Source organism: Miniopterus natalensis, chromosome X (assembly GCF_054644295.1).
Source record: "Miniopterus natalensis isolate mMinNat1 chromosome X, mMinNat1.hap1, whole genome shotgun sequence".
Taxonomy (NCBI): Eukaryota; Metazoa; Chordata; class Mammalia; order Chiroptera; family Miniopteridae; genus Miniopterus; species Miniopterus natalensis.
In genome coordinates this window covers 12980303-13052391 of record NC_142103.1, presented here as the reverse complement: position 1 = coordinate 13052391, position 72089 = coordinate 12980303, and the positions used below count along the sequence as shown (strand labels likewise).

General features: G+C 41.4%; 2 pseudogenes; both read left to right on the top strand.

Moving 5' to 3' along the window:
- Nucleotides 1–47326: 47326 nt before the first annotated feature.
- LOC107524998 (ferritin heavy chain pseudogene) lies at nt 47327–47888 on the top strand (annotated as a pseudogene).
- A 2830-nt stretch (nt 47889–50718) lies between these two features.
- Nucleotides 50719–62414, top strand: LOC107524989 (upstream-binding protein 1-like; annotated as a pseudogene).
- Nucleotides 62415–72089: the final 9675 nt, after the last annotated feature.

Sequence of the window (72089 nt, the reverse complement as noted above, 5' to 3'; positions counted from 1 at the left end):
TGGTCACCGATCCTGGCCTCTCCCACCGGGAGCTCAGGGCGGGAGGACACCCTCAGGGCTGGTCGCAGATCCCAGCCTCTCCCACCGGGAGCTCAGGGTGGGAGGACACCCTCAGGGCTGGTCACAGATCCCGGCCTCTCCCACCGGGAGCTCAGGGCGGGGGGACACCCTCAGGGCTGGTCACAGATCCCGGCCTCTCCCACCGGGAGCTCAGGGCGGGAGGACACCCTCAGGGCTGGTCGCAGATCCCAGCCTCTCCCACCGGGAGCTCAGGGCGGGAGGACACCCTCAGGGCTGGTCACCGATCCTGGCCTCTCCCACCGGGAGCTCAGGGCGGGAGGACACCCTCAGGGCTGGTCGCAGGTCCCAGCCTCTTCCACCGGGAGCTCAGGGCGGGAGGGCTCCTCCCCTCCCCCACACCACGCAGACTCAGCACTTTCTGGGGCTCAACCCAATGCCTTACAGGGAGGCAGAGGGTCCCCTTGTGCGGCTGCTCAGTCCCGACCTCTGGTCCCTTACTACTCGGGTGCCACACACTTTGGGACAGCCTTCCCTATGGTCGGCACCCTGAGCATTAGACGCCGTCCTGTCCGCCATTAGAGGCCCTGTTTCCTAGGATGGCGCCGGCCCCTCCTCACGGGCACCCGCTCTCCTAGGTCCCTCTGTCCTGTGCGCGGGGCGCTCCTTCCCCTCTCATTGCCCCGAGTGTGGGGTCCCCGCTTTTGGATGCCATCCACACTCCCAAGGAGGGGGGAGCTTTGCAGCCTCCAAGCCTCAGGCTCGGCCCAGCACAGGCTTCAGGGGGCCTCCCCCTTCCTGCGCCCCCCTCTCTTACCGGACGCCGTGATGTGTCTTCAGTGCTCCCCACGCGCACTCCGTCCACTCAGGTATGTTTCTCTGGTTTTTCCAAGCTGGTTACGTAGGATTTCAGGAGGAAATCGAGTCCGTGGCTGGGAGCGGGGGCGCTCTGCTTCCCACCACAGCGCCGCCACCTTCCCTCGGATCCAAACCAACTCGTTTTGTTACAGGCGGTTAGACGGACAAGAGCAGAACAAAGGCAATAGGCCAGGTGCAGAAGGTCACCAGGGTGGAAAGCCCTGGGTGCCTAGCAAAGGACAACTGTAGGGTGGGACCTCGCCCCCAGGGTGACCTTTCCTCCCCCAGCATGTAGCTGGTCATGTGGTTTGGACCCCCTGACCTTTCCTCCCTCCAGGTAACATCTAGGCCTCAGTTGTATTTCAGCTCCAGGCCCAGAAAAGCAGCAAAACCAGGTGACCCCATGGCTGACCTCAGGATCAGCTGCAGTGGATAATGACCCCTTGTTTTGGCTCTGACCAGTCAACCATTGGAGACCTAGACTCTGAAGGGACACACCTGGAAAGGTGCTGAATATTCTATTGAGATCTTCCCCTAGGACCTTCCCTAAAATCTCTACCCTTGAAACCTTTAGGATGGAGAACCCAGTTCTCTCTCCCTCCTGGGAGTACATCCATGGCCCCCCCCGCACCCCAAGAGCATTACCATTAATTTCCTCACTCCCAAGCTCCTAGGGCCCTTCTATTTCTTGTTTCCTAAGCCCACTTTCCTAAGGCCATTTCTTCTAGGAATTACTTTTTCTACCTCTGTGATTAACCAAATAAATGTCCTCTTATAGTCTGATAGTTTGTGTCTTGTCTCTGAATTCTTTCCTAGCCAGAACTCAAATACCAAGGTTGTTGAACCCAGGCCCGGTCTGACTCCACTGGTCTAACATGTGGTGCAGTTCCCGCCACCTACAACAATTTGAAAACAAACAAACAACTATATAGGTGCCGGGTAAAGTGAGGATATAGCCCAATCCCCCTCCCAGCCAGTCAGTGGAAAGGTGTCTGCCTGGCCAGCGGCCACAAGGAGCAGAGCAGTGCAGACCCAAGTTTTCCCCACGTCCTTGACAGCTAACAAGACTCACCAGGCTCTCTGTTTGGCCTTGGCCTGTTCACAGGCCTTTCCCACCATGGCTCCCTCTCCTCCTGTTTGCTAGATAAGTCCCCAGCCTACCCTGGCCTAGGGTGGAAACTCACCCCCAACGGCCGCCATCAGATTTTCCCCAGATGTAAGTCATAAAGGCTATGTCTCCCCCCCACCTCATTTTCTGCGTGGATATTTCAGAAAAGCAAAGAACAGCATGGGGCTCCCTGGGTTGGAGCTCCTACAGTACAATAGGATAACTTTCTGAATCAAGAAAGAGGGAGGGAGGGAGGGAGGGAAGGAAGGAAGGAAGGAAGGAAGGAAGGAAGGAAGGAAGGAAGGGAGGGAGGGAGGGAGGGAGGGAGGGAGGGAGGGAGGGAGGGAGGGAGGGAGGGAGGGAGGGAGGGAGGGAGGGAGGAAGGAAGGAAGGAAGGAAGGAAGGAAGAAGGGAGGGAGGAAGGAAGGAAGGGAGGGAGGGAGGAAGGAAGGAAGGAAGGAAGGAAGGAAGGAAGGAAGGAAGGAAGGAAGGAAGGAAGGAAGGAAGGAAGGAAGAAGGGAGGGAGGAAGGAAGGAAGGAAGGAAGGAAGGAAGGAAGGAAGGAAGGAAGGAAGGAAGAAGGGAGGGAGGAAGGAAGGAAGGAAGGAAGGAAGGAAGGAAGGAAGGAAGGAAGGAAGGAAGGAAGGAAGGGAGGGAGGGAGGGAGGGAGGGAGGAAGGAAGTCCACAAGGACAGGGCAGCTCTAGGAATCTCATGTATGTAAATTAGGATCTCAGTGTCATGGGTTTCCATTTTTCCCTCTTTTTTTTTCCTCCTGCCCCCCTCTCCCATTGGCTTCTTTGAATATTAGATTCCTCCACTCAGGCTTTTCTGTTTGGTGGAGAAAGTAGCCTCTGGCACCCTTAGAGTGATATCTGTATAGTTCTCTGATATCCTTCACAGTTACTTGACTAGAGATAAGAGACACTTCACCACCTCCATCTGAAAAATCCTGAGGAAGGGCTCTGATTGCATGCAAAGGTGACAAGCTCATCCGTGGGCCACCCACTGGGGTCATATTGTTGGGTTGTTATGATGGTCTCGGGGGGGGGGGGTGTCACATGCTCACTCATTTTTATAAGAAATGAGGCTGGGCCATGGCCAGTGTGGCTCAGTGGGTTGGGCATTGTCCTGTGCACCTTAAAGTTGCTGGTTTGATTCTATTCAGGGCACACGTCTGGGTTTCAGGCTCGATCCCAGGTAGGGGGCATGCAGGAGGCAGCCAATCAATGTTCTACTCTCACATCTATATTTCTCCCTCTCCCGTTCTCTTTCTCTAAAAATCTATAAAAATATTTTTAAAAAGGAAGAAAGAAATGAGGCTGAGAAAATATCCTGAGCAGACAAAAAGGCAATAATTACTGCAATATCATAGCTTCATTTGCTTAATGCTGTATGTATTAAAAATACTAATTTATTTGTAGAAAGGCTAAGAGTCTCTGCTTCTCTTACTCTGGTAATCCTTGCAACAAGAGTGGACTACATAATTCGCAGGGCCTAGTGCAAAATAAAAATGAGGGGTTCCTTGTTCAAAAAGCAGGAAAAAAAGCATAAAGGTATTAAAACGTAAATTTTTTCTTTAAAATATTTAATTACTTATAAAACATAATGAGGTAATAGCAACACATGATAAATGACAACCTTGCAAATTGCAAAAAATATTTTTGGTGTAATAATTTTATATAATACAGTAAATGACGATCCTTGACTTATGATGGGGCTAAGGTTATGTCCCTACTCCTCATAAGTTGAAAATATCATAAGTTGAAAATGTGTTTAATATACTTAACCTACCGAACATCGCAGCTTAGCCTAGCCTACCTTAAATATTCGCAGAATACAATTATCCAAAAATACAGGCAACACAGTACACTGGAGCTATCAGTTGTTTACTCTTGTAATTCTGAGACTAACTGGGAGCTGCAGCTCACTGTTGCTGCCCAGCATCATAAAAGAATATTGTACTGCATACTGCTTGCCTGAGAAAAGATCAAAATTTGAAGCATGGTTTTTCCTGAATGCCTATCACTTTCACACCATCATAAAGTTGAAAAATCCTAAATCGAACCATCGTAAGTCGAGGACTGGTTGTACATTATTAATGTGATATCTTGATTCATTGAAAGATTTTTCTCCCTCACTTTTCTGTAAATTCATTTATTAGGTCATCAAAATGTATATGTTCAGCCACTTTTTCAATTGCTGTAATTGAAAGTGACATTAGTTGCTCTTGGCAAATGTAAGATTGCAAATAATTTTTGATAATTTTTTAGTTTGACAAGCATCTTTCTGCTGTTGCACCTGTTAAGAGTATTAGAGAGGCCATGACAACATTGGGATAATTTCTGATAAATTAGTTCTAAATACAGATTTTAGTACATCTAACTGACATTTTTTGCAGAATAATTTTTCTAAAAAGATTTAACTCTTCGTACAAATCAGTTTCATGTAAGTCTGAATTTATTTTTAAATGTAAATTTATATAATGACATTTTAATGTTTCCTGTGACATTTTCTGTAACTTGTTATGGTTGTAGAAACAACTGAAAGTGCTTTCATGATTTGTATCTAAGTCAAAATGCCTGCTTATGCATTCTATTGCTTTATCTTGAATTACAAGAAAAATTAATTTAAAATTTTTCTTCCTCATTAATAATTAATTCATGTGATGCTTCAAATAAAAATAGTGTTCTTTAAATTTAATTTCTTTTACCAAGCCTGGAGATATTTTCTTTGCACTGTTGCTGCAATTTTCAAATGCAGAAATTCTAAACACTTTAAAGAATATTAATAATTCCTTGATGTGTTTTATTGCAGTGTCCATGTGTATGCTTTCAGCTTGTAATAATTCACTGACAAAGTTTACTGCCTGAGCTCTTGCAGTCCCTGCTGAGAGATTTCACATTTGTACAGGTGCTGCAGGGATGAGATGCCAGGATGGACAGGTAAGCTGACTTCCCATTGCAGGTCCCAGTGTTGCCCCCATGAAGAACTCCTCGTTTTTCCCATGTCATAGCCACAGTCACCACCACTTCTATTTCTACTGCAACGGCTACCACTATAGCTACCTACTTGCCCCTAATAACTCCCTTAGGGCCCTGCGGAACCCCAGACTTGCCTAAGTTAGGGAGTGGGTCTCAGGCAGCCAAGTTCAGTGCTCAGTGAGCTCATGAGCCTGAGCTTGTCGTATGCATGCTGCCACCAAGGACATCTCCTGTGCTCATACCCACACTCCACAGTGCCTTTGGATTTGATTTACAAAACACGAGTCAAAAGGCAAAAGTATTACGAATTTCATTATGGTGACAACAGAACATTAAAGCAAGTGTGGGGGTCCCTTCTGAGATCAGGGCCTTTTTTTCTAAACAGGTCTTACGCACGTAAAGCCTGTCTTGCTTGCAAGATGTGCTCACTTTGGAAAACAAAGTCCCTGTTTATTCTCTGCACAAGCAGCTGTCAAAATTGCTTAAGAAATGTTGAAGAAAGACATGAAAAAATGCTCTATTTGGGTTTTACTTATACACACACACCACATTCCTAACACCAAAATATCATGAAACAATACTGAACCTCAGTATGTGTGATCCACGCTTTTCTTTTTCAAAACACTGGTCCTGACCCACTAAAGAAATACAATTTTCTTGAAATATGACCAACTAATCCCGATTTGCCTGAGACTTTTTTGGTTTTAGCACAGTAAGTGCTGTATCCCAGGAACCTCCTCAGTTCTGGGAAAAGCAGGGTGAGTGGTCTCTATTGTATGCCTACACCTCCCCTTCCTTGCCTTGACTTCTTTTCGAGCTATAGCTTGAAGGCTTGGCCTAAGCAGTCCATCGTCTCTGTGAAACTTTTTCTGACACTTCCAGGTAGAGGTAAGTGCTCCTTCCTCTCTGCTCCAAAAGAACCCTGGGTATCACTTTTACAGAATTTATCACATTGCTCCCTTGGTTGTTTTTCACATTAGACAAGAGCTCCTTATGGCAGAAAGTGAGGTTTTTATTCATCTCTGTTTTCTTTGTGCCTAACATAGTGCTTGGCACATAATGAGTAATCAGTAAAAATTTATTGAAAAGAGGAGTGAAGCCCATCTGGCATGGCTCAGAAGTTAAGCATCGACCTATGATCCAGGAGGTCATGGTTCGATTCCTGGTCAGGGCACATGCCTAGGTTTTGGGCTTGATCCCCGGTGGGGGGCGTGCAGGAGGCAGCCAATCAATGACTCTCTCGTCATTGATGTTTCTCTCTCTCTCTCCCTTCCTCTCTCTGAAATCAATAAAGACATATTAAAAAAAAAGAAAGAAAGAAAGAAAAGAAGAGTGAAGCACTGCATCTAAAACTGCTCTTTATCATGAGGATTGGAAAACTGAACTAAGCACCAATGGTCAATAATCCTTCCCTTTGTTAGAAAATCAGATTGGATAGTCTCAGCTTCCTTTAGAAACACTAAACCAATCGACTCACCCTCTAAATGTTGGAGGTGAGTTCAATTAATTCTTTATTTACTAGATTCTTTATTTCACCCCAGTCCTCTTTTACTTAATGGGATATGTTTTATTTAAACTGCATATAGGAAATCCATTACAGCCAGCAAACAAAACGGCTTTTTTTTTTTTAAATAACAGGTTTCAGTATCACTGGACATAGTTGTAGAACTGAAATGTTGTTGGAAACACAACACTATTATCTGCATATGACACATTAAGACTTTTTTCCTAACCATATTGATGTCACTGTAAGTTGAGTTTAAAGAATAGAGATAGAAGATTAAAGTTTAGATTTAGACTCAGTGAAAGAAAAGTAAGTTTTGTTTGAAAATTACCTGTCTAATGCTGACATAAGGCTGATGGATATAATCAGTTTATTTAGTGTGATGAAAATATCTTGGTTGAAAGGCTTTGATTCTGTTGAAGAAAATGAAATAGTGAATGCCTTGGTTTACACAAAGAAACTCAGCTTTGGGTACTGAAATCTATGATTTCATAGATGATGATTTTGTTTAATGATTGACGATAAAAGTGTTATTTTAGAGTTCAACATTGTTATGATTTATGGTGTTGAAAAAAATTTAAAATATATGATATTAAGAGCTGTTTGTGTAACCTGATGCATTATGGAAATTTGCAGTGGTCAGCTTCTTTAAAATATTTCTGATGTTATACTCTGAGACAGCTGTTACTGGACTATTGCAATGACTCCTGATGCTAACTACCTGGAGCTAGGCCAAACTTCACAGGTTAAGGGCACAATCTTCCCTAGACTGTCCTCAATTCAGACATCAGCCACCTGCTTGGGGATTCCCAGGCCATGCACACTTCTAACCAACTGGCTGTTAATTTAGGATTTTCCACTACCCTATCAGTTTCAATAATTCACTGGAATAACTCAGAAAACTCAGGAAAGTGCTATACTTGTGAGTACAGTTTTATAAGAGCTAAAAGGGTACACATCGAGACCAGCCAAAAGAGATGCGTATAGCAAGACCTGAGAGGGTCCCATATGAGAAGCTTCCATTGTCCTGTCCCAGTAGAGTCAAGATGTGTCATCTTCCTGGCACATTAATGTGGAACAGTATGCACAGAGTGTGGTTAGCCAGGGCAGCTCACCTAAGCTTCAGTGTCCAGACTTTTTACTGAAATTCCATTATATAAGCATGACTGACTGAATCACCATCTTTCTCTTCTTGGTTTGGAGAGGAAGACACACTTACAAATGGAGATTTCCTTTATAAATGTACATGTCTCTGATAAAAGGGCAACTTCTACTAGGCTTGAGAGCTTCTCCTGTGTCTGCTCTTTCTTAAAAATAACCAGCCTAGCCCAGCCAGTGTGGCTCAGTGGTTGATCGTCAAACCAGCTAATCACCAGTTCAATTCCCAGTCAGGGCACATGCCCGGGTTTGGGGCTTGATCCCCAGTAGAGGGCATGCAGGAGGCAGCCCACTGATGATTCTCTCTCATCATTGATGTTTTCCTATCTCTCTGTCCCTCTCCCTTCCTCTCTCTGAAATCAATAAAATTATATATTAAAAAAAATAACCCGTTTAACATAATTCTTATGCCTGTGGATTAAAAAAGTAACCTCACAGGGTGATCTGATCATAAGTTCCTAACTGAGTAGTGTCAGGCTTGCCGAGGAGGAACACATGAGGCCAGATGAGAAAGTAAAGGCAATTTTATTAGGGCATCTGAATTCAGATGGTTAAAGCATCTGAATACAGATGGGCTGAGCTCCAAATGGCGTCAGCACAGAGTGGCTGGGGAAGAAGTCTCTTCAACGGGTATAGGGAGGAACTTTTTGGCTCGAGAGGTTTTTCTGAACGGGAGTAGAAAGTTATTTAATGTAAGGAACAGGTTGTTGCTTGAGATCATCTAAAAGTTATTTTCCCATGTAGGGAGTGAAAGTTACCAAGTGTAACGAACAGGTTATTGTTTGAGTTCACCTGAGTTACTTTCTCATGCAGGGGAGGGGCGAGCCATCAGGAACGACAAGTTTTCGTCCAAACCTAACAAGTAGGTCCTAGGTCATCGTGGGTGGTCAAGCCCCAGGTATACAACTTCTTTATTAAAAGGATTATCTTTGCCTTAAGCATATCTTTGCCTCTGTGCATCTAGTTTAACATACCTTTGAAATGCCTCTTTTCATATCCTTCCAAGATCCTTCCTTCTCTTGACCACCTTCAAGAGAGCAAATAACTTTAACACCCTGTAATGCAAGCCCTGCCTTGATTTCTCCCGCCTTCATGTAATCTTCCTTATACCCTTTCTTAGTTTCAAATGCATAAAGGAAACTGCAAAACTGTCCTTCTTCAGAGCATTTGAGATCTTGCCCCCTGGAAGATGCCATCAGTTTGGCTCTAATAGGCTTTTATCAAAATTCTCTACAGGTTTGGATGCTTCTTAAGGTGATATGCCAAAGAGGCATATTTTGGATTGGCAAATTCTGCTCCCCTTCAATACTTTGGTTAATCTCAGAGCCTCCGAAGTTGGACTACCTAGGTTCAAATCCCTGCTCTTTCACTCATTAGCTGCATGGCATTGGGCAAGTTACTTGGCCTCTCTCAGTCTCAGTTTTTCTATTTATAGAACAGCGATAATAGTAAGATTTACCTCATAGGCTTTTAGTGAGAATCCAAATAAATAATATATGTAAGACATACAAAAATGTTGTTGCATTGCAAGAGTCATTTAATGTTACTAATTATTATTTCAATTTGAGCATAATGCATGTTTTGTATAGTAGCTCAGGACAATTGCTTCTATATAACTAAAGGGTTCCTTTGAGAACAGCTAGTCTAAAATTTATTCTCTTTAAGTTATGAATGTAGGCAACAGCTCACATATAGAAGTCCAAGGGGGGCAAAAAGACTTGCCTAAAGCCACACAGTAAGTAGCATAATTGTGATTGAAATCCTCATTGCATTTTTCCAAGCCAAGTGCTCTCTATTCGCCACACTGCAATGTATCAAATCGAATGCACTTATAATCGTTACAAAGTAGTACCCCCTCAGAAATGTTGTGAAAGGTTGAAAAGGACTGACAGGCTGAACATAACTCAACCTAGAAGTGCCTTCTCTAGAAATATGCAAAGTTCCGGCCTCAGTTTCTTCAAATGTGAGTTTATGTGGATATATAAGTCCTGTTTGTGGCAGGCAGTTGGACAGACGGTTGGAGCAGAACAAGGATGGGCCAGGTACAGAAGGTCACCAGGGCAGAAAGCCCCAGGTGCCTAGGGTGGGACCTCGCCCCCAGGATGACCTTTCCTCCCCCAGCATGTCGCTGGCTGGTCATGCGGTTTGCACCCCCTGACCTTTCCTCCCTAGAGATTATATCTAGGCTTCAGTTGTATTTCAGCTCCTGCTCCAGATAAGTAGCAAAACCAGACAAGTGATCCCACTGATGACCTCAGGACCAGCTGCGTTGGATAATGACCCCCTGCGCTGGCACTGACCAATCAATCAGTGACCACAACCCTGAGAAGACACGCCTGGAAAGCTGCTGAATATTTTATTGAGGTCTCCACCTGGGACCTCCCCTAAAATCTCCACCCTTTATAACCCTTAGGATGGAGAATCCAGTTCTCTCCCCCTCCTGGGAGCACACCCCTGCTTTCTCCTTCCCCCACCACCTCCCCCCAGGAACATTACCATTATCTTCCTCACTCCCAAACTCCAAGGGCCCTCCCTTCCTTTACTCCTATAACTTGTTTCTTTCTTTCTTTTTTTTTTAAAATATGTTTTCATTGATTTCAGAGAGAGGAAGAGAGAGGGAGAGAGAGATAGAACCATCAATGATGAAAGTCGTTGATCGGCTGCCTCCTGCACGCCCCCTGCTGGGGATCGAGCTGGAAACCTGGGCTTGTGCCCTGACCAGGAATCAAACCATCAACCACTGAGCCACACCGGCCAGGCTCTAACCTGTCTCTTTAAGCCCATTTCTTCTACAAATTACTTCTTCTACGTCTGTAATTTTATAAATAAATGTCCTCTTATAGTCTGGGTCTTAGCTCTGAATTCTTTCCTAACCAGAACTCAAATACCCAGGTCTGGCCTGGCCGCACCACTCTAGCACCAGGTGCCCTTCCCGGCGTCTCCAACATGTTCAGATCCGGTGGTGAGTATCTGTTTCTTTATTTTGGCTATGTTCCTTTACATTGATTCTTCTTTTCCTTGTAAGATTTTTATTTATTTTTTTGCTTTAGTTGTTGACAGGTTTATCTTCAATCCAGTACAGCTCAGTGAATCGCAAAGGAAAATAATGAGTGTGAAAATGTTGCAGGACAGCCACGTAGCCCTTCCACCTGGTTGCTTTATGCTTCCGAACAGGCACCGCCCCGGAGCGAACCGTGTCACTCAGAGCCCATGATGAAAGGGCGCTAACAGTTTGCTGTAATATCCTACTTCAGCAGTTTCCAACCTTCATCTCATGGCCCACATAAACGAATTACGAAAAGTCTGCGGCACATCAAAAAACATACAGTAAAACCTCGAGATGATGCACTAATTCGGGCGAGGAGGTGTCCGTTAAAGCCCAAAGTCCATTACATGGTAAAATAGGCTTTCCCAATGTGTATGGTAAAAAATTGACATATTAGTTTACCTGTTTTTCCTTATGTAGATACGTTAGTGTAATTAAAATGAAGCATGTATGAAAAGTTTAACTTCACAGAAAAGTTTTCTATATGTATTACTGTAATTTTATGTTTCTCCTGAATAGGTCTAGTAAATGCATGCATTCACCAGTCACCCAGAGTAACCAAATGCACAAGGCTGGGGCAGGGCTTAGCACACATGGGAACAGGGCTGGTATGCATTAAAACTGCCGCAGAAGGTCAAGTGACAGGGCGACAGAACAAATTAGCATGCAAGATGCAGTATGGTCACCTACAAATCATTCCCCGAACATTGTTCACTAGTAGGGACTCTTGGATTTAAGTATGTAGACTATAGTTTTAGATATGTAATATTTATGTCAGCGAAATTACTAGTGTTTTTCCCCAATATATGGCCTACTCACTAAAATTTGTTTAAAATAAATGCATTAATAACAAGAAACCTGTTAATTTAATTGTAAGCAAATCTTGATTAAAAGCATTTTAAAATTAACAGGGTGTTAATTTTCACATATGACACAGGGACTGGCAATTTTGTTGGTTAAATCCAAAGCCCATTAAGTTGAAGTCTGCAAAATATAGGGTTTATTGTAATATTTTTTTTCTGATCTGACAAAAAAAATAGGTATAATTTTGATTCATTCACACTGGACAGCTATTGTGTTGGCTGTTGTTTTTTTATTTGCCAATCTAAGGGAAAAGAGGTCAGTGTCCCTGAGTAAATAGTCAGGTGTTGCATGTTTTAAAAATTCTTGCAGCTCACCTGAGTGGGCTGTGGCACACCGGTTGAGAATTGCAGTCCTAACACAAATGCTGTTTTGAATGGTTTTCATGGGCTGTTGTGATAATGGCTGACATGATCCTGTGATGAACAAGGGGGCACCTTCAAAGTGGAGTCTGTGGAATGCAAGTCCATTTGAGATACTAGTAAGTATTCCATAAAAATAAGTTGTGTGTTTTTTTTATGGAAAAGTATGCTTGAACAAGTCTGATTTAAAGCTTTATAAGAAATATTTCTTGACTTCCCAGTGCCCTTCATGTGCCATGGAACACATCTTCAAGAACGCTTTGGGAAACACTACATCAAGATCTTGATAGTGCGAAGGTTCTTAACTTGGAGTATGAACTTTTTAACTGAAATATTTAAGGTAAATGCAGATACACATGTAGTTGTACAATACGGATGTAATTGTACAATACTTGTATTCCAAGTACAATACTTGGAATATAGGAGAATCACTTTGTAAAGTTTATGATTGTGTAACCAGTATCTGTATACGTGAACCTAATACAAAATAACATTAAATGTAAACTGTAATTGAAAATAATAACAAACAAACAAAATTGAAGAAAATTTGAGACTCAAAGAAGTTGCCAAAACAGGTAGCTTTTATGCCTTTTAGACGAACAGTACCTTTGTAAAGAATGAACAAAACAAATAGGTTTGGGTTGGGTAGTAAATTGGTGAAGTAACAAGTTTGCTTATACAGCCTTCTTAGCTGTAAATTCCATATTTCTGGTGATAAGACGCCTTCTGTTCTAGCACAGGACGGGTACCTTTCCCATGGGAGGTTTAGTTCCTGTTTTTAGGGGGACAAAGGAGGGTCATTGTATCCTTCTTGCTCCAGCTACTTCTTAAGTAACTTTAATTCAAAATGATCACTATGGCGAAGTGGCACATTTGGGGTGGCCTATTCCGCTCTCCCCCAGGCGGTTCCTACTGCTGTCCCCAAATGCAGCCTCGTCGCCTTCCCCTGTTTACTGGCGGGAGCACAGCCCTCACCCCCAAGTTGCTCTGCACACTCCTCGGCATAGACTTCAGGCTTTCCCCGTACTTAGCCTCCCTGAACCTGGGCCCCTACAGCCCCAGATTTCTCCACCTCCACTCCCTCCTCCCCAAGAGTCCTCTGACCTTCTCTGCGTCACCCTTCCTTTTAGACTAGGAGGGGATGTTTGCGGTTGCAAGTCCCACCCCAGTCCCCCGGGTGCCTGCGCGATCGCTATTAGTATCTCCAAGAGCTCCACAGCGGCCCCTAGTGGGCCTCTGGGCGCACTGCAGCCCCCAGCGCATCCGGTCTGTGCGCCCCTAGGGGGCGTTCGGCAAAGGAAGGTGCGTCCCAGAAGGCCTTGCGGCACGACTCATAGCACGTCTCTGTGACGTGTTCCGCACTCGCCGGGTCGGAGTTGGTGTGGAGCGGCGGTGAGCTCGTGTGTCTGTGAGGAAAACGACGGTGTGGGGTAGGAAAGAGGCCGCGGCCGAGGCCGGGACTGGGCTAGGACTGGACTGTGACTGAACTGGGGGGGAGAGGGGCGCGCGGTTCGCAGCTTTTACTGTCGCCGCCGCCACTGGCGGCGGCCTAGGCCTCGGCGACCTTTTGGGCTGTGTGGGGGTGGCGTGACTAGGCCGCAGCGCCATGGCGATGAATTTTAGTGACTGCGCCAGTGGCTTCCGCCACAACGAGGTGATCAGCTTCATCAACAATGAAGTCCTCGTGAACGGGGGCAGCCCTGACTTCTATACAACCTTCCGCTCGCAGTCCTGGAGCGAGATAGAGGACCGGCTTCGGGCGGTCCTGACAGACCCCGACGTGCCGCGCACGCGCAAGAGGGCCTGCACCTGGAGCGCGCTCGCCTTGTGTGTGCGCCTAGGCGCGAGGCAGAGCGAGCAGCAAGTGCCCCGGGTTAGGTGGCTGCAGGAGCGGGTGGGGGAGCGAGAGGCGGCGTCCTTGGCTCTGGCTTCCCAGCTGCGGCAGCTGCTCACCGAGCGGGACGAGGCGGCCTCCAATCTCCAGTGCGTACTGAGCACTCTGCAGCACACGCGAGATGAACATGATGTGTTGCGCCAGAGGCTGCTCCAGGTCGACCCGTTGGCTCAGGCTAACCCACTGCCTCAGTCAGCTGAGGCTGTGTGGCGAGACCAGCAGTATGGGGCCGCCCCGTGGCCCATGAATACAGAGGAGCAGGGCAAGATGGTGGCTGCAGGGGCACACAGCATGCCACAGTTGGAAACCCAGATGGCAGCTCTGGGAGTTGAGCTTTACCTGTCAGGACGCCCAAGTGTTAGGGCCCAGGCAGTGGAACCGCCTATGCCATCACCAGCACCATGGCAACATCCGTTGCCATTCTATGCGCCATTCCCAAAGGGATTTCCACCTCTGCCACCACCACCAGTAGTCATGGGTGCAGAAGGAGCAGTGGCAGGAACGGTGACAGCAGAAGGCATACCCCAGATAGCTTCTCCAGGGCTTTACCCACCTGACCTCTGTGCTGCAGTGGGGGCCCAGGAGGAAATGGCCTCCCTGTCTGAACATAGGGAATACCCATTGATGACGCAGGAGAAGCATCCCCTGGGGAACAGCCAGAGCCACAGCCAAGGAAAAGGTCCAGCAATGCCCCAGGGAAAGTACCCCTTGGGGAACAGCAAGAGTGACTGTCAAGAAAAAGGTCCAGTGGTGTCCCAGGTGAAGCCCCACCTGGGAAACAGCAAAAGTGACTACAAAGAAAAAGGTCCAGTGGTGCCCCAGGGGAAGTACACCCTGGGGAATAGCAAGAGTGACAGACAAAAAGGTCCAGTGGTGCCCCAGCGGGGGAAGTACACCCTGGGTAACAGCAAGAGCCATGGCCAAGGAAAAGGCCCAGTGATGCCCCAGGGGAACTACTCCTTGGAGAACAGCAAGAGCCACGGTCAAGGAAGAGGCCCAGTGATGCCCCAGGGGAACTACTCTTGGGAGAACAGCAAGAGCCACAGCCAAGGAAGAGGCCCAGTGATGCCCCAGGGGAATTACCCCCTGGGGGCCAGCAGTAGCCACGGCCAAGGCCAAGGGCCAGTGGTGCCCCAGGGGAACTACCCCCTCGGGCCCAGCAGGAGCCACGGCCAAGGAAAAGGGCCAGTGGTGCCCCAGGGGAACTACCCCCTCGGGCCCAGCAGGAGCCACGGCCAAGGAAAAGGGCCAGTGGTGCCCCAGGGGAATTACCCCCTCGGGCCCAGCAGGAGCCACGGCCAAGGAAAAGGGCCAGTGGTGCCCCAGGGGAACTACCCCCTCGGGCCCAGCAGGAGCCACGGCCAAGGAAAAGGGCCAGTGGTGCCCCAGGGGAACTACCCCCGAGGGCCCAGCAGGAGCCACGGCCAAGGAAAAGGGCCAGTGGTGCCCCAGGGGAACTACCCCCTCGGGCCCAGCAGGAGCCACGGCCAAGGAAAAGGGCCAGTGGTGCCCCAGGGGAACTACCCCCGAGGGCCCAGCAGGAGCCACGGCCAAGGAAAAGGCCCAGTGGTGCCCCAGGGGAACAACCCCTGCCAGCCCAGCAGGAGCCATGGCCAAGGAAAAGGCCCAGTGGTGCCCCAGGGGAACTACCCCCTCGGGCCCAGCAGGAGCCACGGCCAAGGAAAAGGGCCAGTGGTGCCCCAGGGGAACTACCCCCTCGGGCCCAGCAGGAGCCACGGCCAAGGAAAAGGCCCAGTGGTGCCCCAGGGGAACTACCCCCTCGGGCCCAGCAGGAGCCACGGCCAAGGAAAAGGCCCAGTGGTGCCCCAGGGGAACTACCCCCTCGGGCCCAGCAGGAGCCAGGGCCAAGGAAAAGGCCCAGTGATGCCCCAGGGGAACTACCCCCTGGGGAACAGCAGGAGCCACAGCCAAGGAAAAGGCCCAGTGGTGCCCCAGGGGAACTACCCCCGGGGGCCCAACAGGAGCCGAGGCCAAGGAAAAGGCCCAGTGGTGCCCCAGGGGAACTATCCCATGGGTGCCAGCAAGAGCCACGGCCAAGATGAAGGTCCTGTGGTGCCCCAGGGGAACTATGCCCTGGGTACCAGCAATAGCCATGGCCAAGATGAAGGTCCTGTGGTGCCCCAGGGGAACTGTCCCCTGGGTGCCAGCAATAGCCACGGCCAAGATGAAGGTCCTGTGGTGCCCCATGGGAACTGTCCCCTGGGTGACAGCAATAGCCACGGCCAAGATGAAGGTCCTGTGGTGCCCCAGGGGAACTGTCCCCTGGGTGCCAGCAATAGCCACGGCCAAGATGAAGGCCCTGTGGTGCCCCAGGGGAACTATCCCCTGGGTGCCAGCAAGAGCCACGGCCAAGATGAAGGCCCTGTGGTGCCCCAGGGGAACTGTCCCCTGGGTGACAGCAATAGCCACGGCCAAAATGAAGGTCCAGTGGTGCCCCAGGGGAACTGTCCCCTGGGTGCCAGCAATAGCCACGGCCAAGATGAAGGCCCTGTGGTGCCCCAGGGGAACTATCCCCTGGGTGCCAGCAATAGCCACGGCCAAGATGAAGGTCCTGTGGTGCCCCAGGGGAACTATCCCCTGGGTGCCAGCATGAGCCACGGCCAAGATGAAGGTCCTGTGGTGCCCCAGGGGAACTATCCCCTGGGTGCCAGCAAGAGCCACGGCCAAGATGAAGGTCCTGTGGTGCCCCAGGGGAACTGTCCCCTGGGTGACAGCAATAGCCACGGCCAAGATGAAGGTCCAGTGGTGCCCCAGGGGAACTATCCCCTGGGTGCCAGCAATAGCCACGGCCAAGATGAAGGTCCAGTGGTGCCCCAGGGGAACTATCCCCTGGGTGCCAGCAATAGCCACGGCCAAGATGAAGGTCCTGTGGTGCCCCAGGGGAACTATCCCCTGGGTGCCAGCATGAGCCACGGCCAAGATGAAGGTCCTGTGGTGCCCCAGGGGAACTATCCCCTGGGTGCCAGCAATAGCCACGGCCAAAATGAAGGTCCAGTGGTGCCCCAGGGGAACTATCCCCTGGGTGCCAGCAATAGCCACGGCCAAGATGAAGGTCCTGTGGTGCCCCAGGGGAACTATCCCCTGGGTGCCAGCAATAGCCACGGCCAAGATGAAGGTCCTGTGGTGCCCCAGGGGAACTATCCCCTGGGTGCCAGCAATAGCCACGGCCAAAATGAAGGTCCAGTGGTGCCCCAGGGGAACTATCCCCTGGGTGCCAGCAATAGCCACGGCCAAGATGAAGGTCCAGTGGTGCCCCAGGGGAACTATCCCCTGGGTGCCAGCAATAGCCACGGCCAAGATGAAGGTCCTGTGGTGCCCCAGGGGAACTATCCCCTGGGTGCCAGCAGTAGCCACGGCCAAGATGAAGGTCCTGTGGTGCCCCACTGGATCTATCCCTTTGGTGCCAGTAATAGCCACGGCCAAGACGAAGGTCCAGTGGTGCCCCAGGGGAACTATCTCCTGGGTGCCAGCAATAGCCACGGCCAAGATGAAGGTCCTGTGGTGCCCCAGGGGAACTATCCCCTGGGTGCCAGCAGTAGCCACGGCCAAAATGAAGGTCCAGTGGTGCCCCAGGGGAACTATCCCCTGGGTGCCAGCAATAGCCACGGCCAAGATGAAGGTCCTGTGGTGCCCCAGGGGAACTATCCCCTGGGTGCCAGCAGTAGCCACGGCCAAGATGAAGGTCCTGTGGTGCCCCACTGGATCTATCCCTTTGGTGCCAGTAATAGCCACGGCCAAGACGAAGGTCCAGTGGTGCCCCAGGGGAACTATCTCCTGGGTGCCAGCAATAGCCACGGCCAAGATGAAGGTCCTGTGGTGCCCCAGGGGAACTATCCCCTGGGTGCCAGCAGTAGCCACGGCCAAAATGAAGGTCCTGTGGTGCCCCACTGGAACTATCCCCTGGGTGCCAGCAATAGCCACGGCCAAGATGAAGGTCCAGTGGTGCCCCAGGGGAACTATCTCCTGGGTGCCAGCAATAGCCACGGCCAAGATGAAGGTCCAGAGGGGCCCCAGGGGATGTTTCCTCTGGAGGAGAGCAGGAGTGATATGGTGAGAAAATGCCCAGAGAAACAACAGCCTCAGAGGGAGACGGCCAAGCAACCAGAAGGGGTAAGAGTCTCAGAATCCAAGCACCGGTGGATGTCTGCCTCATGCTACAGTCCACACAATTGGGAATGCCCATGGTGTAAAACGTTTAATTTTTCATGGCGCAAGGTCTGCTATAGATGCAAGAAAGTCTCTTTGGCAGTTCAGCGTGGAGGCCTGCACCCAGGACAAACTCGTTTCAGGAAGGTAAGTACAAAAACCAATTTCCTAAGACCCTCTTCTGATAAAGTAACTTATTCACAGAAAAGTTGAAAAGCAAAACTATGATAGAAAAAATTACATAAATAACCTACTATCCCATTACCCAAATTAACCACAACAATATATAGGTATTTATATTCTTATTTTGTACATTTATTCTAACAAAGATAGAGTACTTTTGAGTATTATACTTATCTTCCCCTTCCCCATTTAGTCTTTATATAGAGGAATTCTCCTAATTGCATTGAAGTTCGCAGGTGGTGAATTCTGGATGGCTGATGCTGAGTGGTTGACACCCTGGAGATGCTGACATAATGAAGCCTTTTTCCTCCTTTTCCACTCCTTTCTGTTTTCTTTAACCCCCTTCCCTGAAAATGCCGTGTCTTTGGCTGGGAACAGCCATGTGTTTTTTTAGAGTTGTACGCTATATTGAATTTTAGGAGCACTGCTTTTCCTTGAAAATGCTATTCCTTTGTAAACTACTGCAGTGTTCATGTTTGCTTCTTGCCTTTTTTTAAGTTTTACAGGTGAACGCCTGTTTTTCTGTTTCTGAGCCTCACGGAATTTGCTTGTTGCTGAAGAAGCTAAGCCTGTCCCATTAGAAGATTTCCAAGGAGTCTAAAGAATCACACCTTTATGCTGACTGACCCACACCTCAATGAGACACCCCATTGGCTGGCGCAGAGAAGAGTGAGAGGAAGTCAGGGAAGAAGAGATGCATTTATATGTTATTTTCTTTATGGAAACTTACATTTGTTTTAATTGTCTTTGTTTTTCAATTACAGTCTACCTTATTATTTTATATTGCTTTCACGTGTACAGCACAGTGGTTAGACAGTCATATAGTTTACAAAGTGATCCCCCTGATATTTCCAGTACCCACTTGGCACCATACATAGTTATTACAATATCGTTGATTATATTTCCTATGCTATACTTTACATCCGCATGACTATTTTTTAACCACCAATCTGTACCTCTGTCTCTTCACCTTTTTGGGTGACTTAAAGAAGGACAGTGTTTGGGGGAATGTTGGCTATCCATTCGAGCCCTCAGCCTTGGCCACCTCCATCTCAAGTCCCTTTCCAGTCAAGAGTGGATGAAGAGCAAACCCTCTTCGTGCTTCTCTTGGGAAGAGTAATTGGATTAAAAATAGAACTGGACTGGGACAGGTACTCTTGAAAATGCCCCTGGGTCCCTTGTCTTCCACTTGGTGTATTCTGGCTAGGCTCTCCACAACCCTGAGGGAGCTTCAGCAAGCAAGGAGTGAGTCGGCCTGGAGCCCAGGGTGTGGGAAGTTAGATTAGACTCCAGTTTGAACAAATGATGTCCTAGAGTTTCCTCCTTGAGGTCTCAGCTTACCAAGCTCAACATTTGTCAAGGTTTTTCTGATTCTGTTAATAAAGTGTGCTTACCTGCTCTGTGTTCTGTGTAGTGTGCATTTCATCAGGTTTGCTCAGAGGTAGCAGCTTAAATCTGCATCTTCCTTATGTCCCACTGAGGCAAAGGAAGGTTCAATCTCATTCACTATTGAAGAGACCCTCCTCTTCCAGAGAATTACCAAAGAATGGGAGGGGGAGGAGCTTTTATTGGGCCTTCAATCCATTGTGATCATCCCTGGTACTCTCCCTGAGTCCACATGGTCACTTGAAGGTAGGCATGTCTACTTCTGTGGGCCAGTGGGAGTTGGAGGTGTCTACCAGTGCTGCAAGCCCTGATGCCCAGGGTCTAGCCTCCCTACATGTACCATGTACCCATTCCATGTTGGGGCCCTGCCAGGGAGTAAGGAGTGCTTAGGTAACAGCAGTTTCCTCCTTCCTTTCTCTCTGTTCCTTAAGTCACTCTTTTCATTAGCATAATTTGGTCAAGATGATTAGGATTATAGAAAACCAGGCAGCATAAACCTCCCTGAGATAAGGGCTAAAGAGCTGGATACCTTCTTGAAATGGGTATGGTGAGATGAGGGGATGGACAACAAAAATGATTGTCATACCAGAAATCTCTCTTCTCTCAGAGGTATGACTAACAGTGGGGGCCTTGGCTAACTGATAGGAATACAGGGAAATAAAAGAGGGCTTTGGGGGGAACAAACAAGTATTTTGAGGGGGCAGAGGGGAGAGACTGGTATTTTTTATAGATTGTAATGTCACCTACACATTTGGAAAGATGGGCATGTGCAGGTGTTTTTCCTGCTGAGTGTAAATTTAATGTCGGTGCAATAGAAGAAGGGTACCGGTGGTGGAAGAAGAGGGGATTGAGTCAGGCCTGGCAGCAGCAGCTGCCACTCCTCACGTAGGGTGGGCCTGGTACTGCTGCCTCGCAGACACAAAGGTGGTAGTGATGGAGGAAGGATACGGGTATTGGAGCAGGAGAGTGCCGGGGAGGAGGGAAGAGGTATTTGAGATCCTTTCGGAGCCTGAGCAAGAGCAAAATTCTATGTGGAGGATCATAGCAATTTTCTCCTATACTCCACCTCCTCACCCATTCCTTCACTTTATGCCCACTGCTAGATCCTATGCAGGAGCAGTGCCTTCAAACTCCCATTTCCATTTCCACAATTAATATACCTATCCTTTAACTCCCACTTGCAAAAGCAGAACCAGAAGAAGTGGCTTGAATAAGAATACTACTGTGGGAGCACCTGCAGCTGTTTTATGGGAAAGTGTGGGGAAAAGTTCCTGTGGTAGGCAAGAGGAGGCAGCAGCCTCGGCAGAAGGGACAGGAACGATCTTCCTGAAGATCCCATAGGGATGAAAGAATTGTGCCTGGTAAAGACCAATGGTCTGGAATAGTGAAAGTGGTAAAAATATATATATATATTTGTGGGGTAAATCCATAATTCAAATGAAGCAGATGTTTTATCCTGGGCAGCAGCTTTGTCCTCTGATGGGCCAGTCCTCTTTGATTTCAGAAATGTAAGAGAGAACCAGAGATCTGAAACAGAAGAAATCAATTTTCTGAGTATGTCTCTGGTTATACATACAACTGTAAATGTAGTTTAATTTCATTTTAGAAAAAAAATATAAAACAGAAAAACAAAGATTTAACCCTAACCCCACAACTAGAGGTACCACTTTATATTTTTATGTATGGAATTCCATATCACTCCACCTCTTCACCCATTCCTTCACTTTATACCAGCTACTAGATCCTTTTCAGGAGCAGTGCCTTCATGCACAGAGATAGGCATGATGAATTTTTTAAAAACATCTTGTACATAATGTTTTATAGCCTTGTTTATTGTGGCAAAAAGATATAACAAATCTACCCTCAACAAAATTTTAACTATAAAATTTAACTACGTTTTTAACTATTATAAGCACAATGTTATACAGCAAGTCTCTCGAACTTTTTCATCTAGCATAATTGAAACTTTATATCTAAGCTTTCTTTATTTTTAATTAATATATATATTTTTTTCTTTCATGCTTGGGTGCCCCAGGTGCTGGGAGGTCCCTCATCCCAGACTCTTCTGTAAGGAGTCTGGCTCACCACCTATCAAGCAAACCCCAATCGTTGTCAATGTCCCCCCCCCCCCCCCCAGCTTTACAGTGCAGTGGTGCCTCCTCCCAGGGACCTGTGGCCAAGTGTCTGGGACCAGGCTCCCAACCAGATGCTGTGCAGGGCAGGACTGCTGGAGATCAGTCAGCTTGGGGGAGTGAAATACGCACGCACAGGTTGCAAAGTCTATTACCTCCCAGGAGTCCAAAGGCCCAAACGCCCTGGAATAAGTGACCGGGGCCTCTGGATTGGAACCCTGGGGCCCCAATCCCATCACTGCCCAAGTCCAGTGCCGAAGCAACCCGAATACACCTTTTCATTGCACATCCTTGTGGCCACTTCTTACCCCTGAAGCACTTTCCCTCCACCCAAGTCCCTGTATCAGGAAAAGGTCTCTTGTTCTGAAAGCCAAGGGGAATGCCTGCGGGCCAGGGCCTGGCCTGGTCTGGCTGGTGGAGTGTGGGGTTCCCTAGAAAGACGAACGTAGTTGGAGCCCGTAGTTGGAGCTTTGTGGCCTCCGGGGTGTGGGGATGTACATTCGGGTACAGATACAGGGGCAGGGGGAGGACGAGCGGGGATGCGCTGAGCAGCTGGGGTGGCTCAGAGGGCGGTGGAATCCGGACAGAGGTGGTTGCCATCGCTACCACTCTTCCGACCGGAAGTCAGGTCAAGATCTCGCGGGATCTCGCGAGTTCTACGGAGGCCGACAGGGGAACGACGGGGTGAGAAGCGCTCGGGGGCCCCGGCGTCCAGAGGCCCCTCGCCGCTCACTTGTCCCTCAGGAGGCCGTCTCACGCCACCTATCAAGCAAACCCCAATCCTCTTCGATGCCTGCCTCCCCAGGCGTCGGGACTGGGCTTCTGCCCGCAGGCTGCGCAGGGGCGGACGGACGGCTGAGGCCAGAACTGGTGAGTGAACTGCGTGTGCAATATATTAATTAATTAATGCACGGATAGCACCTCCAAAAATAGTAAGTGATAAGATATTCCCCTGAGCCCTAAATACGTGAGGCTGAGGGCAAATTACATCTACAAAACCCGAGCAGTGTGTGAGGGAGCAAGCATAGAAAAACAATGGGTCGCTTGCCTGACATACCAGAAATTAGGAAAACCCTAAGTTACTCTACAGACTGTGAGGCAAAAATAAACTTTTATTCTGTTTATGAAACAAAATTCTCTACAAGCCAAAAAACAAACCAGCAGACTCGACAATTCTTTCCTAGAAAACACGGTGGACCAATATGAGGTAAGCAAGTGGAACTAGAATGGGTACAGGTGATAGTGGTAAGATTGAAGGAACTGGACCCTCTGGGAACTCTCAAAACTGCAGCTTTGGGTGGTGAGCACACAGCGCAATACACAGATCTTGTTAACAGAAACCTACACCTGAACCTAGATATTCAGATTAACCGTTGTTGCCCCCATAAAGTTAATTAAAACAAAACAAAACCTGTAGTCAAATCTCCCTTCCTGGACAAACCACACAGAGGAGAGTCATTCTGCTCCTTATTTTTTTCCTTTATAATAACTGTGCATTTTTCCTCAATTATTTTGTTACTCATTTTTAAAAGAAATTCGTTTTCCTGAACTTTTGTAACATCTCAAAGCTCAATCTATTGTTTTCGTGTGGCCTTCAAAAAGCAGTTTGCTTTCTTGCAATTCTGGGGGCTGGAAGTCTAAAATCAAGGTGTTGCCCAGCTGGGCGTAGCTCAGCAGTTGAACATCGACCTAGGATCAGGAGATTCAGGTTCTCTTCCCGGTCAGGGCACAGGCCTGGGTTGCGGGCTGCAGCCGATCAATGACACTCTCATCACTGATGTTTCTCTCTCTCTCCTTCTCCCTTCCTCTCTATGAAATCAGTAAAGATATATATATAAAAATAAATACGTAAAAAATAAAATGAAATAAAATAAAATAAAATCAAGGTGTTAGTAGAGTTGGGATGTGAGGGAAGAATGTGTTCCAGGCCTGTCCCTTTTGCTTGTAGATGGCCACCTACAAGTGCCTCTTCACATCTCTTCCCTCTCTGTGTCTCTGTCTCTGTGTCCATATTTTCCTGTTTTAAAAGGACCAATCATATTGGATTAGGACCAACCCTAAAGATGCTACCTTACCTACAGGCATACCTGGCTTTATTGTGCTTTGCTTTATTGCACTTCACAGATGTCGCGCTGGTTTTTGTTGTTTTTTCCCCCCACAAATTGAAGGCAAGACCCTCCACCAGAAAAAAGATTACCACCTTCTTGATTGCAATATTTGCTTTTTTGTGGTGCCTTGGAGCTGAATCCACAATATCTCTGAGATATGCCTGTAAATGTGCAGTGACCCTGTTTCTAAGTAAGGTCACATTCTGAGGTACTGAAGTTTAGGATTTCATCATGTGAATTTTTAGGGGACACAATTCAACCCATAAGACTCCTAAATATAGTTTTTTTTCTGCTTAGGAATCTGAATTTAAAATAAAATTATCAAGGCTCTTGGAACTCCTTTCTAGTACAGAGAGCAAACTGTAATCAAATCCTAGCACTGGCAATTGTTAGCTGTGTGATGTTAAGCAAGTTGCTTATCCTTTCTATGCCTCAGTTTTCCCATTTATAGATTGGGAATAATATTGCCTATTGAATATGGATGTGGTAAGGATTAAGTGAAGTAATATATGAAAGCACACTGCTAGTTTCAGTTTATAAAATGATTTGTGTGGGTTTTTTTCCTTTACTCAGAAGTAACAATGAAACCCAACTGATTGGTATTAATCAGGCAATCTTTCTGAATAGTTTCAAAATAAAATATATGAAAATGTACAGTTTTTAAAGATATGTTTTTATTGATTTATAGAGAGAGAAAGGGAGTGGGAGAAAGGGAGAGAAACATCAGTGATGAGAGAGTGTCATCTATCAGTTGCCTCCTGCATGCCCCATACTGGGGATCGATCCTGCAACCAGGGTATGTGCCTTCACCGGGAATCGAAGCATGATCTCCTGGTTCATGGGTAGACCCTCAACCACTGAGCCACATCGGCTGGGCAAAATGTACAATTTTTACTTTCATACTGGTGAGAGACAAATATTCATAGTGGTTTTTAAAAAAGTGTTGGCTGATGGGAAAATCATGCTAAAGAAAGTCTTTTTTTTTTCTTTTAAAATCTTTATTGATTTCAGAGAGAGGAAGGGAGAGAGATAGAAACATCAATGATAAGAGTCATTGATTGGCTGCCTCCTGCACGCCCCCCACCGGGGATCAAGCCCACAACCTGGGCATGTGCCCTAACCGGGAATTGAACCACGATCTCCTGGATTCTAGGTAGATGTTCAACTGCTGAGCCACGCCAGCTGGGCAAAATGTACAATTCTTACTTTCACACTAGTGAGAGACAAATATTCATAATGGTTTTTTAAAAAGTGTTTATTTGCCTGATGGGAAAATAGTGCTAAAAAAAAAAAAAGTCTTGAGTTCTATCTTGGGCAGTTAGTTTCACTCATGATCTCCATGGTTTAACTAATTGAGTGAATCAGACAGATCAACTGATAGAGATATCACCCATTGAATATACTAAAAGCTTTGAAAAATAAGTCAACTTTTCAGTTTTTATAGTAATTTCATCTCTTGGTTTTCCTTACTTTACAAAGAAGAGAGCATCCTTAATTTCTGAAGAAGAAAAAAAATGTGACTAGAAACACATTAATTTGATTCCAGCAGCTAAAATTTCAGTTGAATACACAATTTCTTTATAATTACAAGCATTGTGATGTAGCTGGTCCACCATGCCTTTTCTTCTGACTGATCATCTTCCTGTAGTGTAATCATATTTTGAGGATCAGTCTGTAGCTAAAAGAAGAGTGATTTGTGTTGTTGATGTAATAGAATTACTGTGTGAGTGTAGCAAATTGGAGCTTTTCATTATAAGCACTATCATAATTGATCATTTTAGCTATTGGTTAGGGTAACTTATATGTAACCTGTAATTTCCACAATTTGAAGTCAATGGAATTCATTTATTTTTAATTAAATGGATGCCAAGATAAAATCTAGGGACAGTGTGCAAATAAAAACAATAATTTAGTTTTAAGTACTGCATTAGTTGCCTATTGCTGTGTAACAAATTACCCAGAATCTAACAGTTGAAAGCAACGTACATTTTTATCTCACAATTTCTGTGGGTCAGGAATCTGGATATGGTTTAGCTGGATCCTCTGCTTCAGGGTCTCTTACAAGGTTGCACTCAAGGTGTCAGTCAGGGTTAGAGGCTGATATAAAAGTGCCACTGTGGAAGGATTCACTTCTAAGCTGCCATTATTGGTTATTGGCAGATGTAGTGGGCAGAATAATGGTTCCCTAAAGAAGTCTATGTTCTAACCCCTAGAACATGTGAATATGCCATGTTACGTGGCAGAGGGGAATTAAAGTTGCAAATGAAATTAAGTTTGCTCATTAGCTGACCTTAAAATAGAGAGATCATCTTGGATTATGTGGGTGAGCCCAATGTAATCACAAGGGACATTAAATGTGGAATTGTGTGTGGGGGGGGCAGAAGAGGAGTCAGTGTGAGAATGATGTGATGTGAGAAAGACTCAGCTGGCCTTTGCTGGCTTTGAAGGTGGAAAGGGTGGGATGTGAGCCAAGGAATGTGGGTAGCCTCTAGAAGCTGGAAAAGGCAAGGAAATGGGTTCTTCTCTAGAACCTCCAGAAAGGAATGCAGCCCTGCTGATCCCTTGATTTTAGCTCAGTGAGATTCATTTCAAACTTCTGATTTTCAGAACTGTAGGATTAATGAGTGTTGTTTTAAACTGCTAAGCTTGTGATGATTTGTTACGGTAGCAGTAGGACATGAATGCAGCAGGATCCAGTTATTCCGGGTTATTGGAGTGAAGGCTTCAGTTCCTTGCTGGTGGTTGGCCACCTTATGGACCTCTCTAGCTTGCTCAGCAGAGCAAACACTTAAAGAGTGAGAACGAGAGTGGGGGTTCTAGAAAGATGGAAGTCACAGTGTTTTGTTTTTTTGTTGTTGTTTTTTAAATTGCTGCCTTTTTTTTTTTTTAATCTTTATTGATTTCAGAGAGAGGAAAGGAGAGGGAGAGAGAGAGAAATATCAGTGATGAGAGAGTTATTGATCAAGCCCACAACCCGGGCATGTGCCCTGACCAGGAATCAAACCCTGATCACCTGGATCCTAGGTCGACGCTCAACCACTGAGCGACGCCCCGCTGGGCACAGTGTTTTATAACCTAGTTACAGAGGTGACATCTCATCGCTTTTGGTGTATTCCATTTGTTAGAAGCAAGTTATTAGGTCAAGCTCACAATGGAGGAGATGGGATTACACAAGGTTGTGAATTCCAGGAGACAGGGCTCATTGGGGTCCATGTCCGGAGCTACCTACCACAAGTACTTTTACAACACTCACAGCATTTTCCTCATGCTTAAAATCATGAGAACTTCCTGCTAGCTCACTCTTCTTAGTTTTCTTTCTCATCTGCTGTAATTTCTTTTAAAAGATTTAAAAATATGTATGTATGTGGATATAAAGAAATATGAAGAGAAAGTGAACAAAATATTGAATGTTGTAATCTCTGCTGGAAGGATTTTAAGATACTTTCTTTAAATGTTGCTATTTTAAAGTTTTACAATGAACATATTTTACATATATAATCAAAATTAAAATTAATTTTATAAAACTATTTGAAAAATTGAAGATAAAACTTTCCGCTTTTATGACTACCCCCCACTAATATTGATGTTTGCATTGGGTTCTTATTTTTTTGTTAAGTACAAGTCATATTCTGTATTCAGTGAACCATGCAATGTTTTTCATTGCAGAGTAACTTGACCATAGGTTTCACTGGAAGAATAATTAAAGGACTTAGAATGAATTAAAAATTTGTTATGAAAATACAGAAACCTAACCTCTTATGAGATACATAGTGACAGGACTTTGAAACTTTGATAAGCTGGTTCTTAAAAACCACACACACAGAGGCCTTACATGAGTCTAAGACCTTCAGCTATTTTTCATGGAGTTTATCATACCCCTGAATAGTTCTATATTTAGACATGTAGAAGCACAAGTCTCAAGTGAAAAAAAGCCACTTTTCCTCTGGCTTGTTATGAGTAAGATCTGTTGTGAGAATACAGAAAGTGAAGGATATGCTCTGAGGTTTCTCTGGAAAACAATGACAACTTGGCAGTGATTCAAATTGGACATTCTTTTGCCTTTGGAAGAAAAGCAAAGTGAACATATCGATTTGATTTCCTCATATTAATGAGTTACATGACCAGCTAAAACACTAGCAAGGAATAATTTGCATATAATCACACTCCATTGCTGGGAAAAATTTAGTGCTTTATAAAGCTGCTTTGAGCTAGGACAGTATGGAAAAAACATACTGTTATTTGAAAGAAAAAAAAATATCCACAACATGGCTTTTTGTCACATTCCTCACTGTAAAAATAAAGATATGGTAGCCCAGCCGGCATGGCTCAGTGGTTGAGCATCGACCTAGGATCCAGGAGATCGGGGTTCGATTCCCAGTCAGGGCACATGTCCGGGTTGCGGGCTCGATCCCTGGCAAGGGGCATGCAGGAGGCAGCCAGTCATTGACTCTCTCATCATTGATGTTTCTCTCTTTCTCTCTCCCTCTCTTTTCCTCTCTTTGAAATCAATGAAGACATATTTTAAAAAAATAATAAAGATATGGTATACATTACTAGATTGAAATAGCTCACCATTTCTTCTGCCTGCAGTTTGGATGTGCACATTGCATGCTTTCTGTTTGATTAAGATAATTTACTGTTATGTGGGTGTGATCTCTCATATGTGTAAAATTGATGAGAGACAAATTTTTCTCTGAAGCTTGAAGTCATAGCTTCTGACCAGAAAAAGTGACCAAATAAACAGATGACTTTATCTGCTGTGGCATTTTACAAATGCACACAACATTCATTTTCTCCTGATCCCTCCTGTTTGCATTTGCAGTATTCTGTGCGATATTATGAAGTCGAAATAAAATTCATGCTGCCTGATAGTACTGATGAGAAAATGACGGAAGGGATATTTGGAAATACGTTTATCCTCTGTGCAAGCGTGGGCAACCTGCCAAGGCCTCACCAAGGAGAAGCAGTTCCGGCCATCACAGCAGGGGTGAGTTAACTAAATGTTTGACCGAATAGAGCAGGCTAATTTTTAACTTAATAATTTTGTATGGCCCGCGAATGATGTTATAAATATCCAAGTGGCCCTTGGTGGAAAAAAGGTTCCCCACCCCTGTCTATAGCATGAGAGACAACATACGATACTATAAGACCACCTTTTATTTTTACCTTTAAAAAAATTAATTAAATGCAGACATGCATAACATTACTAAGATAAGAGACATATGTATTTGTGGAGTATTTGTGTTCACTCCTTGTTACTATTTTTTGTTAACTTTCGATATTCATAGCTGTGGCTTTAAACTGCACAAAACACATCATTCCTGGAAATCATTATAAATATGTTCACTTGTGTAGATAAAGTTTATATTTTGATCTCCTAATATTTTAAGCATCTATGTTTTATGATGATTGCATGGTGTGATATGCTTTGATACCAAACTGTGTTATGAGATATTAAAGGATCCCTTTCTGCCTAGAGGCTATGGAGTTGCTTTCCCAGAAGCAGTGATAAACGTGGTTAGGAATGTAACAGTGATTGACCATTGATGGCATGATTAGTGGAACCAGTTGTTTTATTTGGGGTGCTTTTTAAAACTCTGTTTTGACAAGTGGCCTGCCAAAACACACAACTGACAAGAAAGAGCCTGTTCTAGGGAATTTGTAAACAAATGATAAAAATTCAGCAGTGCTTTGGTAATCCAACTTTTTGGTGATGTATATATTGTTTCTGTTGTTTTAATAATTGAGTAATCTATAGCCTATTATATTATTATGAATGTTCCTAAGGCTATTTTTCTTTACAATTAAAAAGACCAAAATTGGCAGTATTTGAACTAATTGTGCTCTTTGCCAGCTACCAAATAGAACATCTCTGCAGCCAACTCAGATTTGCTCTGCAATTGAGAATTCAGATTTTATTTATCGAAAACTAAAATAAAAAGTGAAAAAACAATCTGCTATAACTTTAGTGTTTTTTTATATGTGTGAATGCAACTACATATAGGTATTTCAAAAATATTCAGGTGAACTTTTGTCTCTTTTAATCTTTTAGGCATGAGAGAGAGATGTCAATTTCATCTAAGTACTTGATGTTTATCATGGGCTTTATTATACTTATTCCTTTAAAATCTACATTTCTACTACAAATTTCGAGTTTGCTTTATGCCAAAAAAGTGCCATACCTTTCATACCTTGTTTTAATGCATTTTGCTTTATTGTGCTTCACAGATGTTGTGTTTTTGTTTTGTTTTTACAAATTGGAAGGCAAAAGTCTTCACCAGCAAAAAGATTCCAACTCATTTCATTGTGATACTCACTTTATTGTGGTGGTCTGCAGCTGAACCCACACTATCTCCTAGGGGCTTCCGTATGTATCATGTAAAAGGTTTAATGTAAGGATTTGCAATCCTGTGGTGTTTTAATATTCTGTTTTTTATTATTATTGTTGTTTAGGAGCAGTACTAAGGCTACAAAATGAAGTATAACATATAGTATTTATTTTAAAATTATTTACTTTGGAAATTGGAAAGGACCTTAACACTCATTGGACATCAGAACATTTTGATACTTTCATCCTGTTTGCAACATTCCTCAAAGTGATCTTTTGATTTCTAACTGAATATTTCATGCCACCCAGGAAATATAATCTCCAAAGTCAATGGCGTTTTTCTTTATACCAAGATGAAATGTGGTAACTTTTACCCAACAGTCCCAATTTCTCCTTTGCGGAGTTTACAAAAATAATTTAGTATCCTTCTGTTGGCTTCTCTTTTTCAGATTAAACATTACTAGTTCTTTTACATATTCTTTTTTTAAAAAGATATCTTTATTGATTTCAGAGAGAGGAAGGGAGAGGGGGAGAGAGAGAGATAGAAACATCAATGATGAGTCATTGATCGGCTGTCTCCTGCACTCCCCCTGCTGGGGATCGAGCCTCCAACCCCGGCATGTGCCCTGACTGGGAATTGAACCCCAATCTCCTGGATTCTAGGTCCATGCTCAACAGCTGAGCCACGCCCGGCCAGGCGCTTTTACATATTCTTCATTTAAAATGGTTTCAAGTTCTGTCATCAGTTTGACTGATTTCATGTAAATAAATTCTTAAATTATGGCTCACAGAACACAGATGAACGTCATACTCAGGTGTGGTCTGAGCAAGATTACTGACTCCCTTCTTTAAAATACTATGCTTGTATTAATATAGTCTAAGTTGTAACCACCTTTTGAAGGCTGGCTCATTTTGCATTCATTTTAAACTAAAATGTCTATGTCTTTGTCTTTTCTTTCTTTTTAAAAATATTTGTTGTTGCTAGATGAAGTCTTTCCCATGCTGTGTCTGTATAGTAGGTTTTTTGAATCCAAATCCAGGACTTTACACTTAACACTATACCAATTCATCTTGGTAGATTTCACCTGTCATTTGCCAAACCTGTGATAATTCATAGAGATCCTGATTTTTTTTCACTGAAAGCAGTTTCTCCTTTACCCAGATTTGTGACATCTACAAATTTGCTGGAGATACCACTCATATTTTCAGAGAATTCACTATTTAAATTGTTAAACAGACCAGAGAGCTTCTTTGGCATATTGTTGGAGATCTCCTTTTAGGATAACATTATTCCATTTTAGTGTGGTGTTATTCTGTTAAATTGCATCCTTTGTGTTATTCAACTAGTTACATATTTCCTTAACTTTAGTATCATCTGGCCCACACTTCCCTTTCCTGTTAAAATCTGGCAAAAATCTGATATTTAGAGACCCTGTTTTGGGTTGTGTCCTTGGTCTACCAATTATTGACCCTTCCATAAGAGAAAATATATATTAAAATGAAGTTTTCTTTCCCCCAGATTTCATTGAGCTAGCAAAATTTTCTGTTGGATGCTTTATGCCCTGGTTCTGAAAGCATCAGGGTGGTGCTTCACTTGTTATTTCATAGCTTCGTGAGATCAGATCATCTGTTATTTACTGACTGCTTACTCTATTCAGAGTTCTGTGATAGGCAGTAGGAAGCCAACAGATAACTATATAATCCTTTTTACTGAAACAGTTACATTATATTTTCATGGTCACAGACTCCCCGACTCCCGTCTTAGCTAGTAACCTTATACAGTTCTGTGGCCTGATCGCAAGGGGGATTTCTGTGAGAGATTGCGAATGGTGTATTGTGAACACGTCCTAACTGGCAGGTCCAAAAACCAAATCCCAAACTCTAATGTAGTCCTTTTCAGTTTTCTCGTTAACCACAAAAGAAATGCATTTGACATGGAGGCCTACGTAGATACACATATACATACATGAGTATATGTGTGGATATGTGCATATGTATATAATCATATGTGAGTATGCATGTATGCATAGAATGCCAAAACAAATATTTCACAATATGTTTACCCTCATTGCTGGGCGTGTCCTACACTTGTTTAGTTCACACCTTCCTTCGGTGACCACTGAGTCGCTCTTCTGATCCACTGATAGTACGCGGCTGTTCTGCAGTGGACTCACTGATGCTGGCGGGGCCGCCGCACCATCCTTATTCTTGAGATGGGGAGACAGGCACTCAGAGGTAGCGGAGCTGTGTTCTCGGTCTCAGCACAGTGAGGACTGACAGCCCTCCCCGTTGCCTAAGGTAAAGCACTTAGGTGGTACGCCTTGTGCCCATCACCTCCTGGTGATCTAGGATGTGGTTCTTTAGATTAGGCCACTCCGAGGAGAACATTTATTTGTCTAGTCTCCTTTGGGCAAGGGTAGGTGTGAGCAGAATGTTGGGGACATTGATGCAACTGAACGTTTATAAAGGGCCTATTATGTACCAAGCACTGTTTATGGTATTTTACAAATGTCCTTAATTTGGCCTTCAGAAAGAAGTGGATCAGAGACTACAGTAATCTGCCCAAGGTCATTCATTAGATTCCTTTATCTGAGAAATCTGAATTTAGGCCCAGAGTCTTTCTGACTTCAAAGCCCATGCGCTTTCCACCATGCTGCATTAGCTTCTACTTTAAAATCTGACTTTTATGCATTTGAAGTGCATCTTTCTTCCCACCCAATTCACAAAACTTCAGTTGCCTTTCTAGCAAGATTTCTCCTTTGGGATACAGATCGTTTCATTCCAAGTACCTTCTGTATTCCTTATTTGAGACTCAGATGTGTATAACACAGGAACTCGAGACTCTGGAGGCAGATGTCCTGGGTCTGTATCTTGGTCCTTCCACTTTGTCAGCTGTGTAAACTTGAGCAGGTTATGTTGCCTCTCAGTGCCCAAATGTCCTCATCTATAAAAAGAAGATATTAGTGGTTACCTTATAGTTTTTGTGTGAGGATTAAAATGAACGTATGAGATAAAGCGCTTAGATGGTGTGCCATGTACCCAGTGCTGTTATGCCTCATGCTCTTACCTACAGGGTTCATTCTATTTCAGAAGAATAGCTAGCTACCTCCAGGCTATGCTGTGCGAGATACTGAAAGGCCCAATTGGAAAAAAGCTCTCTCTGTAATTCACTTTCACAATGTTCCTTCCTATTTGGATCTGAAATTCTAGCCTCTTAGAGTCAGTAATGGGAAACACAATGAGAAGGAGAGGGCACTATCTGCAGAAGAACTCAGGAACTAACTCAGGTTACCAGGAAACGACTGTCTTGTTCTCTGACATTAAACCTGACTTAAATATATCTGATTAAACTGGGGACTGGTATAAGATGGAGAGTCCTAGCAGGAGGAGTTGGCCCTCAGCCTCTAGCCCTGCTTCAACCACGGGGCTATTTGCCACCTCTGTTCCTATACTTCTACAGGCAAAATCGGCAGTGCTCCCTCCCCCCTTTGTGTGTACATCCTGGGTCACTCGCTGAGTCCTAATCAAAGTTAATGACCAAATGGTCAGTTTGACCCATATAATTGAGAGTTGACTGTATTATTCCCATTTTAAATATGAGAAAGCTCAAAAAGATTAAATCACTTGCCTTATATCAGAGTTTCACGACCTGGGCATTATTGACATTTAGGCCCAGATAATTCTGTGTTTTAGGGGGTTATCCTGTGTGTTGTAAGATGTTTAACAGCATCTTTAGGCTCTCTCCAGTAGCTGCTCATCGCAGTCGCAAGCTAAAATAACCAAAAATATCTCTAGGCATTGCCAAATGTCTGCGCTTAGGGATGGAAGGTAGGCTATAAAATTACCTCCTGTTGAGGATCACTGCTTTAGGTCATAACCTTATAAGGTGGGGAGGTAGGATTCAAACTCAGGTCTACCTGATTCAGAATCCCATGATTTTCAACATTATATGAAACTGTCCCTATAGAATGTGATAAAAATAAGCCCTGAATGGCAAGCAGAATAAAAGGGTACATGCTATGGGAAGTCAGGTCTGGATGCCAAATTTTACCTAACTCATAATTATTGGAAAACTCATCATATATGGCTTCTTATATTAGAGCTTCACACTGCTAAGTGGACTGATGATAACAAGTGTGAGGGCTTGAGGCTTTTTCTGAAGTGAATTAAAAGAGCTTCCAGAATGGGGCCATTCTGTGTAGGAGACAGAAAAATTGCTTCAGGACACGAGGCTGTTTAACATTTGCTCCTACTACCCAAAGCATTTGAAGTAATTCTGCTGAGTTTTGACATGGACCAAAATTCCAGGATACACCCAGCCTACTTTATGTTTTACTCACCAGAGTGACAGTACTGGAGGAACTGAGCAGACATCTTTATTTTTATTTTTTTTAGTTTTATTTTTTCTATCACCATTTATCCCCTCTATGCCCTCTTCTAGATAGACATCTTTAAACTTATTTGAAAATGGTAGGTATCTGAGATTCTCCATTTAATATGCTTAGTTTCCAGAGATAGTTATATTCTAAAACCCTTTTCAGCCCTTGAGAAATACTAAAAACGAAACGAAAACAAAAAGAAGGCAGATTTTGGAGCCTAGAACTCTGCATCTAGGCATCTTCCACATGATTTACTGCTCTCAGCGCAGGATACAAATAATGGCCATGCCAGCATGTGAAAGCTTAAAATACATTCTAATGAAGATCACATTGTGAGCATTGCCAAGGCAGAATAAAATGCAATCAGGATTCAAATGTGGCTAAAATAATAGCTCCTTGGATTCAAGCACACTGATTAATGCCAGAGACACTTATGAAATGCTGTTGTCTGGTCATCAGTGTGATTTTTCTTGTGGAACACTTTGTACTAAAAGCAATAAAAGAAGACTAATAAACTCAGAAGAGAATAGCTAATTCTAGCCAATTAACATGGCTCAGGTGAAGTGCTTTAGTTAGATGTGATCTATGATCCAAGATTGACATTATCAGCATAACTTATTTTGAAATATGTGTCTTCCAAGTATCTCTGAAATATGCACCTTTCACAGCAGATTCTCTTGCTTTTCTCGTGTCTGTGTGTAAATGTAAATTTTGTGCTTACTGTGTACTCAGCTTTTTTTATTTTTATTTGAGGAGCCAAAATTAGCTTTAAGGATGTCACTCATATCATTTGAAGAAGAAAATGTGCCTAAACTTAAAAGGAGCATTGAAGCAACTTGTAAGCATTCCTGACTTCAGTTTCATAACCTGAGATGGTAATGAAATAAGCATGTCTACGAAGGCCGACATGTTTAAAATACTGGGTCACAAAAGTTCGTAATAAGATCACATGGTAAATGCTGTCTATTACTATACTTTGCAACACAAAACAGTAATGAGCACAGCAAAATAAAGCCCGTTGTGTGCATCCCACATATCTCATGTGAACCCTCTCTTTCTTGTGAGGTTGTTGTTAAGGAGCAGCAGAAACTTGTTTGTACTCACAAAAACACCTATTGGAATGACCACCCATTGCTAAGGAGGAGTTGAAATTGATAAAAGTGTGCACTGTTGCTCTTTTCAAATAACACTTTCATGTAACTGATTTAGTAAGAATAAATGCTGGTCATGATGAAATTTCAGCATAGCAATGCAGCATGAACTGTACCTCTACTAACCAACTATATCCCCATTATTACCGTCGTGTAGCGCAAAGAGGAAGAGCTTGGGAACCGACAGCTAGATGCTAACCTTGGCTTTCTATCTGTTTACACTTTTGCTCTGCTTCCATCAGTGTAACATAAGGTTTGATAAAGACAAAAAAGAGGAATGTAGCTAAAATCAGTAAATGGAATATTGTAGGAACAAAACAGTTGGCAGAACCTACGTATAAAATTATTAATACAACCAATAGGTTTGGTTTGTTATGATATAGTAGGAGGACTAGTAGACCAAGAACCAAGACACCTACATTCTAGTCATGGTTTTGTCACTAATTAGCCATGTGGTTGTAAAGAGTTCATTTAGTCTTTTTGTGACTCAACTTCTTCGACCTTTTTTTTCTTTAAATATATCTTTGTTGATTTCAGAGAGAGGAAAGGAGAGGGAGAGAGAGATAGAAATATCAATGATGAGAGAGTCATTGATCGGCTGCCTCCTGCACGCCCCCTGCTGGGGATCGAGCCTGCAACCTGGGCCTGTGCCCTGACCGGGAATCGAACCCCAATTGCCTGGATCCTAGGTCGATGCTCAACCGCTGAGCCACGCCTGGCCGGGCTCAACTTCTTCGACTTTAAAATGAAGCATAGAATCCAGATAATCTAGGTCCAAGTTTCCTTCCCCTCAGACAATCGTACGTTTCAGTGAATTGGGCTCGTATAGGAAGACCAGGTCTTCGCCATGGCCGGTTAGGCACCATTCATTGTGAAGTTACTACTAGAGTTTAAGTTAATTCTTTAAGAATTTAGCCCAGTGGATGTGAAATATAAACTATTTTGGCATGATGCTGATTGGTAAAAAGCTAAGCATAGCATTTCTGGCAACACGATATATTGAACTAGTATGCATATGCCCTTTTTTTAACTTGTTATATAAATGAACCAAAGATTGTATATTGGCCCCTAGGTTGTTTATTCCTACACAGCAGGCTGAGATCCCTTAGCCCAGATGCCCTCTGTCACCAAATTCAAATGTTTATAAGTCCAATTGTTTTAAACATACCCCAAATAAGCAGATAATTAGGCATTTAGAGTCTGCCTGCTTTGCATACCCTGTGGAACTGCAAGGCATCTGTTAGCCGTAGATAAGATAAACACTGGCTATAAAGTCGCCCAGTCACTGCTGCCCTTCAGAGCTCTGACCCAGAGACTCCCTTCAGCGCTGCTGAGGTACATCACCTAGACACATGAGCCCCATCTATGAGTCGCCCCCCTGGAGTTCCCTTGCCCTCATCCCCTCCTGGATGTTAGCCAGTGTACCAGCACCAAAGCCTTGGAGCAGTCCTACGCTGGGAGGAACTTCCCTGCATGCATCCAAATAAAGCTTGCATGTGCAACTGCCATATATGAGAATTATGATAAAGGGAGACATTTCTAAATAAATCATGATCCAAAGAAGAAACCATTAGAGATTATTAAGTACTTATAACTGAAGAACAATGAAATCACTATAAATCAAAACTTACAGAATGCAGAAAAAAGCAGTATTTAGAAGGGCATTTATAGCCTAAAATGAAGGTATTTGAAAAGATTGAAAATTGAGGCAAGCATTCACTCTGAAAAGTTACATAAAGAACGTTACTATAAAGCCAAAATAAAATAGAAGAAAATCGTAAATAGAAAAGCAGCTATTAATTCAGAGAGAAAGAAACAATAGAGAATAAAAAATTGAAATACTACATATTTGAAATAATAAGATATAGGAACTTCTGTCTATATTGCTGAACAAATAAAAGTCCCATTAAATAGTATTAGCATGAAAAGGAGGGCATATATTGCTTTGGTAGGAACTTTTGAAGATATAACAATATTATGAATAACTCTTCAACTAAATGAGAAAACCAAGATGAAATGGGAAAATTTCCAGGTACATATATTAACAAAATTAGATCAATTTACTCAAATACTAAGAATAGTCCCTATAAACATTAAATATACAGAATGAATATTACTAATCCACTCCTTCCCCAAAGTACTAGGTCCAGAGGGTGTAAAAAGGCAAACCCTCCAGGAACCAGATAATCCATTTCTTTATTCAGATAGATCCAGAGAATAGAAAAAGAGTGTGTTTTCCCTTATTTTATGAGAATTTTATAACCCTGATATACAATATTAACAAGAATAGTAAAATAAAGTACAATAATAGGCCAATATCAGAAACATAGATACAGAAATACTGAGTAGTATATTAGTAAACATAATCCAGCAACATATTTTTAAAAAGTAACTGAAGTATGTTTTATTCCAGAATTTAAGAATGGTTTAGTATTTAAAAATTAATAAAATCAACAGAAGAGAAATAAAATAGTGTAATCTTACTAGATTCAGAAAAAGTTTTTAATAAAATTAACATGTAATCATAGCAAGCTATAAACATTTTTTACCCCATCAGTAGTATCTACCCAAAACCTGTTTAGACACCATAGTGAAATAATAGGCGCATTCTTTAATGTCAGCAAACAGACAGAGATGCCCATTCTCATATCTTCTCACAATTGCAATAGAGGTTCTACCCAGTGCAAAAAGAAAAGGGAAATAAGAACAGGAATCAGAAGGGAAGGAACAAAAATTGTCTTTATTCAAAGATGATTTAAGTATCTAAATATAAAATCTAAGCAAATATTCAGACAAGATATTAAAACTATTTAGCAATATTGCTGAACCTAATGTTAATATATACAAAAACCGTTCTGTGATTCTATTCACTGAGAGCAGCAATTAAGAATGCATTTGAAATGAAAAAGATCATATTCTCAAAAAATTCCTAAGGTAGCTAGTTAGAAGTCTAACAGACGATGTGTAATAACTGTTGCTGCTGGGTCAGTTGGATATTCATATGGAAAATAAATTAAACTTGGTCCCTCACAACTTATGCAAACTCAGATTCCACATTAAAAACCAAAGACAAAACTACAATATGTCTGCTGGAGAACAGAAGACTACATGAACTTCAGGCAGGAAAAGATTTATTAAAGAGGACTGAAAAACACTAATATAAAAGAAAAACGAGACAAATATACAGTATTAATAGAGTGAATAGCCAAGACAAAGTGGGAAAAAATCATTTGTAACACACATAACTGATAAAAGGTTCATGTCCAGAACATATAAAGAGCTTTTACAAATCAGTATGAAGAACATAGGCAACCTGTTCAATAATAGGTGGGGATTTAAACTGACACTTCACATAAGTCATTCAGATGACCAATAAAATATGTAAATGGTGCTCTCATTCATTAGTAGTTAGGAAAATGAAAAAGGAACCATGAGATTTTACAACTAGAATGACTAAAATGAAAATGTTGGAAAATACCCAATATTGCCCCACCAGTGTGGCTTGGCGGTTGAGTATTGACCTAGGATCCAGGCGATCGGGGTTCGATTCCCGGTCAGGGCGCAGGCCCGGGTTGTGGGCTCCATCCCCAGCAGGGGGCGTGCAGGAGGCAGCCGATCAATGACTCCCATCATGGATGTTTCTCCCTCTCCCTCTCCCTTCCTCTTTCTGAAATCAATGAAGATACATTTTTTTTTTAAAAAAGTAAAAGAATGTGTGTAGCTGGTGAATTTCCACGCCAAATTGTGGGAGAAGCCTGAACTTGCAGGGCTAGATTGATGCTCTTAGCACTAAAACCTCTTTTCCCTTTTGGCATATTTCCCTCTGATTTCCTCACACAATAAGGAAATGTTCCAATATCCCCAACAGCAGCTTCCAATCTAAGTATCCCATTCTCACAAATGATCAAGAGGTTCCTGGATCTGAGGTGGAATTATTAAACAGACCACTTCATTTTCTCCTGAGCCCGCGTTTCCTTTGGCTACTTCAATGTTCTTGTCCAGAGAGCAATGCAGTGCCTGCTACTCTATTCCCATAATAGAATCAATAGAGAAACCGGTATCATAAGGAAACGTTCCAAATTTTATTATGTGGTATGCAGGGTTTGTTTTGTTTTTTTTTACTTGCCAATGTTTTTAGCTTTTCTTCGGTACAAAGAACGCTTTGTGTTTTTCCCTGATGTTGGTAGGACTTTGTGACCAAGCTTACTGATGAATAGCAAAAAATCTTTTGTTGGAATAATTGAAAACATACTCATGTCTTCAACGAACTAAAATCCTAATTAGAGTCTTAATTCCTTGTCACATAATGAGATAGATTTCCATTTATTAATTTTAAGGAAACATGTAATATTTACTGCAACTATATTAGGTGTTTCTCAGAAAGATCCAGAATAAAGAGCATGTACATCTTTATTTCCATATTAGGTAATATATGCATATGTATGTTTACACATACTATAGAGAGTGTTTAATTTCCTCTCCTAAAATGAGTAAGGTACTAACAGTGGATATATAATGCTCTTAGCAAATAATCACACTATTTATAATAATTTCAATAAATGTAATTTAATACCCTTTAGAGTTGACTTTGTAAAATGATGTCATATTTATTCATTACATCAATTTTGTTTCAGTTCATTTCAGAATTCAAGTTAGTTATACCTAAGATGGATAGACTTACTGTTAGCATTTTAACAATTCCTTATTTATTCAAATAAATTAATAGATTAATCCTAAATATATGCCAGTAACAGATTATCTTCATATAAGTCTCGATTTGGTTTCCTCCAGTTTTGACCAACCAGAATGTCTATTAACAAGTGTTCCCATGCTTGATAACTCGTCATGGAATTATGAGCCTGAAAAAATACAAAATATAGGCTTGCCTTTGACCTGTCAAGGAAAAAGTTACCTATGTACCTTTATTTTTAGCATCAAGAATAGTTTATCGGGCCAAAAACCTTTGCAGATTTGTGATCTGTGTATGGTATATATGGCACCATTATATTATCCAAAATGATTAATATGAATATCCTGTTCTTCAGTGATTAAAAAATAGCAGGTAATATTTGTTGTAACCATTTATTTTTTTGTCTGTTTCCCAGCAAAAATATAGAGCGGTGTTATCCATCTTTGGATTCTTGGCCCTTAAGGATAGTTTATAATGTATATTAATAGTGGTAGTAGTTAGTAGTGGCAGCAGCAGTAATGTTAACAGTTGATATTTATTGAGTGCTTACTATATGCCAGGCCCTGTTATAAGTATTTTACTGGTATTAATCTCACAACAGACATATGGGATCTGTACAATTAGTATTCTTATTTTACAGATGAGGAAAGCCAGGCACAGAGAAATTAAATAACTCTCCTAAGGATACACAGCATTTAAATGGGAGTCAGGATTCAAACCCAGGCAGTGTGGTTCTAGAACTCATGCTCTCTCCATTTTATGATTTCTCTTAAAGAAAGTTCCCTACAGCCCTGGCCAGTGCCAGTGTGGCTCAGTTGAGTGTCACCCCATATACCGAAAGGTCACCAGTTCCATTCCCGGTCAGGGCACATGCCCGGGTTGCGGACTTGATCCCCGGTTGGGGTGCGTACGGGAGGCAGCCGATTTATGTTTCTCTCTCACATCAATGTTTTTCTCTCTGTCTGTCTCTTTTTCCTCTCTTTCTAAAATCAATAAAAACATATGTTTTTAAAAAAGAAAGTTCCCTATAATAATTATGTAAAGCTCTATTAATTTCTTCTAGTGTTACCAGAATGTAGCATATTACTTTAATCTTATTATTTGCCTTTTAAACTCATATTATGCATTCAACAATTACTGAATGCCTACTATGTTGTAGGAATTGTGCTGGCAGACACAGGACAGACATAGTCACAGCTCTCATGAAATTTAAATTCTACTTAGGGAAATAGGCATTAAATATCTCTTTCTGTCCTACAGTATTCAGTTATAAGTATAATCAGATATGACTTATTCTTAAAGCTACCCCAATCCTAAAATGTCTCTGAATCTCTCAGTCAGATGCCCTTTCTTTCTTCTGTGAACTTCTCCAGTACTTGGTAACACTCAAATGGTAGCTAGTATGTTTTGCCTTATATTGCAGCTGCTGGGACATTTTCTCTTCATCATCTTTTAAAGGTCAAGTTCAGTGACAACCGAGATTGCTCTTTACTTTCTATGACCAGTAATGCCCAATACTATACTATATGTTTTACATAGTATACAGAGTAGGTCCTCAATATTTATTTATTGCTTAAATTAAATGTAGGCAAATTAAATCTGCTTGTGTTGTTAGAAGAATGAAAATTATGATTGAGCTACATTAAAAATAACACAATTTTTTACTTACTCTCATATCAATTGTTAATCACGTTTAATACTCAGATTGGGATCACCTCTTATACTTGCTATCTGAATTATCTGAGCTTAATAAAAGCAGAATAGGCAGTACATTAATTGATTGCCATTGGTAGCCTTTGTTCTCACCATGAAAATCATTGCCAAAGTACACAATCTCTAACAAAGAATTATACTTTTTTAAATAAAAGATGTCCATGGTCAGTTGAATCTACTCTGTTATTTCTTTTGACAAACTAAAGAAATGGGACATTTGGAAGCATCCACTCTTTTTTAAGCAAAAAGATATAAGACAAACATTTTAGTGTAATGGCAAACATTCTGGAAATTTAAATTTGATAAAAAGAGAGCTACTTTATAGCAGCACACAGCTCAGTGTGCCAGTGAAATTACATCAAAGATTTTGTGGTTTAAACCATAAACTATGTTTTAAAATTCACTATTAAAAATGTAATATTCTATGTTTTGAAAATAGGACATACAGACAAATATTGTACAGCAGAGATTGTTAATCATGGCCATACACTTTTAAATGGTGGAACACTTATCTTTCATTTGGAACACAAATTATGTTCTTTTCAATAATAGAGGCAAAATCATTCTATGAGCTAATTATAATATAAATCAAGAGGAGAAGCTGATTAGCTTTGTTAACAAAAGTTGGATATTTATTTATAAATCTGTAATGGTGTATAATTTCTGAGAAATACTGAATTCAGTTTATTTCCCATTTCTAACCAGAGGCCCAGAAAAATGGATAAAAAAACATGTCAAATTATTTCTACTACAGTAGCTGCTAAATAGTATCTTGTTTGGTTCTTGAAATTATCTCTTCTGTTTAAAATAGACACATGGCTGAATGAAAAGCATTTTATTACTCATAAAGATATCGTTACTTAAAATGACTGAATTTTGGAAAATTAAAGAAAGGAGCATGATAACAGCTACAGGAAGATTTTGGAAGGTTCTTAGGTAAAATAATAAAATTGCTGTTATTCAGCAATTCTGCTCCTGGGTATTCAAAAAAGTTGCAATTGGGATCTTAAGGGGACACTTGCAGGCTCGTGTCGATTGCATGAGCCTTCCCAATAACCAGGAGGTGGAAACCTCCGTGTCCGTCAGTGCGCGAATAACTAAAGAAAACATGGTACATATGTGCAACGAAACATTATTCAGCCTTAGAAAGGAAGGAAATCCTGCCATGTCCTACAACATCGATGAAGCTTGAGGACCTTATGCTCAGTGAAATAAGCCAGTCACAGGACCAAGATCCGTGGTTCCATTGTATGGGGTATCTTAAGTAGTCAGAGTCATCAAAGCAGAAAGTAAAACAGTGGTTGTCAGGAGGAGGAAATGGGCGGTTTCTTTTAATGGGCATAAAGTTTCAGTCATGTACAATGAAAAATTCTAGAGGTATACTGTACAACACTGTGCTTTCAGTTACTGATGCTGTATTGTACACTGAAAACTTTTTAAGAGGGTAGTTCTCAAAGTCATGTTTTTTGTTGTTGTTGTTTTTTGTTGTTTTTTTAATATATCTTTATTGATTTCAGAGAGAGGAAAGGAGAGGGAGAGACAGAAACATCAATGATGAGAGAGTCATTGATCGAGCCCGCAACCCGGGCCTGTGCCCTGACCGGGAATCGAACCCCGATCGCCTGGATCCTAGGTCAACGCTCAACCGCTGAGCCACACCCGGCCGGGCAAGTCATGTTTTTTTGAACACCACCAGCACCAACAGTAATAATAAATAAATGAGGCTCACATGGATTAATTACTGAGATAGAGTATTATTTCTTCTTCCTGATGTTTCTGTCATGTAAGTGTTCTTGGGACATAAACAAGAAATGTTTAAAAAGAGCACATTTCCTGCCCTGGCCATTTTTGCTCAGTGGTTAGAGGATTGGCCCACAGACCAAAGGGTCGTGGGTCTGAGACTGTACCTCGGTTGCAGGCTCGATCTTCGGCCCCAGTTGGGGCTTGTATGGGAGGCAACCAATCGATGTCTCCCTCTCTCTCCCTTCCACTCTCTCTGAAAAAGCAATGGAAAATATATATCCTCAGGTGAGGATTAAAGAAAAAAAGGAGCACGTTTCCTTTAAAAAAAAAAAAAAAAGTTGATTCCCCTCTCCCCTCCCCTTGACTTCTAGAACCTTTAGTTTCTACAATGCGGAGAACAGAGCAGACATCAGGCTTGTCTCTTTTCTAGAGAAACAGAAATCTTTGGAATGCATACTATTTGAAATATGCTATTTAAAATTCCCACAAACGTTTTTTCAATTTTGAAAATCAAACTCACTTGATTATAGAAATGTCACACATCACCATTCAGGATTGCACACATGATAAGCTTGACATTTTAAAACAAAATTGTTTTGAATCATTTAGCAGTGAGAAAAACATATGAATAATTTCTGAGCAACTAGAATATGTATTTTAAGCTAAATTCTCTACAAACAGTGATGCATTTTCCCCCAAATTTTCTAAAATAAATGGACAGTTAGGCTAAGAGCAGCCATGGAAACTTTTACCTTCACAAATCTTTTTGTGAGAAATAAAAGCCTTAAAATTCTGTGCTTATAGTCTACTTGCCTTTTTAGCCTTAATTATAGCATTGATGTTGACACTTTATTTTCTGACAGGACACAGATTTAAATGTGTTTTTATGTTAATTCCCTTTTATAACCAGGCTCTTGAGTTATTAAGAAACAACTGTGATAACAAATGTCCTGAAACTAAGCATTGACAACACAATTTAAGGGAAATGAGAGTGGCAAACCAATACTTGCACTGTTTGGTACTGATCCTCACTTATGCAACTTTTGAGCTATGAGTGTATGCTATGCCCTTTATATTGTTCAGATATGATATCTAATAGCAATGTGTGCATGTTCTTTTGTCACTGGGAGAAATATTTTCATCTGGACGTTTGTTCATTCAGTCAGTAACACTTTACTGTAGGCCTAATGTGTACCAGGTGCAGTATTAGAGCTACAGCGACAAAAAATCAAGTCAGAGCCCTCAAGGCACTCAGTGCAGAGGCATGAGAGTTCATGTATAAGCCAACTGTTCCAAGTGAGAACTGATAATGAAATCTCCAATGGGCTCATGACACTAACATCTAAATAAGAACAGGTGAAACAGAGGAAACAATATAATTGCCATCGAGAACTGACAGGCATTTATTCATCAAAGATTTACGATGCTTAAAGTACTAGAAATGATGGATGAATATCTGAGACTTGGTCTCTGCCATTAGGGAGCATGTAATGTAGAAGGCATTGGAGAGAGGCACTCGCATAAAAAACTATAATACAAGATGGAATAAAGTAAGTTGAGATAAGTTTTATAATGGTGGTACAAAGAGCTGATGTAGAGTGCATCTTTTTGCCACAAAAAGAATGATTAATAACACGTGGAAGGGAAAAGCTTTGCGGATGGGGTGAAATTTCAGTTAAGCCATGAAGAGTGCCTTTTTGATAAAAAGAGAAGGCAGAAGTGGGCATTCTGTACTGGAATCATGACCGAAGCAATGAGGCCTAAAAAGACATGGCTTACCATGGCTAGACTGTAGGAGGTGTGTTAGTATGCAGTCACTGATGAAGCTAGGAGGTTTATTTCAGGCCAGATGGTGACAGGTCCTCCATGTCATAGGTAGGAATTTTGAATTTCATTCTCTAGGCAAAGTGATGGTGGGTGGGTGAGACAGAAACAGAGCAGTGAAGGTTTTCGAGTAGCTTCTACAAATGCTAAGTCCTTGTTGGTCACTTCAGAGTGATAGTGCTTATGGGCTAAGATTTTTGAATGTTCTACAACAATTTTATACAACACATGCTTCTGTGATCTCTGTACTTATATCAACATTACATACCTCTATTTTTAAAATATATATCTTTATTGATTTAAGAGAGAGGAAGGGAGAGGGAGAGAGAGACAGAAACATCAATGATGAGAGTCATTGATCAGCTGCCTCCTGCACGCCCCCTGGGGACCGAGCTTCCAGACTGTTTTCCAGAGTGACTGCACCTTTTTATGTGGTGCACCAAAACTGCCTCAGGATTTTAATTTTTCTACATTCTTGTCAATACTTGTTTTTTATCTGACTTTTTTATTCTAGCCATCCTAGTGTGTGTGAGGTGATGTTTTATTTTGGTTTTGATTTGCATTTCTGTGATGAATAATGATGTCATTTGTATATCTTCCTTGGAGAAATGTCTATTCAAGACCTTTCCCCATTTTTTAATTGGGTTATTTGTCTTTTATTATTGAATTATAAGTGTTATTTATATATTCAAGACACAAGCCTCATATCAGATATATGATTTGCAAAGAGTTTCTCCCATATTATGGGTTATTGTTTTACTTTCTAGATGGTACCCTTTGAAGAACAAAATTTTTAAAATTTTGATGAAACCAACTCTTTTTGTGGTTACTCATGCTTTTGGTGTCATAACTTAATCTTGATGGGTTTTAATATCCTCATCTGTAAAATTATAATTATGCTGATAGGGTTGTTAGAATGAAATTAATGTAAGCACTTAGAGCAGAGATTTTTAACCTTTGTCATCTCATGGCACACATAAACTAATTACTAAAATTCTTTGGCACGACAAAAATATATATTTTTTGCCATCCTGACAAAAAATAGGTATAATTTTGATTCGTTCACACTGGACATCTACTGTTGTGTTGGCTGTTGTCATTTTTTTATTTGACAGTCTAAGGGAAAAGAGGTCAGTGCCCCTGACTAAATAAATACTATAACAGGTATTGCATGCACAGCCCAAGGACATGGACAATGGTGGGGAGAGCGACTGGGGAGGAGAAGGGACGGGGTGGAATGGGTCATTGGGGAGAAAAAGGGACATCTGTAATATTTTAAACAAACAAACAAAAAATTCTTGTGGTGCACAGGTTGAAAATCACTGACTTAGAATAATACTTGACATATAGTAAGCGCTCATTAAATGCCATCTGTCTCTATTAATCTATTAATGTTATTGTTAGTATTATAAAAAGCAGTTAAAACAGTGCCTGGCACATTATAGGGATTCAGTAATAATGTTAGCTCTTATTTTATAATATTTTTGTATCTGATAAATAAGAAAATATACATTGAGCAGAAAATAAACGTAAGTACTTCTGGAGGAAGGGTTTTAGGCATGAGATCTTAGGGCATTAAAGGCCCACTTTTTCAGCCTTCGCTGAGTCACTGCGGCTTCCTGCTACAGCAGTGCTTAGACGGAACCAGCACTTGTCCTCCATCCCAGCTGGCTGCCCAGATCCCGCCCTCTGCGCCCTCCTCACAGTGCCCTCCGATGCCCCAAGCCCCGCACCGCTGCTGTGGCAGCTCCCACCATGACAACCGAGTCCCCTTCGCAGGTGCGCCAGAGCTGCCACCAGGCCTCGGAAGCCGTCATCAACCGCCAGGTAAACCTGCAGCTCTAGCTTCCTACGACTACCTGTCCATGACTTACTGCTTTAAGCGTGATGATGTGGCTTTGAAGAACTTGGCCAGATGTTTTCTTTACCAATCTCATGAGGAGAGGAAACCTGCTGAGAAACCGGTGGAGCTGCAGGACCAACGAGGTGGCCAAACCCTCCTTCAGTATCTCAAGGAACCAGACCTGACGATGAACTGAATGCAGTGGAGTGTGCATTGCACTTGGAAAAAAGTGTGCATCAGTCACTACCGGCACTGCACAAACTGGCCACTGACAAAAATGACCCCCATTTGTGTGACTTCATTGAGACTCATTACCTGAATGAGCAGGTGAAATCCATGAGAGAACTGGGTGACCCCATAACCAACTTGTGCAAGATGGGGGCACCCGGATCTGGCCTGGCAGAGTATTTCCTTGACAAGCACACCCTGAGAGAGAAGAAAGAGAGCTAAGCCTTAGGCTGGCTTCCCATAGTCACGGGGGCGACGCCCGTGGTCACCAAAGCAGTACCTGCATGTTGGAGTTACCTTCGTCTTTTTATAACTTTACCAAGTCATCCACTTATGTCTTTCATTTATACCATTCCTTCAAATAAAGTAATTTGGTTACCCTCCCCCAATAAAGGCCCATTTTATTTAAAAACAGATTACAAGGGTACAATTCTAAATGTTTTGTCTAAAGTTGTTTATATTAAAACAAACTGGGACAATGATTAATAGTTTTAAATTTTCCTTTAATATGGTGCCTTTTATTCTATTCTGTCTTTACTTCTGACTCGGGTGATCATCTGGGATAATTTGGATTTTATGATAATGGAGGAAATTGACAATTCACTAGTGAAATATGATGGCAATAATGGCTTTGTACTAAAGATAAATCCTTTATCTTCTCCAAAGTAATATGATGTGTCAATAAATGTAAAGTAAAAATGACATACATACTTGTTTAGCCAACAACCTTTAGGGAAGCTTGCCATGCATCATCATAAAACTATTTTAATAATTTCTACTATAGACAAAAGAAGTTTGGAAAATGTATCAACATTTCTTTCTGTTTTTCTTCAGTTTTAGTCCTAAGCATGTGTGCTCTATAGATAAACATTCATTCAAATGAAAATATAATTGTGTCAATATGAAAAAAATTTCACAACCGGGAGAAATGTGCATGGAAATTATACACACAGGAGAGAAAGATAGAAATAGGAGATCCAAAGCCAAAGAAGAAATTGGGACTCTTGTTAAAGAGAAAGCACTTGTTAACTCATTAATTGATTATGTTCATATTTATTTTTCTTTTGTCCACTCTAATTCTTGCTCATCACAGGCCTCGTTAATTGCTGTCGGTGACAGACAGTGTTTCTGACGGTTACAACTATGTAAAAATTGCATACTTGCTTTCTCAGTCTGGGCTCTTTTTCTAACCAGACTCATCAGAATGGCCTTGAGGAGACTTCCTGAGCTCAGGAGTGATTATTTTTCTCTTTTCAGTACCGAGTAAAGCTGAATTTGTGAGGCGAGAGAGGGGTCTGCTTGTTATGGGTTTTGATATCGCTGGCTAGACAGGAAAATGGCTGAGGCTGTCCTTACTCATGTGGAAATCTAATATGAAAGCATCTGATTAAGGCTCTGTTGAGAAAAGGACTCTGCTCTTGGCTATTTCACTGGGGAACTTTGAAGAGGTGATTCATTCTCTGACTCTTTTCTTCAAGCCAGAGGATCACAGGGGGAAACAAGCTTTTTTCACCTCAGCTGATAGGACATTTGTGAGTTTTCTATTTTCTTTAGTCTTTTTAAAAAAAATAAAGATAAAGGCCTTGGCTTAGTTCTTAGTGTCCCTTCTTACCATAGTGCAAATAATGTGACCGTTTAGTTATTATTTGCTTTATTTTATTTTTTCGTTTATTCATTCATTTATAGCAATGTTTTCCGCTCCTTAACTTTCATGCATTTTTGAATGGGGAAGAGGAAGTGCCAGCGTGAGGGGTATAGTGCCAGACTAGGCCCCTTCCCCTTAGGCTGTCTTTACAGTGACACTTTTATAATATTAAAACGCATCTCTGTTCCCACTTTGAGGTGGACCTCAAGAAAGTTTCTAGCAATATCCCTAAGGTTATATTCCTGGACAAGTTTGTAAAGTTGCAGGCTAAAAGATCCCCATAAATTGACCCCAAAATAACTCAGAAGAACTGCTATCAGATTATTCTTTTTAAAACATTTATTAATTGAGATCTTTTATTTATTCATCAGTGCTACAGAGACAAGTCATCTTCTCTGCCATCAAGGGGCTTGTGCTCTAATGGAGATATTCGTATAAATAAACACAGTAGATGATTGAAGTGCTATGATAGACATATGTGTAGGTAAAGTTGGGCACAAAGAGGTGAGTGGAAAGTATCTTGGTGATGTGAAAGGGGCAGGGAAGGATTTTCAAGTAACGTGCTTTCTGCTTCTTTATGGAATGCCACCTTGTTATTATCTGTATGGCAGATTTCCACTACTGCTCTTGTAGTCAACTGAGTTTTCCCTCTTTTAGGAAAATTTCCCTGGCTCCTCCTCTGCTCCCTCCTCTATGTTCCATGATTCCTTGTGTATACCTCCGTTCAAGTAATTATCGTATTGTATTGTATTGCAGTGTTTAGCCCTCCCCCATCAACCTAAACTGTAAGCTCACTGAGGGTAAGAAGGATGTTTCAGACCATGTATCACTTAATTCTGACCACTTAGAATGGGCAGTCAGTAAATATGTATTCAATAGTTTAAACACTTAAATACTAAACATTGTTTCAGTTAAAAGGCTTATGCTAAGTTTGGCAGGTTAAAGATAGCTACTAATTATTTGACATTCCTCTTTTTTTTTTAATCCTCACCTGAGGATATTTTTTCCATTGATTTTTTTTTTTTTTTCGAGAGTGGAAGGGAGTGGGGAGGGAGAGAGAGAGACAGAGACAGAGACATCGATATGAGAGATACACATTGATTGGTTGCCTCCTGCATGCACCCTGACTGGGGCCCTGATGGAACTTGCAGCCGAGGTACATGCCCTTGACCGGAATCGAACCCATGACCCTTCAGTCCTCAGGCCAACGCAATAACCACTGAGCCAAACCAGCCAGGGTGACATTCCTCTTTCTATATCTGGGCTGGTTTATGATTGTTTTGACTAACATAATATGATGGCCTAACCATTAAGAGAAACTTCCACAACTGTTTCTCAGAACTGTGAACTGTCATGTAAGAAGTCATGTATAGGTGGAAAGACCAGTGGGAGAGCCCTTGAAACTACATGAGAATAAAGAAGGTCCTGGAAAGACCAGTGGGAGAGTCCTTGAAACTGCATGGGAAGAAAGAAGGTCCTGGAAAGACCAGTGGGAGAGTCCTTGAAACTACATGGGAAGAAAGAAGGTCCCAGCTATGCGCAGCCTTCTCGCCAGTCCTGCAAGGTACCAGGCACATGAGTAAAACCATCTTATACTCTCCAGATCAGTTCAGATGTTGACTGAAAATTACAAACAGATCCCACTCAACAACTTGTGAGGCAGACTTGTCAAGCTAAGCCCTATCTATATTCCTGACTCCTGAAATTGTGAGGTAAATTAAAATGGTTATGTTAAATTACCAAGTTTTGGGATAGTTTGTTATTTAGAAATAGGTCCTTGAAAGACCAAGTCTCTTCAACTCTCTGTCTATATATATTTTAAATTTATCTTTATTGTTGAAAGTATTACAGATGTTCCCTTTTTTCTATATTTTTTTCAACATTTTATTTGAAAAATTTCAAACATACTGAAAAGTAGAAGGAATTATACAGTGAATACCCATATACCAACATCTAAATTTTACAATAAGAGCCCGGCTGCTGTGGCTCAGCGGTTGAGCATCGACCTATGATCCATGAGATTGCAGTTCGATCCAGGTCAGGGCACATGCCTGGGTTGTGGGCTGCAGCTGATTAATGACTCTCTCATCATTGATGTTTCTCTCTCCCTCTCCCTTCCTCGCTCTGAAATCAATAAAGACATATTTTTTTTAAAATTAATTTTACAATAAGATTTTTGTCATATTTGCTTTATCACATATTTGTCTATCTTACCATCCCTCTACTGACACATCAAATTATAAGATGACCTTATCCTTGTCCCTGGAGTTCAGTATGTGGTTATATAATTTTTCTTTTGAGAGACAATTGACATACAATGAAATACACAGATCTTAAATGAACATTTGCTGAGTTTTAACAGTGGGTACACTTGTATAATCCTAACCTCCGTGAAGACATAGGATGTTTACATTGCCTCAGAAAATTCCTTCACGTCTCTTCCAAGTTAGTCTCTGCATCTAGCTTCCCAAGAATGCACTTGCCTGGTTTTTTTCTGTCATAAATTTAGTCTGTTCTAGAGCTTCATATAAAAGTTACTGTAGATTTTCTACTCCTTTGTGTGAGGCTTGTTTCATTCAGATTAATGTTTTTGAGATTCATCCATGTCATATTCCCTACTATTACGTTACCAAACACAAAGATTTCGTCTACCTAGCACTAGTGAGCCAAATATTAAACACCGAGAATTGCAGTGGAGAAATTAGAGTCAATTTATTTGCAGAGTGCCAAGCAAGAACAGGAAAGTTATTGCTCAAAAAAAAAAAGTTCCAATTCCTGGATCCAGGGTTCAGGTGGGTTTTGAGGGGTCAGAGGGAACAGTTATGTGGAAGTGCTGGTGGGACAAGTTTAAATTGGAGTGTTATCATTGGGAGTGGAGTTCTTGGGGTGCTGCCAGGAAATGAATTTCCTGAGGCCGCCATGAGAGGATGAGTAATTTTCCTTACATTTCCTCCTTAATTCAAAATGTCTTAAAGAAACTGTACCTAGGTCAGTTGGTTAGAGCGTCATCCCAATACTCCAAGATTTGCAGGTTCGATCCTAGTCAAGGCACATACAAGAATCAACCAATGAATGCATAAATAAGTGGAATGATAAAAATCAATGTCTGTCTGTCTGTTTCTCTCAAATCAATTTTTAAAAAATGAAGCTGCAAAACTGTCATTCTCAGGAGCATTTAAGGCCTTACTTCCTGGCATGTTGTCAGTTTAGCTCAAATAAATTTATAAAAAATCTCTTCAGGTGTGGACATTTCCAATGTCAACAACAGATATAAAATATTAAATATATTAATATATAAAACTGTGGAGGAATTGCATCTTAAGTATACATTGTCTTTCCAATACATGAGCATAGAATATCTATTTTTAAAGATCTTTAGTTTTCAGCATGTCTTTTGTTAAATATATTCCCAAAATGTTTTATGACACTTTGTGGATGAAATTGCATTTTTTTTTTAAAAATTTGATTTTCTAAATGCTACTAGTCTGTAAAAGTGAAATTGATTTTTGTAATTTAGCCTTTTACCTGCAATCATGCTAAATTTACTTTTAGTTTTAATAATCCTTTGTGCTATGGTTGTCACATGTATTGCATCTGTGTATGTTATAAATCCCACAATACAATATTACAATTTTGCTTTAAACAGTAATTAAGAGGAAAAACAGTCTTTTACATTTACTCATATTTCCCTCTCTGGTGCTCTTTACTCCTTTCTGAATATTTAAATTTCTATCTGGTGTCATTTGCCTTCAACCTGAAGAACCTTCTTTAAAATAAATTTGTTTTCTTTTTGTTTATCTCAAAATGTCCTTATATTACCTTCTGCTTTTGATGTCTCTCATAAAAAAACAGCAATAATTTGTGTAAATGTTCCTCTCTATATAATTTACCATTTTTCTTTGGTTTTCAGGACTTTCACTTTATATCTGTTTTTCTAGCAAAATGGCATGATATGCCTGGTATGGTTTTTCTTATATTAACTTGTTTGTGGTTTGCTGATAAAAAGGAGTAGAGTTTGCCACCCCAAAATATGCCTCTTTGGGATATTATTTTAAGAAACTCCAGACCTGAGAGAAGCTTTGAAAACAAAATAGAAGTTACCCTTTGGAAAGGATATTTATATTTCTAAGGGAAATCTCCATCTGTAAGGGTGTTTTCCCTCACTGGAGTAGGCCTGCTTCACTGTCAATGGAGAAGGCTTGGATTTACATCTACATAACAATCTTGCCCTGTTTACTGTGCTTTTTCTAGAAACATCAATTGTCTCCATCCCCAAGGTCTTCTTTGTCTTTAGATGAAGGTGGTATTTTAGGTGATGACTTCCACCATTTTAGAGAGTTAGTCAGTATTCTTGAGTCTTTTTCATACATGTATACATGAGGTATACATGTTATTCAACTTTAATTTGCTTTTCTCCTGCCAATCTGTTTTGCATTAATTTGATTATTAATCTAGCTGGAAGAACCTTGAAGGTAGAGGATGATTTTTTTCTACCAACATTGAGTTTTGTGAGTCTGAATATTTATGTTTTTCACCAAATTTGAGAAAGTTTTAGTCATTTTTAAAATTATAAATGTTTTGTTTTCCCAACCCATTTTCTCTCTCTCTTCTCCTTCTGGTATTCTATTTACATACACGGTTAACCATTTCCTATTATCCCTCAGGCTATTGAGACTCTACTGAATCATTTTTCTCTCTATTCTTCAGATTAGATAGTTTCTGTTGATCTATCTTTATGTTCACTGAGGTTTTCTTCTGTCATCTCTCATTAGATAGTAAATCTATCCAAGTGGATTTCTTGATCAGAAATTGGACTTTTTTATTGTTGATGTTTCTGTTACAACAAGCAGGTAACTTTGCTGGACTCATACTCCTAACTCTGTTTTCTAGGTAGTGGCCAGGAATTAAAATCTGTTCATTCTTTTAGTCATAGCTGGGATGCTTATACTCTGTCTCACACCTCTGTTATTCAAAGGCCAGCTAGACAGACAGGATGATATTACACACAGAGTTTAGCCCCCACCTCATGACTCTCTTTTTTTTGAGATACTGCCTTCACTTTCCAGCTGCTGTCATTGCTCCCAAGTCTCTTAACTTGTTTCTTCAAGTCATGGTTTAGGGGTTTCTATTAAAGTTTACCTACCTCTGGTGGGACTGCAAGGGCCTTCCCTTCATGCAAAAAAACTCTAAAATGTGGAAACTCAGCTGTGCCCTTTTCTCTCTTTAAGTGTATCTTCCTGCCTCCGCTTGCCCTCTGGTGCCTTCAGGCATCGCCCCCACCCCAAATTGTTATCTGTAGGCTGTAGGAGGGTTGATATCGTAAGGGTTAATTCTCCATTATCAGACAGGGAACATACAAACTTTGTGATTTTAGAATATGTAAATAAGATATTGAATGATACTAGATGATTCCCAATCTAACTTCTGTTAACTGTTGTATAAATATAACTTTGCTTCCGACTTAGTATAGCAGGAATTGGACATGTATACCTATATACATATATGTGTTTATTTTAATATCTCCTGATTTCTTGTGTTTACCCCTTTTTTGTTGTGTCTTTTGTAGAAAGAGAAATTAAGTATTATATTTTAACTTGTATCTTTTTCTTTCAGTGACCTTCATGTTTTAAAATTTGGTTATATTTTTTATTATTGGACATTTTTTCTACTAAACAAGGATGAGTTTAGATACAGAAAGTTATAATTTTGAGGTAGGCAAATGGGGGAAAATGGGGACATCTGTAATAGTGTCAACAATAAAAATAAAGCAAAAACAGGAATTATAATTTTAAGTGCAAAAACATATGTGACCAAAGATGACATGTTCACTATAAATGACAAATTTAAATAAAAATTAACAAAATTTATGTCTTAAGAAAGTGAAATGGCAAATCCAAATGGTTTGACTTGACATTTTAAGTGTTGTCAAATCAGTTTTAAAAAACAAAGGTAATATAATTAGCATGACATTTTGCTACAGTTCACATTTGAATTCTCAATTTGTGGAATTGAGAGTATGATTCTTAAAATAACCTCAGATGCAATGTAAATTAGAAATTTCTACTACACTGTAAACAGGATATGTTGTTTACAGCTGTTTAGATCCACTAAATATCTGTAGATTTGCTTCCTCAGCTAGAGCAGGAACTTACTGGCTATAACTCCCTGCCTTGTTCAATAACTTCCAGTAATTATCAGGAAGAAAATGCAATAAATTGATGTACTAGACTGCCCCTTTGCCATAATATACAATCAGAGGCGATCAATGCTTCTTACAATAAGGAGAAGAATTACAACTGTGTTTTATTTTATAGCTTTGGTAATACAGCTTTGCAAACCACCAGAGGGAGTAGAGTTAAACTTCAGTGGTCAAATTCCATTGCGGTAGCACATAGCCTCAGGCTGACATTTTACAAAGTAGCAACACAACAAGGGGTTGTGTTCTTCTTAGGGACTATTTTATTTGTTCAGCCATCCAGCTAGTGGAAGACCTCCATGTATTGCTGCTCTTTTAGTTCATAGGACTGGAATTATGAGACTCTCTGAATATAATAAATAATAATCAGCTTGAACCTTTGGCCACATCATTTCAAGAAGGGAGAGATAGACATAACTGATAAGGAAGCCTCCAGTGTTGCAACAACCCACAGTGAGTCATTCATTACAAAGTTATATTTGTTATGGTTTTAAAAATATACTTTTATTGTGGTCTAAATCAAAGGGCATTTTTGAGCCCTGTCTAGTTATGCTTAAAGTATAATTACACGGTACATATCTTGGTAAGTAAATGAAAGCCTTTTCTTGGTTATTTGTTATAAATTTTACTTTGCTTGTAGCTAAGTGAAGGCCAGTCCTCTAAAGTGTTTCAAGTATAATGCACAGTGAATATAAAACAGTCCATTAATTGGGATAATAGGTCCCAGCATGTAATTGCATTTCTTAGGTACTATGGATAGCAACTGAGTGAAGTAATATTTATTCAAGGTTGTTAGTCACCCGTGGATAACTTTATTTGTCCACTGACGCTTAAATAAATGTATCATCCATCAGTAAGAATATTTATAAAGAAATTTATGACAAAAATCATTATTGCATCTCAAATTATAAAAGGAAACAGTATATAAAAGTTACTGAAGAATGCCCCAGTCAAGTCTTGCCAGTGCTTCAGGTTACTTGCTTTTATGTTGGTGGACAATAAAATAATGTAGAAACCAAAAGATAAATATGAACTAAGCATAACTTGGCTTTATATTGTTTTACCCAACGAATTATCTGTAAGACGTAGTAAATTCCATCAGCAATTTCTAGCCACATGTACTTGCACAGTTTTTTAAGAAAAAGAGTTCACCAACAATCTATCAGTGTGCTGCAAACTTTTGCAGTCTCTCAAATAGTGTGTGTGAGGTTTTATTTACAGCTGTAAATGTTTCCTTTTGTTTTCATTTAATAGGTTGTTGGCTATTTCTAAGGTGTTAAAAAGCATGCTTGATTTTAACACATGCAGCCATCTACAACTCATTCAGAAAGTCAAGAAGGCGTCCCAGAGCTCCATTAGCTCAGGATAAGATTGCCTTCTTTCCCAGAAATCTTTGGCAGGATGAGGGGAAGGCCAAGAACTTCGACTGATCCACCACCCTTCTGGACCCCTCAGTGTCCCAACTGCCCCCTGCATTTTGTATTCTAAGACTATCTGGATGAAATCCGTGATGTCCTTTGCTCTCTTCACATCGATTCCTGAAAGAAGTCTAGGGTTGCTAGAACCCTTGATCATCTTAGTCCTGACCATATCCCCATGAGGCTCTGGGGCCTGCGAGTCAACTTCTACCTTTTCTACCCCATCTCTTCCTATTTCTTTGCTTTATGCTTCTCCATGCCGTCTGCCAGCTTTTCACTTCTTAAATAATTACTTACCTGTCTATTTTCTATCATAGCAGTTGCATTAAAACTAGTTCTTGAATGGCTGACTGAATGAATCTTTCCCCTTTCTTTGGATTCAAAATAGGCATTTCTAAAATTAAAAGAAGGAAAATGCTTTGTCGAAAGAGGATTTTATGGAGCTCCAGGGGACAGTATAATACCTTCTTTTTTTTTTAAATATATTATTGATTTCAGAGAGAGGAAGGGAGAGGGGGAGAGATAGAAACATCAGATGAGAGTCATTGATCGGCTGCCTCCTGCATGCCCCCTGCTGGGGATCGAGCCCACAGCCCGGGCCTGTGCCCTGACCGGGAATCGAACCGCGATCTCCTGGATCCTAGGTCGATGCTCAACCACTGAGCCCTGCCCGGCCGGACTCTAAGACCTTCTTGTGTTATTGAATAACCCACAGAGAACAGCAATATTTCTGCTACCTGAACCAGGAATTTTTGTACCCATTTATGTTCCTGACCACATCCTCCTCAGTATGAGAAGGGCTTTGTTTATGGACTTGGGAAGTCTTTGCTGCTTCTGGCTTCCTGTTGGACTATAGTACTTAGCACTGCCTGGATTTTCCTCAACTGTGTTCGTGTGTAACCCTTCATATAGGTGTAGATATGTATAATGTATCACACAAATAAAGACTGTTTGGCTCAGGAACTTTTAAAATTCAGACTGATGGACTGTTATGGCTTGTTCATCCAGACCAACATTTTAAGTTGTCCCCATCTTGTCTGTTGTATTAAACCTTTAGAGTATTGCTAGGAAATCATAAAGATATTTGGTGAAGAGCTGAAAAGTGAGAAAAAGAATGTTGAGGGTTGTATCCATTTCATCGGCAAGTTCCCTCTTACATACACAGGAGCCAGTGTTCTAAGGCTCTTGGCATTTTCCTTTCAGCTACGAAGAAAAATGAGACACAGATTAATCACTTTATCCTTAAAATCTTGCAGATGTGTTTTGTTTACTTACTCTTCAGGTTTTTCTAGGCATAAACATTTTTTCTTAATGACAAAGAATGCATAAGCGTTCTACTACAACACTGGGTAGCAGGAAAAAGAAAAGATTTAAAAGAAGACAAATTACTAACTTTGAAATCAGAGCTCACGGATAACCAAGCATAATATCATCATTGACTAACATTGATGGGTGTTTAATATGTTTACTATTTCTGTGCCTTTTCCATAACAAGTCAGGAAGGTCAGGCATTAGGTTTCTATGATGTCCTTTCAACCTCTTGATCAGCAGTGTCATATTTCTGGAAAATACGAGATATGCTGTCTTTTTTTATCTTAATTGGCATGGTCATTAAAATTAGAATGACTGTGTTTTCCAGGGATTCAGTCTGTATGATGTCGTTAATGCCATTTTATGACAAATAGTGGGGTACATTGATGTAAAGTGTTATGATTGAAAAGGGTAATGTATTAAAACTATAAAAGTAAGCCTGGCTGGTGTTGCTCAGTGGTTGAGTGTCAACCCATGAACCGAGAGGTCACCGGTTCCATTCCTGGTCAGAGCACATTCTGGGTTGCAGGCTCAATCCCCAGTGAGGGGCATGCAGGAAGCAGCCAAATGATGTTTCTCTCTCATTGATGTTTCTATTTCTCTATCCCTCTCCCTTCCTCTCTTTCTAAAAAAAAAAATCAATAAAAAACATATTAAAACAAACAAACTCTAAAAGTAAGATGCTCTACAGGCTTCTGATTTGGTATACCTAAATAAATTTTCAGCGAGAAGACTGCATCTATTCTGTCCTCAGATTACCCTTGGGGGAAAAAACAGTCAACCAAAAATTGTTGTTAAATAATATATAGATATCTCTCATCTTAGCACAACTTCTCTGCAGAGCTTGCTTCCATGATCAAATTTCTTTATTTTTCTTTGAAATATAAGTTGACTTAAAATCTACTTTCTTAAGAAGCACCAGTGAAGGGCTTTTAAATGAGATTTCCTTTAATAATGTATACCCCTCTTGATATCTAGGAATCAATTTAAACTTTATATCATAAACGCCTCTTCAGAGTGCTAACTATCTGCTTATGGAACAGTGCCAATTATATTAACATGTACCTAATACAGACTAGAAATTCTACTTATGGATGGCTCAGATATGTATCAAAGAAGGACTAGTTGTCAGCAGCTCTAGATAGTGACTCAACTGCAGGTAATTACCCTGTTTGAAGCTCATATCCTTCCAGAGGCAGCCCATAGCCAATAACTGCTTGAGGTGAGGTATAAAGGCCCAATTATTCAGGTCCACTGTGGGACAAGTCTGCAGGGCCATAGATGCTACAGAGCTTCTGGTGGAATTGACCGAAAATTTGTAGGTCTGCATCTTAATTTGACTTCAACCTCTTCCCAATTTTGCTTCCTTTCTCTTCCTTCCAAATGTTAGAAATTGGTTGCAGAAACCTGCAAACTACATTACTTGCTTGCTTCTAAATTCTCTCCCAAATCTGACTAGGCCTCTGATATCTTCTACCTATAGGTTGTCTGGCAAAAACACAGTTTCCTCTTATCCCTTCATTACTAATACTACAAAAACAAAAGATGACTTGGCCTTCAACAATATGAACTATCATGAGAATCACATGTCAGACTTCATTATCTATTCACCATGGTGGGACTGCTTCATATTTGGTAAAACAGTATACAAGCAAAAGTAAGTCGCATCGTCTTTGATCCTTCCATCTCCTTCCCTTCCTGACCCTATCCATGTCATCACCCATCTGCTACTTTGACAAGATGATCAGAGAATGAAAATGCTGGACGCGGAAGCGCAAAGGGCCAATATCTTCAAATAAACACTGAAAAATGAATGAAAACTGTCAAAATCAACTTTTTTTTGGAACTGGTAAATAAGCAAAGGTTTACAGCAATCAGGTAATAACTGAATAAAGAAAAAGGTGACTTAAACATGGATGTGGAGCTTTGTGGTGTTTTAATTAGCCTTTCAGCACTCCCCTCCCTAGCACAGCAGTTGTCTTAAAGACAGCACTCACATTCTTGGTGCAGGTTCCTGTTTTCAGAGGGAGCAGAGCAGAGCTTATTCCTAAGAACTTATATGTGTCTACTTTGACCTAACTGAAGATGTCTGACACAAGGGTTTGTTTGTTTTCCTAACTCAGAACTCCATCAGTGTGGAAAAGTCCTAAACACAGGGTGTTTGTCAAAACAAGCAAACAAACACCGTAAGGCAAGTGAACCGGGCTACTGCTGCCTAGGGCAAAATATTACAATTGGAGGAAACAACAGACAACTTGAAAGCCTGAGTAGAAACTCTGGGGAATGAGTTCTTTTGAAGATAAGACAATTGAACCCCCCCTCCCCCCCCCAAGTAATAGGGAATCTGAAAAGCCATGTTTATGGCCAGGGTAGAACACATGCTCACAGAAGACCTGTAAAGGCCTTAAGTTTTCATCTGTGGGTGACCTTTAGCCTCAGCCCAACTAGGAAGTGAAAGCTAAGGTAGTGTTGTTAAGAAAGTGCCTAAGTATTGAGGGAGTGTCCAATACAAATGCAATTTTTCTTTTTTAAAAAATATTTTTTTAATTTTTCAATTACATTTGCTATACAATAGTGTATTAGTTTTGCGTGTACAGTGCAATGATTTCACATTTATATAACTTATGTAGTGATCACTCTGATAAATCTGTTACCCATCCGACACCATACATAGTTACCACAATATTATTGAGTATATTTCCTATGCTGTACTTTACATCCCCATGACTATTTTGTAACTACCAGTCTGTACATCTCAATCCCTTCACCTTTTTCAACCAGCCCTCCAAGCCCCCCCCTTCTGGCAACCATCAATTTCTTCTCTGTATCTATGAGTCTTTTTCAATTTAAAAAAAATTTTTATTTTGTTCTTTAGATTCCACATATAAATGAAATCATATGGCATTAGTTTTTCTCTTTCTGACTTATTTCACTCAGGACAATGTTCTCTAGGTCGATCCATGTTGCAGATGGCAAGATTTCATTCTTTTTATGGCTGAGTTATATTCCATTGTATATATGCACCCCTTCTTTATCCACTCACCTATTGATGGGCACTTGGTTTGCTTCTATAGCTTGGCTTTTGTAAATAATGCTGCAATGAACATATGGATGTGTATGTCCTCTGCCCAGTTTTTGATTGGATTGTTTGTTTTTGGGGTTGGAGTTGTCTGAGTTCTCTATAAATTTTGGATATTGCCTCTGCACTGGCAGAGCGATGTCGGTGGGGTTAACTGGGTGGTAGAGGCTGGGCAGGCGGGTCAAGCCTGGGAATGGGCGAAGGCCCTGCAGTCCTAGGGCCACATCTCACAGTGATGGGCCCCTCAGGCCTCCCAGCTGGCCGAAACGGCCTTTTCGGGCTACAGCGCGCTGCATCAGCACAGACTTTACTCCAGGGAAGCAGGGAGGTGGAGAGGGAGTGCCTTTTAGGATCCAGGTAGACACCTTTAAGCAGAATGAAAGTGGAGAACACACAGATCATCTGCACTCAGCTACCTGCCAAATCAAAGTTTTGAAGGCAAAAGGTGCAGACCTGAAACAGAAAACTGACTGAGAGAAGATGGAGAAGAGAACTGCTCACGAAAAGGAAAAGTTTCAGCCATCCTATGATACCGCAGCCTTCACAGAGGGTTCTCCGAGGCCAGATACCCCCACAGCCTGTGTGAATAACAGCCCTCCACAGCGCCCCTTTTACCTCCTCATAGCAGCGCACTTGCAGTGTCCCCGGCTGCAGTTCTCCCCCAAATCATCAGGGAGATGGAGCTTCACAGGCCTCCAGTGAACAACGTCAGCCTTCAGCCACGACCCAGGGAACAGCAGTGGCTGCTCAAAAACAGATTCTCTTCCTACACAAGACTGTTTTCCGATTTTTCAGGTGCCGACTTATTAAAACTGACAAAGGAAGATTTAGTCCAAATTTGTGGTGCGGCCGATGGAATTCAGCTCTATAATTCACGGACGTCAAGGTTGGTTAGGCCCCGCTTAGCCATCTGTGTCCGCCAGGAGCAGCCGGGCGCAGGTTGCAGGCAGTGGAGCTGAGAATGGCCGGGACACCCTGCGTTTACCACGCAGTCTGCCTGGGAGAAACAGTTGCCCTAGAAGTTGTTGGAAAACTTGCATTGGTGTTCAGTCTGCCTTTCTACCCAAACAGGATGCCACTGGTATTCACATTCTTTTAAAATATATATATATTATTATTGGTTTCAGAGAGAGAGGTATGGAGAGGGAGAGAGAGCGAAACATCAGTGATGAGAAACATCAATCAGCTGCCTCCTGCACACCCCCTGCTGGGGATCGAACCCGCAGCCGGGCATGTGCCCTGAGTGGGAATCGAACTGGTGACCTCTTGGTTCGATGCTCAACCACTGAGCCACGCCAGCCCGGCTTCAATTCTATTGTAATTATAGCACCTCTGTCCATTTAACCAGGTGTCTTGGTTTCGAATGTAGCATTTGATCCTTACTTTTGTTCAGGCAGAAGGACAAATCAGTCATTTTGAATTTAAAATCTCTCCCGGAAGATAAACTTCTTCAGTGGATAAAAGCTTTGACATTTTGTTTTATTCATAAAGGAGTTTGTCTGATACAAAGAAACACTGTGTCTCAATATTTCTGTCTTTGCTTTAAAATGTCTGTAACTCCTATAGACCTAAAGCAGGAGAGCCTTCCTTTCTGTCATTTTCCCTTCGCTTTTGTATGACCACATGTTTTCTGTACCACTCACTTGGGAAAGAAGGGAGCTTCTATTAACTGTTTTAGTTTTGCTTGTCTATTCAGCATTCCTTTTTGAGTCTCAAGATTTATGGAACAATAAATGCCACGCAATGCTGTGTGCTATTTTGAATTCCTCTTCGGGTTTTAGAAGTGGGGTAAAATAATTAAAAGCTCATCAAACTTTAAATTACACCAAGTGGTGTTGAGCATTATTCTGTCCCAGGGAAACAAGTTAAGTTATGGCACCAACAAATTTGCTACCTTTTTCTAAATCCTTACCCAAGGATATGTTTATTGATTTTAGAGAGCGGAAGGAAGAGAGAGAGAGAAGGAGAGAGGGAGAAACATCCATGAGAGAGAGAAACATTGTTGGTTGCTTGTCAGACGTGCCCCAGCAGGGAACCAAACCACAACCTAGGTATGTGGCCGGACTGGGAATCGAACCTGCCACCTTTTGGTGTATGGGTGGATGCTCCAACCTGCTGAGCCACACTGGCGAGGGTGCTATTTTGTTTTTTAGTAAGATGTATACATTTCAGTATAAGAAATATTTTCTGATTGTTCTGCAAAAATTTTTATTATTTTTTCCATCACCATTTATCCCCTCTATCCCCGCTTCCACTTCCACCCCCCACCCCGCCATCATCATACTATTGTCCATGTCCCTGAGTTCTCTCTCTCTTTTTTCTTTCTTGCTCAGTCCCTCCACCACCATTGCCAAGACCCACCCCCCACCAGAGTTGCCTGCCTGCTCTCTATCTATCAGTCTGTCTCTATTTTGCTTGGTAGTTCAGTTCATTAAATTCCACATATGAGCAAGGATATCAACCCCTTATCAGATGTATCATTGGGGAATATCTTCTTTCATTCGGTGGGTTGTCTTTTCATTTTGTTAATGGCTTCCTTGCTGTGCAAAACCTTTTTACTTTGATGTAGTCCCATTTTTTCTTTTTTCTTTTGTTTCCCTTGCCCAACAAGATATATCAGAGAAAATATTGCTAAGAGAAATGCCTGAGATTTTACTGTCTCTGTTTTCTTCTAGGATTTTTATGGTTTTGCGTCTAACATTTAAGTCTTTTATTTTAAATTCTTACCCAAGGCTATGTTTTTATTGATTTGAGAGAGAGAGAAAGAGAGAGAGAGAGAGAATCATCTATGTGAGAGAGAAACATCAACTGGTTGCCTCCAGTATGTGTCCCAATTAGGGTTGACGTTGCAGCCTATGTACGTATCCTGACCTGGGATTGGATCTGCAGCCCTTTGTTGCATGGGACAGTGCACCAACCAAGCGACCCAGCTGGCCAGAGCTAACATTTAAGTCTTTTATCCATTTCGAGTTTATTCTTTTGTATGGTGTAAGCAGGTGGTGTAGTTTCATTGTTTTCCCAGCACCATTTATTGATTAGACTGTATTTGTCTCATTGTATGTTCTTGCCTCCTTTGTCAATTGTAAATTGATCGTAAAGGCGTGAGTTTATTTCTGGGCTCACTGTTCTGTACCATTCATCTGTATGCCTGTTCTTATCCCAGCACCATGCTGCTTTGATTACTATAGCCTTGTAGTATAGTTTGATATTAGGTAGTGTGATACCTCCTACCTTGTTCTTCTTTCGCAAGATTGCGGTGGCTTTTTGTTTTTTTGTGTGGTTTCACATAAATTTTTGGATCTTTTGTTCTACTTCTGTGAAATACATCATTGGTATTTTGATAGGAATTGTGTTGAATCTTCCTCTAATGATGCTATTTTTTATTCATGAGCACAGTATATGCTTCCATTTATTTGTATCTTCTTCAGTTTTTTGTCAGTGTCTTCTAATTTTCCCAGTCCAGATCTTTAACCTCCTTGGTTAAATTTATTCCTAGGTATTTTGTTTTTTTGAGGCAGTTATAAATGTGATTGTCTTCTTAGTTTCCCTTTCTGATAGTTCATTATTGGTGTATAAAAGTGCAGCCAATTTCTGAATATTATTTTGTATCCTGCTACTTTACTTACTGAATTTATTTATCAGTTCTAGTAGTTTTTTGGTGGGTTCTTTAGGGTTGTCCATATACAGTATCATGTCATCTGCAAATAATGACAGTTTTACTTCTTTTCCAATTTGGTTCCCTTTTATTTCTTCTTCTTGTCTGATTGCTGTGGCTAGGACTTCCAATACTATGCTGAATAAGAGTGGGGAAAGCAGCCCAGACAGTGTGGTTCAGTGGTTGAACTAGGAGATCGGGGTTCGATTCCCGGTCAGGGCAGATGCCCGGGTTATGGGCTCAATCCCCAGTGGGGGGGTGCAGGAGGCAGCTGATCCATGATTCTCTCATCATTGATGTTTCTCTCTCTCCCTCTCCCAAAAGAGTGGTGAAAGCAGACACCCCTGTCTTGTTCCTGATCTTAAGGGAAACGCTTTTAGTTTTGCATGTTGAGTATGATGTTCACGTGGGTTTGTCATATATGATGGCCTTTACTGTGTTGAGGTACATTCTCTCTATTCCCACTTTGCTGAGAGTTGTTGTTTTTTTTAATTATATATTGGTGCTAAATTTTGTGAAATGCTTTTTCTGCATGTATTGAGATGAGCATATGGTTTTTATTATTTTGTTTATGTGGTTTATCATATTTATTGATTTGCAGATATTGTGCTCACCTTGCATCCCAGAAACAAATCCCTCTTGATCATGGTGTATGATCTTTTTAATGTATTACTGAATTCAGTTTGCTAGCAGTTTTGCACAGTATTTTCGCATCTATGTTCATTAGGGAAATTGACCTATAATTTTCTTTCTTTGTAGTAACTTTATGTGGTTTTGGAATTAGGATAATGCTGACTTCATAAAATGAACTAAGGAGTCTTTTTTTTCTCGAGTTTTTGTTTTGTTTTTTAGTAGTTTTAGAAGGATACGTTTTAGTTCCTTTTTGAATGTTTGGTAAAATTCACCTGTGAAGCCATCTGGTCTAGGGCTGTTGTTTAAGACATTATTTTAAACTTCCTTGCTCTTCATAAATCTTCTTGTCATGGTTTTCTTGAATTTGGAGATTGTCAGGAATGTCAGTAATCTAGTAACATACCCTTAGTATGAAAACCTGCTAGCTTGGCAGGCACTTTTGGGTCTTGGATGCAAATAGAGTGGCTTAGACAGAAATGATACTCATCAAGTCCTTACTGGAGTCTCCTTCACTTAACCTTTCTTACTCTTTCTTACAGAAGCAGAAGACAAAATACAAATTCTCAGTATGCTAAAACATTCTGGTTACATTAGCTTTCCAGTAGTATTGACTTAGATAACAATATATGAAATAATCCTTGGAGGAAAAGTTAAATATGATTTTTGATAATTAGCCATGGCATAGTATAAAATGTATAAATTCAGAACTGTTTTAGATTTGTAACACCACATTATTATTTTGATTGATGCCTTGCTTATTACAAAAATTATTTTTGTGTTTGTTTTAGACATTTTCAAAATATAAAATTGTAGAAAGAAGAAAATAGAAATCAGCCATAATTTCACTTTGTTTTCCTGTGTGTGTGTTTCTTTTTAAAGAATTGAGGTTGAACTCTATACACAGTTGTTGTATCTTGTTTCTGCATATGTTCATGTTTTTAAAACTTGACAGAACCAAGGATTTTGTTAACAACACTTAGACTGTTTTGTCCTTAAACTACATGGAATATGGCAAAATCAGGGGTGAGACTCATAGAGCAAGAGCACAGATCAGGAAATATGTCAGAGCTTTGAATTTAAAATTTACTTTTAGAACTTAGAAAACATTTGTTATCTGTTCTATATTTCATTGTCAGTGCTACTATAGGGTTAGAAGAATACCTAAGTGTTTATCTAGACCAGTATGTCTTAACTTTTTTTTATGAAGACCGTTGATTTTTACCTCCCCTTGCCTCCCCTTCTCTCCCCTCCTCTTCAGCTTGCAGAGCAAATGATTATAATTTGCTTCTAGGTCATACACCGGTTACAACAAATAACTTCTTAGTTGCCCAAGAGTCTATGATCCACAGGTTTGGAACCAAATTTCTAGGTTACACCCTTTACCAGCAAACAGAACTGATCTTCATCTGACCTAGGAAAAAAAGGAACACAGGAATGGATTGTCAGGGTCTCAGTTCTCCAGCATTGGATTTGGCTTTGAGCACTTTCTGATTAGATATGGATCATGCAAAAAACCACACACTTTATGGATAGGAAGCAATTTATAGAGTCATCTGCTTGCATATTTAGTAGAAAAACAATCGCTGGGAATTTATTGTGCACTTATTATGTGCTTAGAACAGTGCTAGATGCTCACTACGTTAGGAGAAGAAATAACCAAACCGAAGACAGCGTTCTTCACTTCTTGACTTTCCTGCTCTGAACTCCTAAATCAATGAAAGTAACACCTCTCGTTTAGCACTAAGTTATATTGGTGCTTTGGGTACATTTACTTTTTCTTTTTTCAAACTTCAAAGACTGCACCAGCCCTGGGTAAAGTGAAAAGTAGAGTGAGTCTATCCCAGGTGCACACAACTGATGGAATCGCGTTCCGGGCCAGCAGGGCAGGAGTGGAGTTCCCTGTAATCACAAGGGCACCCAGCCGCTGTCTGACAAGCACTAAGAAACTATTGTAGTTAAATTAGAAGTGCTTCCAGGGAGGGGATCACAGTGCTTTTCATATTTGTTTCTTGCCCCAAGGCTGGTTTTATAAGAAGGATGAAAACCTTGGCTTCCAGGGCTGGAGGTATTCACCTGCCTTAGAAGTCTGATGTTGCCACCTGAAATTCTAGCTAACGCTTGCTTGCAAAAGTTGTGCTGCAACATCCTGAAAACAGTTGTAGAAACTCATCAAACTTGCTAAAGTTTAATTTTCCTCCTATTTTAGGCTGCCAGGTTTCAAGTTGAAAGGGGAGGCCCAGCACTGAATTTCATTTTTAAAAATGCCTAACAGAATCCTAGTTTTCCGATAGATAATCCATAAAAATATTTATTAAAATGTTAAGCAGAGGTCCTTTCACCTTCAAGGTGGTTAATTATTCCAGGTAAAATAAAAGTAATTGTAATACAGTGGTAGAGAAAAATGACAAAACAATCTTAAACTTATAAACTGAGGTAAGGGGTTAGTAGATTGGATGATCCTTTCTAACATCTATTATTGAGCTCTTCTATTTATTTCATGGTTCTATTCCTCATTTGTCTGTGAGCAAGGTAACATTAAAGCATAGCCCTGGCCAGTTTGGCTCAGTGGTTGGAGCGTCACCCGGGGACTAACGGGTCCCAGGTTTGAGTCCGACCAAGGGCACGTACTCCTGTTGCAGGCTTGATCCCTGGTCCCAGTTGGGGTGTGTGTGGGAGGCGACCAATCCATGTGTCTCTCTCAAATTAGTGGGGTTTTTTCTCTCTCTTTTCCTTCCTCCCTCTCTCTCTCTCTCTCTCCTCCCCCCTCCTTCCACTGTCTCTGAAAAGCAGCGGAAAAAAATATCCTTGGTGAGGATTACAAAAAAAAAGTATAAAGAAACGGTTTCTGCCCATGTCTGACAGATTTTTCCTTACTTGCTCTCATTCTTACAAATGCGCATTTGCCCCTGTTTAAATAAAACTCCAATTTCTATTTAAACGTGTGTTTATGCATTATCCACCTGCTATCTTGCTCTTTTAAGTCATTTACCTCCTGTCTCACAGGTTCCTTAGAAACATTTTGGGAAGTGGTATTTAAACTCCCCTACCTTGCTCTCCTTTCACTTGCTACCTTTAATTCTCACGACTCACGCTTTTAGTCTGAGATGGGGAATATCGTGTAGCCTGCATTTCTCTAATTGGACTGGTTTTTATATCATTTCCCCACATGATCCATAGTTACCCTGACACAGCTTGTATTTTTTTCTAAATGAAATTTTGTTTCTTGCCCCCTTCTGTTTTCCATGCCGGGTAGAGGACAGGCATTCCTGAAAGCACAGCTGCTTGGCATTCATCTGTGCTTATGGGTGACCCAAGGAAAGGCTGTGTTTTCATCACTTATTTACCCCTTTAGTGAGGGAGGAATTTCCGCCCTAGGATTGTGAGTCTAGCTAAACACAGGACACCTAATACTGCTCAGATGAGATCGACAGTGGTCAAACGTTACATGTGTCACAGCCCTGGGAGGAGGGCACAGCGTATCACACAGGGCCACACAGGGAGGCAGGCTTTAGAGTATTAAGAGTTGCCTCGCCCCCTGGTTCCCACAGGAGCCTGTGCTTGGCTTGTCTGAATCATCCTGCCTGCGGGCTGGCGGGGAACTGAAAGCCACTGCTCAGGGATAAGCAGGGACTGTGCCTGGCCTCCTTGATAAGGAGGGCTCTTTGGCCAGGGGGCCTATCTGTGGGAACATACTGGCGAGGGGAACTTGCAGTTAGACCTTTGGAAGCCCTCCCAGTTTCACCAGACGTCAAGGCAGCACATGATAGCGGGCCTTCGCTTTAAGCCTTGCACCACAGGGTATAAGCAGCCGAAGTGGGCAGTGGCAAGGGGAAGGGTAAAATAAGGACCCGCGAAAGAAAGTGTTGACCTGAGATTCGACCTGCTGGGTAGTTGAAGGCCTGAGAACAATACTTAGGTGGGTCATAGCTGATCTTCATTTCTCCCATCCACGCAGGAATTTGGACTGGTTGTGGAGTTGGATAGAACTGTCCTTTTCCCCCCTGGTCTAACTGTGGGGAATTAAGTTAGGTGGGCTCAGAAATATAATATGCAGTCATGAAATTACAATTGAGAGCCCGGCACCTAGTCTAAGGAAAACATCAAATCAACTGAACTGGCATTTGATGGAATTAAGTTTTGGTACCCCAAACTTGGGTATCCTTTCTCTGGAACTTGCTCTTTCTGACAGTGTCCATGTTCTATAACCTCGGGCTTGTAGCTGCTATGATTACCCCCACTTACCCCTCATTAAATATTGCAGCTCCATCTCTTTTCTCCTGTGGGCAGTCTCTCTGGGCCTCCTGAGGTGACAATTAGCTAAATTTAGGAATCATTTTGTGCTTATGTGCTAATAAGGGAAGGCAATGGGTTCTCTTTCCCTTCCCAGGGGGCATATGTGCATTTAAATGGCGCTTTACAGAATACTTTCTCTAACTCTGCTAATCAGATGAAGAATTAGTACTACTCTATGGTTCAATACCCAGGATATGGTCTCCAGCTACTGGATTCAGACCCGAACCTATAATTGCTGTTATGACCTTGCAAAAGCTGCTTAACACTTTCTGTGCTTCAGTTTCCACATATGTAAAATGAGGGGGATAATAGCTAACACTTACCAAGCGGTTAGTACGTGCAGGTGCTGTGCATGCGTAATCTCATTTGGTCCTGACAACACGTGCATGAAGTACAGCCACACCTCCTTTTATTCCACTTCACAGATATATATATTTTTTTACAGATTGAAGGCAAGACCCTCCACCAGACAAAGATTACCACCTTTATTGTAACACTTGCTTTATTGTGGCGATCTGGAGCTGAATCCACAATATCTCCAAAGTATACCTGTAAGTACCACTGTTACCCCTGTTTTCACACAGGAGAAAATTATTAGTATATCTAATCTTTAAGATCTCATAATTAGAATAATAACTAACATTTATTGAGTACTAAACTGTATGCTAAGAATTATACTAAATGCTCTATACACATCTCACTTAATCTTTACAACTGCTAAATTCATTTTCTGAATAATACAGCAAGTCAGTTCTCCTAGGCCCAATTTCTTTTTTTTTTTTTTTTAATATATCTTTATTGATTTCAGAGAAAGGAAAGGAGAGGGAGAGAGAGAGATAGAAACATCAATGATGAGAGTCATTGATCGGCTGCCTCCTGCACGCCCCCGACTGGGGATCGAGCCTGCAACCCGGGCCTGTGCCCTGACCGGGAATCGAACCCCGATCGCCTGGATCCTAGCTCGACGCTCAACTGCTGAGCCATGCCCAGCCAGGCCCAATTTCCTCATTAGCAGAACAGGGGTAACAGCACTCACCTTTTTAAGGCCGAGATAGCAGTTGTACAACCTCATAAAGCTGCAGGGAAGATAAAATGAGGTAATACGGGTACAGTTTAAGCACATAGTACGTGCTCAGTGAATAGTAGCTACTATTTAATTCTTTAGTTTACTATCCCTGGGAAGGGGCTGGATGTGTCAATGGTTACTTACATCCACATTTTATACAAGACATTCTATTCTTCTGCTTCCATATCTGTACAGACAAGCATTCCTCTGGCATGCTTATCAAAGAGAAGCCACAGCTCACCCAGCCAGTGTGGCTCAGTGGTTCAGCATCAACCTAGGATCCAGGATATTGCAGTTCGATTCCCAGTCAGGGCACAGGCCCGGGTTTTGGGCTTAATCCCCAGCAGGGGGCGTGCAGGAGGCAGCTGATCAGTTACTCTCTCGTCATTGATGTTTCTCTCTCTTTCCCTTCCCTTCCTCTCTCTGAAATCAATAATAAATAAAAAAAAGCCACAGCTCACAACTTCCACATGAACCATTTACTTGTATAGTAGCTGCTGCATTTTCACTAATGGATGCAATCATTATTTAATAGCAAATTTTACACAAAATACCTGAAAATACATCTTCTGAATGTCCCGAGAATGGGCCATGGTACTGGTAGAATGTTGATGCAAGCATTTATTGAATGTTCTGTAACGTGTTACTCATGCTCAGCATGGAATTATATATGAATAATACTTGCATGTTTACTGTGTGCTAGATGCCGTAATAAGATGTTTGACATAATTAGATGTTTATGTCTCCTACTCCTCTGAGCCATCCCATGAACTAGTTATTATCACCTTCTATTTTAGAGAGGAGAAAATAGAGACTTAACTAGATTAATTAACAATGTTATAAAGCTTGTAAATGGCTAGTAATTCTATCAGCCTCAACCCGCAACCCCTAAAAAAGCCCAAGCAACTACTCTTCCCTCCATTCCAGTCTTTGCTTGATTTTGACCCACTTTTTGATATATAGTAGTATGTACCAGTATGAGCCTCTCAAAAATAAAATTATCTTTTTTTTTTTTACCAAAGAAATATAGTAAGACATTTTCCTCTTAGTCCCTGAGAATGTTGTCAAAATTTATTTTCAAGCCTATAAATTAAGAATCACAAAAGGTATAACAGATTTTTGTTATA